Source organism: Sciurus carolinensis, chromosome 19 (genome assembly GCF_902686445.1).
Source record: "Sciurus carolinensis chromosome 19, mSciCar1.2, whole genome shotgun sequence".
NCBI classification, from domain to species: domain Eukaryota; kingdom Metazoa; phylum Chordata; class Mammalia; order Rodentia; family Sciuridae; genus Sciurus; species Sciurus carolinensis.
In genome coordinates this window covers 666,794-738,882 of record NC_062231.1, presented here as the reverse complement: position 1 = coordinate 738,882, position 72,089 = coordinate 666,794, and the positions used below count along the sequence as shown (strand labels likewise).

Genomic DNA, 72,089 nt, shown 5'->3' with positions numbered 1-72,089 from the left:
AATCTTGCTCTCCCCGCATATTCTATAACTGATTGTTCTTCTGTACCTTCTTGTATCTGTGCCCACTATGTACCTTTTTGATATGTAATACTGTAATCTTACTATTATACTCTGTAACCTGATTGTCTCATGATTCATATAAATATGACTGTAACTGCCTTGTAAAATCATCATCAGAGAACCAGAGGATGATCAGAGGAGAAAGAGAGAAGAATAAAGAGCTCTGATGAACAACTGAGGTGTCGTGTTTCTCTCTGCAGGCAGAAGGAACGCGACATTCTGGTGCCGAAACCCGGGAAGCAAACCAGGCCGAGACTCGAGACGTCAAACCAACACCAACTACCTAGGTAAGTTTTAAAGATTAATATTCTTAATATTTAAGATTAATGTTTTTAGAGATAGTTTTAAAGGGTTAATGTTTTAAGTAAGTTTTAAAAGATTACTGTTTTAAAATAATTTTTAAAGATTAATGTTTTTAATAGTTTTTAAGAATTAATATTATAAAAAAGGTTTTATAGATTAATGATATAAAAGAAATAAAGGCAGCCTTAACATTACATTACAAAGCAATTAAACAGAGAAAGGTGGTCCGGGGACATTACATTACATTATTATAAAGCAATTAAACAGAAAAAGGTAGTCCAGGGACATTACATTACAAAGCAATTAAACAGAGAAAAGTAGTCCAGGGACATTACATTACAAAGCAATTAAACAGAGAAAGGTGGTCCCAGGGACATTATAATAATTAAAAAAGGACACGTGTAAAACGGTCCAATTAAAAGTAATAATAAGTGATTACAATCGCAAAAAAGCGATCAGGACTTATTAAAAAGTCCAAGGGCACGCAAAAGGCGGCCATAATAGCTATAGAATAAAGGGACAAAAAATAGGAAGGACGCAGTAAAACTGATTTATAAAATTGGTGTCTCTTTTCTTCACGCCGATTCAATTAGACAAAACAACTAGAATATGGGTTCAGAAATGTCTAGAGCTCGTATGGAAGGGCCTTTAAATGCTCTTTTAAAAATTAATGGTACACCTTTAAAAGCCTCCTTGGCAAGGAAATTTTTACAAACAGTAGAAATTATATCTCCTTGGTTTTTAGATACAGGATTATTAAATATCCCACAATGGGAACAATTGGGTGAAGAATTATTTAAAACTGATCAACAGGAAACATTACCTGCTGGCACTTTAGCTATATGGTCTCTTGTAAAAGACTGTTTGACTTCAAAGAAAAAAGAGAAATTTCAAACCTCTTTGGATGAAGGAAATAATATTCTACAGGAAGTGAAGGAACAAAGGTCATTTTGTTCCTTTCCTCCCCTTAAATCTAACCATTCTGAGTCAGGGGAGGAACTATCAGATGAGGAACCTAAACCAAGAGCTGACAATATACAGTCGGTACCACCTAGTGGTAAGAAATTGTATCCTTCACTTAAAGACTTTAGTTTTAAAGTGCCACAATCAGTTCTACCATCCTATGGTTCCAATATACAGCCCAATCTCTTTCCTTCTGCCCCCCCGGGACCTGAGGAACCTCCTAAGGTGCCTCTTCCTGAGTATAATCTGTATTACCCAGAAAACCCCTCGAAGCAATCTTGGTGGAAACATGAGCCCAATACAAGTTCTTGTTTTCCTGTATTTGAAAACCCACATAATCAGAGGTATCATCAACCATTAGATTTTAAATTAATAAAGCAATTAAAAGAAGCAGCTAGTACTTATGGTCCTCAAGCTGCATTCACTATGTCACTTGTAGAGACTATTTCATCTTCAAACTTGATCCCTAGAGATTGGGAGAATTTAGCTAGGGCTACTTTGACTGGTGGACAATATTTAATGTGGAAAACAACTTGCCATGAGATCTGCTTAGATACAGCTAGAAGAAATGCAGCAGCGGGCAATCCTGATTGGAACATGGATATGCTCATGGGGCAGGGACAATATGATAATATTCAGGCTCAAATTCAATATCCTCCTGCAGTGTATCAACAAATCGCTACTGCCGCTATAAAGGCTTGGAGGACTCTTCAAGGCTCAGGGGATTTACAAGGTCAATTATCCAAAGTAATACAAGGCTCTAATGAACCATATGCAGATTTTGTAGACAGGCTAATACAAACAGCTAGTCGAATATTTGGGGAAGCCGATCAAGCTATGCCTTTGATCAAGCAGTTAGCATATGAACAAGCTAATAAATGGTGTAAAGAAGCCATTAGACCCTGGAAAACTAAAGATTTATCTGCCTATTTAAAGATTTGCAGGGATATAAATGATTCTACTATCCAGGGACAAGTGTTAGCTTCAGCCATTGTACAAGGGTTACAAAAACCCTATAATACCAACCCATCATATAAAATAACCTCCAGGACTTGCTTTCTTTGTGGACAATTTGGACATTACAAAACCAATTGTCCAAATAAAACTCCATATAAAACTCAAAAACCAGGGCTATGTCCTAGATGTAAAAAGGGTAATCATTGGGCAAGTATATGCCATTCAGTTAAGGACAAAAATGGTAATTATTTAGGACCTAACCCAAGACTAACAAAAAACGGGAAGCAGGGCCTACCCCGGGGCCCACAACAAATTTGCGGGGTAATTCAACAGGTTCCAAGGCAATGGTACCCCCCTACGGAGAAAGGAGGGAATCCAGAGCTACTAAAGGGAACGCAGGACTGGACATCTGTGCCACCTCCAGACTGGTCTTAACTCCTGATATGGGAGTTCAAATGATAGATTCAGATTGGAATGGTAAAATACCACAAAATTCGGTAGGACTATTATTGGGAAGAAGCTCAACTATTCTAAAGGGACTTAATAGTTCATCCAGGGGTTATTGATTCTAATTTTGAGGGAAAAGTAAAAATTATGGTTTCATCTCCTAGAGGAATTACAGTAATATCTCCGGGAGATCAAATTGCTCAAATGTTAATTCTACCAAGTAATCATACCCTATGGTCCAAAAACGATAAAATTAGGGGATCTCAAGAATTTAAATCTACTGGGGATCCTTTTGCTTGCTTCACTATGAATCTTGGGGACCGTCCATTATTAAAACTTACCATAGGGGGAAAGGAATTTACAGGATTATTAGATACAGGAGCAGATAAAAGCATTATCTCTTCCAATGACTGGCCAAAAGGCTGGCCACTTGTTACAGCCAACCAGACCCTAAGAGGACTGGGCGTAGCTTCCAGTCCCGACCAGAGTGCAGCTTCCTTACAATGGAAAGATAATGAAGGTCATTCTGGAATATTTCAGCCATATGTATGTAATTTACCCATCTCCCTATGGGGAAGGGATATTTTGCAACAGATGAATGTTAAACTAACTACTGATCAAATCTATAAAGGTACCCCAATTAAAAATATGTTACAACATATGGGGTATAAAGAAGAAAAAGGTTTAGGCAAACACAATCAAGGTAATACTTCCCCTCCAAGTATACCTATTCCAAAAGCTAATACCACAGGGCTGGGTTTTTCCTAGGGACCACTGAAACAGATAAAATTCCAATAATTTGAAAAGATGATAAGCCTCGATGGATACCTCAGTGGCCCCTAACCAAAGAAAAATTAGAGGCTGCCCAAAATCTAGTCAAAGAACAGCTTGATGCAGGTCATGTCCAACCTTCTACCTCTCCTTGGAATACACCTATTTTTGTTATTAAAAAGAAATCAGGGAAATGGAGACTGCTTCATGATCTTAGAGCAATTAATGATCAGATGTACCCTATGGGGCCCATTCAATGTGGCCTACCTTTAGTTTCTGCTCTGCCCAAAGGATGGCCTACTATTATTATTGATATAAAAGATTGTTTTTTCTCCATACCTTTACATAAAAATGATTGCTGGAGATTTGCTTTCACCTTACCCTCTATCAATCATGCTCAACCTGATCAAAGATTTAAATGGGTTGTATTGCCCCAAGGTATGGCTAATAGTCCTACCTTGTGCCAAATTTATGTGGATAAAGCTCTAAAATCTACTCGAGAAAGATTTAAACAACTTTTAATTTATCATTACATGGATGATATCCTCTTATGCCATAAAAAAATAGCCCTTTTAAAGGAATCTTTAATATTTATAACCAAAAAATTGGCATCGTGGAGTTTAATTATTGCCCCAAACAAAATACAAACAGGAAATTTACAAGACTATTTGGGAACTAAATTATCAACTACTACAGTACAACCTTTAAAACTTACCATAAGAATAGATCACTTAAAAACGCTTAATGATTTTCAAAAGTTATTGGGAGACATCAATTGGATTAGGCCTTATCTAAAACTATCTACAGGAGAACTGAAGCCTCTCTTTGATTTGCTCAAGGGAGATCCTAACTTAAATTCTATAAAAGTTCTCACACCTGAAGCTAGACAGGCTATTCAGCTAGTTCAAGAACGTCTAAAATCTTGTCAGGTATCTCGCTGTGATTTAACTCAACCCCTGTCATTTATTGTCATTCCGGAAGCACACAGCCCATCAGGTATTATCTGGCAGGGGGGTCCCTTATGTACCCTTAATTTGCCTAGTTCTCCCTCTAAGGTGCTTCAATCCTACCCCAATGATGTGTCCCAGCTAATATTCAAAGGCATAGAAAGCTGCATATCTACATTTGGGACACATCCAAGGTTTATTATTACTCCCTATACTGTTAAACAATTACTATGGTTGATTAATCATGATACAGACTGGGCTATACTTCGATGTACTACAAATGCAGAATTTGATAATCATTATCCTAAACATCCCTGGATTCAATTTTGTTTAAACACTCCTGTTATTTTCCCTAAAATAACGAAGGCTAATCCCATACTAGAAGGTGTTATAGTGTTTACTGATGGATCCAAAAATGGATCTGGAGTTGTAATAATTAATAATGAAGTACATACTACTATTATTCCAGCCTCTTCTGCCCAAATTGCTGAATTAGCTGCAGTTATACTAGCTTTTAAATTATTAAAAGATAAACCATTTAATTTACTTACTGATAGCTGTTATGTTAAAAATTCATTAGCTGTGTTAGAAACAGTGCCTTATATTTCTCTGTCGGGGTTCAGTCAGACTCTGACGAGAATGAAGAAGGACATAAGGGGGTATTTCAACCTTATGTCCATGCTATTCCAGTGTTCTTATGGGGTAGGGATATTTTGCAACAAATGGATCTCAAATTAACTACTGAAAATGTATATAGTGAAACTTCTCAGAGAATGATGGAAAAAATGGGATATATATCAGGTCAAGGACTAGGAAAAAATAACCAGGGAGAATTGTATCCCATCTCAATGGGGGGCCAGGGTTTTTCCTAGCGGCCACTGAAGCAATACAGATTGATTGGAAACAAAATGAGCCGCGGTGGATACCTCAGTGGCCGCTAACCAAAGAAAAATTATCAGCGGCGAAAGCCTTGGTTCTAGAGCAATTAGAGGCTGGTCATATACAGGAATCAACTTCCCCTTGGAATACTCCTATTTTTGTTATAAAGAAAAAATCAGGCAAATGGAGGTTATTGCATGACCTTCGTGCAATTAATAATCAGATGTATATCATGGGTTCTATTCAATTGGGATTGCCCGTAATTACTGCCTTACCTAAGGACTGGCCCACTATTATTATTGATATTAAAGATTGCTTTTTTTCTATACCGTTACACCCACATGATACAAAAAGATTTGCCTTCACCTTGCCTTCTATTAATCATGCAGAGCCAGATCTGAGATTTGAATGGAAAGTCCTACCTCAGGGCATGGCCAATAGTCCTACCTTGTGCCAGATGTATGTACGACGTGCTCTGGAATCATTTAGACAACAGTTTCCAAATCTTATCTGTTATCATTATATGGATGATATCTTAATTTGTGGAAAAAATAAAGAAGATTCACCCATAGCATTAACCTATTTACAAAACCAGCTAAAGAAATGGGGGTTAATTATAGCTCCTGAAAAGGTACAAGCAGGAGAACTACAAAGTTATTTAAGAATGAAAATGACCAGTAAGATAGTTAAGCCACAATTAGCACAAATACGCAAGGACCATTTAAAGACTTTAAATGACTTTCAAAAGTTATTAGGGGACATTAATTGGATCAGACCTTATATCAAAGTATCCACAACTGAATTAAAACCCTTATTTGATATCTTACCAGGGAATCCTCAGTTAGATTCACCTAGAGACCTTACTCCTGAGGCAATGCAGGTATTGCATTTGATAGAAAAAAGATTAACTGAAACTACAGCGGATAGATGTGATCTCAGTCAGCCCATATTGGCCATTGTTATTCCGTCTCCTGGCTCACCAACTGGAGTATTATGGCAGGGAGGACCTATGGTATGGCAATATTTACCTCATAACCCCAGCCGTATAATTACCCCATATCCAACAGCTATAGCTAAATTGTTAGCAAAACTTCTTAAGCTTAGTGTTCAAGTGCTGGGACAATTACCTGATAAGTGCATAATCCCTTATGATAAAGAGCAGATATCTACTTTAGTGAATAATAATGATGAGTGGACTGTGTTATCAGTGGCCTATCTTATTAATTTTGATAATCATTAACCAGCTCATCCTTTAATCAACTTTCATAAAGAGACACCTTTTATCTGGCCTAAATGCTGCACCTTGGAACCTTTGCCACGCGCACTAACAGTGTATACAGATGGAAGTAAAAATGGAACTGGATCATATCTAATGAATACAGAAGTTGTGCCAGTGGTTGTGCCAGCTGCATCAGCCCAAAGAACAGAATTGTTTGTTGTTATGCATGTGCTACAGAGATTTTCAGACAAAGCAATTAATATTATATCAGACAGTAAATATACAGTAGCTACTGCCAGACAGATAGAATCTGCTATTATATCCATAAGGAGTTCTGATATTTCTATGCTCTTATTGGAATTACAAGATATTGTCTTATCACGTACTGCACCTTTTTATATTGGACATCTTAGAGCACATACGGATCTTCCTGGGCCTATGACTGAAGGGAATGCTAGAGTGGACGCTGCTGCTTGATTTATTGTTTGCAGTGCATTGGAGGACGCAAAAGAATATCACAAGAAATGGCATGTGAATGCTCAAACATTAAAAACATGATTCCATTTAACCAGAGCCGAAGCACGAGATATAGTTAAGGCCTGTGGCAATTGTGTAGTCCATATTCCTGTATCTTCCTTTGGAGTAAATCCTAAAGGATTGCTACCTAATCACTTATGGCAAATGGATGTCACACATGTCCAATCCTTCGGGCAGCAACAATATGTCCACGTAAGTGTAGATACTTGCTCTGGAGTGATTATGGCAACTCCGCTACGGGGAGAAAGTGTAAAAAATGTCATTACACATTGTCTACATGCTTTTGCTTGTTGGGGTGTCCCTAAATGTATAAAAACAGATAATGGGCCTGCATACACGTCTGCAAGTTTTCGTAACTTCCTTGCTTGCTATGAAGTTCAACATACTACTGGCATTCCTTATAATCCACAAGGGCAAGGTATTGTGGAGCGTGCCCACCTAACTTTTAAAAATACGTTACAGAAAATAAAAAAAGGGGGAATTGGAGATGATTATCGGACTCCCCAGGACTTGACAAATTTGGTTACCTTCATTTTCAATTTTCTCACGACGGATGTTGACGGCTCTACAGCCACAGAACGCCATTGGGGTTCTCCAAAGGCGGTGAAAATTTTGGTGAAATGGAAAGATGTTCTTACTGGGCAATGGAAGGGCCCTGACCCGGTGCTGCGATGGCACCGAGGTTCTGTCTGTGTTTTTCCACAGGATGCCGCCGTCCCTATCTGGGTGCCGGAACGACTGGTTAGGACGATGTCAACTGTGGAAGCTCCTGGGGATAGGAATCTTCATGATCCTGAGCCCACTTCACCAGCTCACGGCGAAAGCGGAACCAATGCAGCTGTGGTCTTTGGTGAAGGCTTGGCCCTCTCCCCTACCGTTGACAAATGAATCAGACATCCTTCCCCCTCTGTTTACTACCAATGCCTCTATTGGATTGCCTTGGATCCCATTTTCCTCTGAATCTGCATCATTTGTAAATAATATGACCTTCGCCTTGCCAGGATACCAACGTACATCCCTATGCCAGTAAGTGTGGACTCTGAAAATTTACCGGTGCTTTTACGACACAAGAGAGATTTTGAAATTACCGCAGCTATTATTACAGCCATTGCAGTGTCTGCAGCGGCGGCCAGTACAGCAACAGTGACGTTGACTGTCTCAGTTCAGACCGCCACAGCACTCAATAACGTCACCAGCTTGGTTGCGGACGCACTGGCGACACAAGACCAGATAAATGGACACTTACATGCAGGCATAATGATTGTGAACCCGCGGGTTGATCTGCTACAGGAACAGCTGGACATTTTAGAATCTATTGTTGTTGTAGGATGTATACAGAATTTACAGGGGCTGTGTATTACTCCTATTGCTTATAATAACTTGTCTAGAGCTGCTAATCTTTCTAGGGAACTTGGGGCTATGCTTAACGGTACTTGGAGCGCCAAGTTTCAAAACTTAACCAAACAATTGAGAGCTCAAATCATCTCAATTAATGCTACCAAGATACAAATAGCATCTGTTAATGATTGGATAACTATGTTACAACAATCTATCTCTTTCTTAAAGCAGTGGGCTGGGCTGGGTGCCATGGGTATACTATTGATATTGTTCAATATGGTGTTGTTACGATGGATTTGCAAGCATGTTCGACAACAGCGTCATCAGCACCATGCGCTTGTACAAGCCATGATGGCTTTGGAGGCTGGCACCTCCCCCCAGATATGGCTCAGTATACTTGATCGATAGCCAAAGACGGGAGGATTGACCTCATACTATCCTGTTATCTTCCTCACGTGTTTTATCATGCTCATGCGCTGAGATCAAGCTAGAGATTATACCATTCTTCCATCAGGCCATAGCTGCCCTAGAGGTCGGCAGTTCCCACAAGGGTGGCTCACGAGGCTGGACCGCTGACCAGACGGGTAAGGAAGGAGGTGACGCCGTACCAACCTAAGACAGGAGCTGTAGCATGCTCTGCAGTTATCCGATGACGGGTAAGGACGGTAGTTGACCACTCCGCCTAAGACAGGCACGGTCCCGAGCTTTCCTTTTCTTTTTAAATAAAAAAGGGGGAACTGTCGGGGTTTCGGCCGGACCCCTGGCCCTAGGTGTGGCAAGGCTAAGATGGCGCCTGGCAGGATGCCAGTGTGGTTGAGTGTAGCCAGCTTGTGCGCAAACAACTGATGTCATTTGAGGAAGTCTCAGTGATTGGTTGAGGTCCCCTCATGGACAGTGTGTGATCACTGCATGCCTGTATATGCTGCCTGTATCTGTCCACGCTCTCCCCTCGTGCTCTGTATGATGATTGGCTGCTTGGGGGTATATAGTGAGGTGCCGTTTTCCCCAGAAGAAGAAGAGGAAGAAGCCTGACCTTAATAAAGAAGCTTACTGCCTTTCACGCCTCCGGGTCGTTTCTTGCTGGCGAGAGCGACATTTCTCAACACTCTACCATTACCTCCTATTTTAATAGCTTACAACAATTGATTCATGAGCGATCCCATCCCTTTTATGTAGGTCATATTAGAGCTCATACCAAACTGCCTGGACCTTTAACAAAAGGCAATGACTTAGCTGATATAGCCACTAAAGCAACCTATGTATTCTCTGTTACAGAACAGGCCAAACTTTTCCATGATAAATTTCATGTAAATTCCACTACCCTACGCAGAAAATTTCCTATTTCAAAAGATATTGCCAGACAAATAGTCAAAAATTGTCAAAACTGTGCACCTCTTATTCCAGTTCAATCACTTGGAGTAAACCCACGTGATCTTTTGCCTAATCATATTTGGCAAATGGATGTCACTCATATCCCTGAATTTGGGAATCTAAAGTATGTCCATGTGTCTATTGACACATATTCAGGAGTTATTATGGCCTCTCCTTTAACCGGAGAGAAAGTAAACAATGTTATTCAACATTGTTTACAAACATTTGCTTGTTGGGGCATTCCAAAAATTATTAAAACAGATAATGGACCTGCTTATACCTCTAAAAGTTTTAAACATTTTGCTGATACATTTGACATACAATTGGTAACTGGAATTCCCTACAACCCTCAAGGCCAAGGTATCATTGAACGCGCCCACCTTTCTCTCAAAAATCAATTATTAAAACAAAAAGGGGGAATTGGAGTCTCCTATAGATCCCCCAGGGATAAACTTAACATAGTTCTTTTCATTTTAAATTTTTTAACTTCGGATGACAATGGGCGTTCAGCTGCTGACCGTCATAGTTCTCCTAATTCCACTCCTCAACCATGGGTCAAGTGGAAAGATGTCCTCACTGGACAATGGAAGGGTCCAGACCCTATCCTCCGTAGGGTCCGAGGGTCTGTTTGTGTTTTTCCACAGGATCAACAGGTTCCAGTGTGGGTCCCAGAACGACTGATACGAATCACCACGGTGCCTGCACAAGCCTCCATTGAACAAACCATTGAAGATGACACCTCTGATACTGTTCCTGAGGGTAATCCTACATCTACTACTTCCCTTCCTGACATCAGGAATTAATCCCCACATCCCTATATCTCTTACATGGCAAATTTATTCCCAGACTGGTAAAGTAGCCTGGTCAGTGGAGGGTGTGCATGCCCTCGGAACATGGTGGCCAACTCTACACCCAGACATATGTCAACTAGCTGTTGGAGTGGACACCTGGGATTCACCAGAAATAAAAAGTCCCAATATTAGGATAAAAAATTATCCCCGTAATAATTTGGGAGAAGGGTGGATCCATAGGGGGTGTCAAGACCCACAACGTAGATGCTTTCTTGGAAACACAGACTTTTATGTATGCCCCAAAGATGTTCGAAGCCCCCAACAAAAGAAATTATGTGGGGACATAGAGTCCTTTTACTGTACTGCCTGGGGGTGTGAAACTACAGGGGACGCATATTGGAACCCTTCGTCCAGCTGGGATTGGATTACGGTACACCATAATTTTACCCCTTCAGGTAAAGATAATTGTTATGCATCCAAATTATCACAAACCATTTGCGGCTCTAATTTTCTCTGCAATCCATTAAATATTTCCTTTTCTAATCAAGGAAGAAATGAAAATAATTTACCCTACTGGCTTAAAGGAAGAACTTGGGGTCTCCGATTTTATGCTCCCGGATATGATTTTGGCCTTTGGTTCACTATTAAACTACAACAAAATACTGTTCCGGTAGCTGTAGGACCTAATACAGTACTAATAGATCAAAGGCCTCCTTCTCAATCTATACTTCATTTATTTAAACAACAAATTGCCCCAATTATCACTCCTTCTATTTATCCTAAAACTGATATTTCACTCAAAACTTCGCCTGCCACGCCTAGTTCTGAAAATCGTTTATTTAACCTAATCAATAGTGCTTTCTATGCTCTTAACCATACATATCCTAACCGAACCAAAGAATGCTGGTTGTGTCTTACTTCCAGTCCTCCTTATTATGAAGGAATTGCCATAAATATTTTTTGGAATTATAGTAGTAAACCTGATCCTAAATGTGCCATTTTACCTAGCTCCAAGCTTACCATCACAAAAATCTCCGGACAAGGACTTTGTATAGGGAATATACCCCCTTCTCACTCACATTTATGTAGTATTAATTTTACTTTAGCTAATAATAATAAAGATAACCATTATCTTTGGGGCCCAAGTGGAACTTATTGGGCTTGTAGTACGGGACTAACTCCTTGTATATCTACCACAGTTTTAAACTTTAGTTCCGATTTTTGTGTATTAATCCAATTATGGCCTAGTATTTCCTATTTAACATCCGACTATGTGTTAGGGTCACTTGAAGGACGTAATCGATACCCTAGGGAACTTATTAGTATGACTATAGCCCTCCTTCTGGGCATAGGTGGGATAGCTGCAGGCATAGGTACTGGAACTGCCGCCTTTGTACATGAGAACCAATTGTTACTTCTGCAAACAGCTATGAATGAAGACTTAGCAGCTATGACAAATCTATTTCTGCACTAGAAAAATCTCTGACCTCCCTGTCAGAGGTTGTTTTACAAAACAGAAGAGGCTTAGATTTACTCTTCTTGCGTGAAGGGGGCCTTTGTGTAGCTATAAAAGAACAATGTTGCTTCTATGCAGACCATACTGGAGTAGTCAGAGAAACCATGGAAAAAGTCACTGAGAGATTAGCTAAGAGACAAAAGGAATTTGAATCCCAACAAGGATGGTTTGAACATTGGTTTTATAAATCTCCCTGGCTCACCACCCTCCTATCTACTATAACTGGCCCCCTTATCATCCTACTCTTAATTCTGATTTTCGGGCCATGTATTTTTAATAAACTAATCCATTTCATAAGACTTAGACTTGACACTATTCAGGCCATGATGATAATTCACCAACACAAAGTTTAATCTTCTTTTGATAACTATTTTCCAGCTTCAGTCTCTCCTGTAGGTACGGCCTTGCCTCTTCTTTTTTCCAGCCACAAAGAAAAGCTCCGACTTTACTTATGTGCCTTCAACAACGCTTTCCTGCACCATCGCCTTGTCCAGCATCTTACCTTCCTGATCCTGCTTGCCTTTGCGGCTAGAGGCCTTTCACGGCTACAAGCCTCCCCCCTTTTGTGGCTCAATGCTAGACCGGAAGCCGATAACGGGTAATGTAGGAGGTGGCCATGTACCAACCTAAGACAGAAGCTGTAGCATGCTCTACAGTATTCAATGACGGGTAAGGACATGTGCTCGACCCCTCAACCTAAGACAGGCACGGTCTCAAGCCTTTTCTTTTTTAATAAAAAGAAAGGGGGAGCTGTTGGGGGCTGCAGACCCCATCCTAGCCTGGCTTGAGGATTTCAGTGTGGCCCTGATGCAGGACATCAGTGTAACCCTGATGCTGAGACAAAGAATTGCAACAAACAGCTGACACTGCTTAAAGAAGGAGCCCCGGCGCTGAGCCAGTAGGCTGACACTGAACAAGGACTGTACCCTGGCATTAAGCCGGGGCAACACAGACTGCAACATCAAGGAACATCAAGGAATGACAATGACTTCAGTGCGACACCTGGCACTAAGCCGGGGCTCCTGGTTTGCAACATCAAGAACTGGCATTGAGCCGGGGCAGCATGATCTGCAACATTAAGGACTGGCATTGAGCCGGGGCAGCATGATCTGCAACATTAAGGACTGGCACTAAGCCGGGGCAGCCTGGTTTGCAACATATGACTGATACTGCCGTGAGAACTGGCCCCAGCACTAAGCCAGCAGCTGATGCTATCTAAGAAGGCGGCCCCGGCATTAAGCCAGGGCCAAAAAGAACTGCTTTGATTAGACAAAAGTGACTCATGCTTGCACGCGCCCTTTAGTTGCTCTGATTATATTATATTGTAATCTTGCTCTCCCCGCATATTCTATAACTGATTGTTCTTCTGTACCTTCTTGTATCTGTGCCCACTATGTACCTTTTTGATATGTAATACTGTAATCTTACTATTATACTCTGTAACCTGATTGTCTCATGATTCATATAAATATGACTGTAACTGCCTTGTAAAATCATCATCAGAGAACCAGAGGATGATCAGAGGAGAAAGAGAGAAGAATAAAGAGCTCTGATGAACAACTGAGGTGTCGTGTTTCTCTCTGCGGGCAGAAGGAATGCGACACTATAGGATTCCAAAACCTTTTCTTTAAGGGGAGATCAATATTTGCAGTGCTCAATTCAGACACTATGCAGTCCTAGACCAAATAGCCCCTATGAGGACAATAACAAAATTGTCATAATAAACAGAATGAGTTTAAATATTATCTTCAGTAAAACAAACAGATTTACAATATGGTCTGCAGTTTCTAATGGAGGAAAAAGAGAATGCAGAGGGATGTAGAATGTGGCTGTTAATGGGATAAGAAAAGAACATACAGAAGTTGTAGATAATAGGAAGGGTGATAGTGTAATGAAGAGAAATTGGATATTAGCATGCAAAAAAGGGAGAAAGAGACTCTGAGGAAACAGGTAAACAAAAGGAAAAGAGATCAAGAAAAGTAAAGAAATAAAAACTTAAAATTTTTCAATAAGGAGAAAAAATAAAATCTACAGTAAAACAGTCATATAGTAATGAAACCTCCCAGAGTTCAGTAGCCTGATGCATGAGAGGTACCTGACAATGAGCTTCAAGCCTCCAGCAGGCATCTCAGGATGGGGGTTTTGCCCCATCTAAAGTTCGGAGCTAACTCTTCCAGGATTATCCAAGATGACCGCTCTGGCTTCCAAATGTGTTGGCAAATGGGGAGCTGCATCTCAGGGTGGTGACGTGGTCAGCTGGGGGTTTTGGAGGCAGGGTGCGGTTGGTCAGGCAGGGATCCTGGAGGTCGGGTGTGTTTGGTGTGGTTGCAGGATCCTGAAGCTGGGTCTGGGGTCCTGGTGATAGGGCTCAGTCTGTTGGTCTGGGTGTACTGGCAGCAGGGAGCAGTCAGTTGATGTGAGGGCCCCAGAGGCAGGGAGTGATCGGTTGGGCTGAGAGCTCCTGGAGACAGGGCTCAGTCATTCTGGCCAGGGGTCCTATGGGGCCTGGCTGTTGTCTCAAAATAGTGGCAGCCACGTGTCGTGAATTATTTTTAAAGATATTTTACTTTTATTAGTTTACCCAATTTAAATTGAACCCTTTTAAATCACGTGAATTAAAAGTATCTGGATCCATTTTTAAAATTTTAATTTTAGGAGAGCTCAATTTTGATACAGACAAAGCATGACGTCAGACAGCACGACATACAAATAACACAAAATCAAAGGCCTTCTAACTTTATAGGTGCATCTCCATTGCAATGTAACAGATGTTCAAAAACTCTAGTTGAATAAAACTAGAAGTGATCAAAAAGTCATGAGGTCAAAAAAATATTCAATTAAAAGCAAGAATTCTGGAAAAAATGATATGGCCGTTAATTAATTTAGTAAAGTACCATGATATTTACCTTTGCTGGAGTTTAGGTAAGACTCTTTTTACCTTTTTTTTTTTTTTTTTCTTGGGTTTGAGACAGGTCTCCTAGTGAGCCTTCAGGCTTTCTCTATTTACATGTAAACCTTGAGTGCGATCTGGAAGGAGCTGAGGTAACAGGTTTTAGCAGAAACTTTGTGCCTAGCTCATTTCAGCCATTTCTATCAGGACAGGCTTGGATGTCAAAGAAAATTATGAGACCTTATTTTCCATTACTTTTGAGAATGAAGCTACTATGCTAAGCTCCTCACTGAGATGCCATTGGTTATTGAGCTGTCTAATACCACCTATCCAGGATTTATTTTCCCTTTTGTGATGAACAGGTTAAATCTTGCTTCATAGGTAAGATAAGGACAGGAGCTTGAAGGAAGGCCCATTTTTTTTTTATATTTCTGGGGCAGAATATTGTCGTATGGTGGTTATTTTCCTGTAGTATTGAACCTCTTGATGGCATAATTAAGCTTTATTTTTTTTTATAATCTTACAATTCCTATCAGCTAAGAAGTTTAGGAGTTCTGCAATGGCCTTTTGACATTCCTTCTGGTTGAGATGCATAAAGGATGTCATTTACATACTGGAGAACAATTACAGATGTTTTATCTCTGAACTTTGTTAAGTCCTTAGCTAAGGTTTGTTCGAACAGGTGAGGGCCATCTCTAAATCATGAGGCAACACTGTCTAGGTTAGTTGAGATACAGTATGTGGTTCCTCAAAGGCAAACAGAAATTGCTATTCAGAGTCTAGCATATACAGGAAAAGCCATCTTTTAAATCTAACATAGCAAACCAAGCAGCAGCTGGAATTTCAGATAACAGAATAAGAACTTCAGGGTGGGGGGAAATTACTGCTTCATTATTCTAAGGTTTTGGACTAGTCAGTTTGCTATTTAACTCCTAAAATGGGTGAATTGCATGGGCTGTTGCAAGGCACTAAAAGTTTCTATCAGTTTGAATGATCTTTAATAAGCCCCTTTTCTTGTCTTTATGCTCCCTTTTGTTTCTTTTTGATCTCTATTAAAAATGGAAGATACAAGCTGGAGAAGATCATTTAAGGATTAATCAGGGCCATGAGCCAATTTTTGCAATTTCCTCTAAATGTCTGGGACTGACTGAATGATAAATTTGTACCTTAAAAGTAGGTGGCCCTTTATGGATTCAGGATTCAGGACGGTGCGTTTTCTTATTGCCTTCCTGAGTCTTTCCATGGAAATAAGATTTTTCTGAAGGCCTCATAATAGTTTTCTAGGCATCCTACTTATTCGAATCCAAGTTAGGATGGTTTCTGGGAACTGTCTGTGCTCTAGATGGTTAATAGCAGAATTTTCCAGGTGAAGGCAAATACCTGGCATAAGTTTTGACACATCTCAGTATTTATTAAGTTCCTCCAAAAACCTCCCTAAATTTGGTTCTTACACGTATAACGCCCTTTTCTTGGAGGGTCTCACAGGAGGGGTTTTTAAATGCCTCCGTCCTGCAGCTTAAAGAGAACATAGTGATCACATTTAAGCACAGGAACAGTAATGGGGAGACTCTAGATAGACTAGTGAAGGCTAACTATGCTAAGAAAGAGAACCTGGGCATTTTTGTATTAATTGTCCCATGTCTTTCTCATGATCCTACCATCTGAATGCTTAATGTCTGATCGGCAAGCAAAGCGGAAACATCCAGGAGGGAGTAGATGTGGGGGCATGTGCTGTACATCCCATACAGAGGCAAAGGTATTTGGCGCTTTCCTCAGTGCCATTCGTCTACCGATCACCCTGGATACCCCTTAGGGCAGTCGGGAGGGGGAGTCCAGAGAAGGAACCTTTGGGGTCCGCCGGAGAGTAACCTGGGTCAGAGAACCCCACGGTTGTTCCAACCCTTCCTCCACCTCCATGCATCCTGGGTAGGTCAGGACTAGGGACACTGTACTGGCAGCAATTGCGCTCTGGGCCTGAACAGAAAAGTAGGAAACAGCTTCGGCAGAGTTCAACATGCCTGTTCTGTATAGAGCAGATGATTGAAAACTGCCTAGGCCAGAAAACTCTCACCCGAGTCTTGAAGGATGGCAGCTGCACTAACTGCATTTAAGTAGTCAATGGTGCCCATTTTACCCTCAAAAAATAAATAAACAGAAAGATGCACCTCAAACAGATGTGAGGTGTGTGGAGAGAGAAATTTACTTACCTTGGTGTAGATCCCAGTGGGACCTTCAGTTATAGAGATCACTGGTGGAAAAGGACCAATAATGGTACTGCTGGTTTCCCTCCTCATCATGGGGCCCCATGGCTCTGAGGGAAAGGACCGTTGAATCTGCTGGTCCTTGAGCAGGGCGAACCTCCCTGGTGGCTCCTTGCTTGGGTACCAGCTGCTGATTCTGCCACTGGTTGGGTGGCCGAGGCTGTGCCAGCTGAGTGGGGCTGGTTTTCAGGGGTGCTGGAACCCTGGGTCGACATGGGGGAGGAAAGATGACTTCTTCCTCCGTGCCTCCTTGAAAAATAGAACGCGAAGAATGCAGGGGAGCAGAAGGCTTAGGTTTGTGGCGATCTTCCTCCGTGGATTGTGCCTTCAGTGCCAGAATCTTTCCTGCTGGAATAAATGGTTTTAACTAGGGAGGGGGTTTTTCGACAAGATCCTCCCAGACCAAAATGTAGGGGATTTGGTCTGGGTGGCCCTGGGGTCCTCTGAGAAAGACCCTTGATTTTACACTTCTGATCTTCCAAACATCAAAGGTTCCCTCAGGTGGCCAACCTACTCCAAAAGATCTGCAAAGAATCGTTAGTTTTCCTTTCTTTATGTCCACACTGAGGTTATGAGTGTGAGCACGCACATCCTTTAAAAGATCAGTTGCCAGAGTCAAGGGAGTCATCTGAGCTTGTCCCATGTCGTCAGTCACAAAAATAGTCACAAACAAAAGACTTAAAGAAAACAAACAGACAAAAGAAGAACAGAAAAATGCCAGAGGTCAACCTAAAACAGAACCAAAAGTAAACCGATGACCTCATGCCATAACGCGGAAGCGACCCATGACCGGTTTCAAATCCTACAGGAACCTGACCAACTTCAAGTTCATCAGGGGGACGTACATTCCCTTCAGGAGGGCCTGGAACGTCTTCCAAGATGACTTTGCAGTGCATCCGCCTAGGTCCTCTAATACAAAAGGCCTCCAAAGGAACCTGACCAGTTTCAAGTTCTTCAGGGAAAAAGGTGCCACACACTTACCAGCCGATGATCGACCCTCCAGTTTGAGAGTCCCAGGGGTCTTGGGGGAGCCCGGAAAAGCCCCCAATTGCTATGCCCAGATCACTAATCCCCAAAGACCACCAGGGAGCCGTCTCTGATACAAAAGCAAAAGGGTCTTTATTGCAAGCTTGAGCTCGGACTCACAGCATTCACTGACACAGCAGGTACCAACTGAGAGTCCCAGGTCTCGATTCAGTGGGATTTTTATGAGCTCCACAGTAGAGCGGGAAATTTGAACAGAGTACACAATTGACTGATCTTTCAGCATGTGTGCTTTGGCATGTTTCCGTTGGCTTAGTGTACCCAGGTCTTAACATTTTGATGTATATGGTTTGGAATGCTAGGCATTGGCTTGTTAGCTCCTGATTGGTTGTTTGCCAAAGGCCAGTCCTATTCTAGTAGCCTTCCTGGAATCGGCTATCTAGGCCTGAAATCGGCTATCTAGGCCTGAAATCTTTCATGCCCTAAATGCAGCCTGTCATGGCCACAGTTTAGCTTCCTTTTCAAGGACAACCCAGCAATACTGTATGGTTACTTTTGTATTGAAGTCATTTCACTCAAAAGCAGTGATTAGGAATTCTTTTTCAGAGGGATGCAAAAGAGCTCATCACTTAAATCTCACACTTTGAACCAGCCATATTACCTGGCATTGTCATTATTAAGGTATTTGTATTAAGTACTGTGGGATGAATATCTGAAGAAAATGTTATTTTAGCTTTCAGATCTTTCCCAAATTAGTATTCATCAGTGTCTTTTTTTAATTTATTTTTTAAACAGGCAGGCTTGGGGTATTGCAGTGTATTTTTGCAAAGTCAGCTGAATCCATCTTTTAAAAAATTGCATACAAGGGCTTTATCCCTATTAGTACTTCTCTCATATGGGGATATTGTTTCTTCTTGGGGAGGGGTTACCACCTCCCAAAACAAAATCTTCTTTGAGATAACATAGATCATCCTTCTTCTTCTTCTTCTTTTTTTATTTTTTTGACCAGAGATTTTACTCAAGGGTGCTTAACCACTGGTCTCCATCCCCAGAACTTTTAGTTTTTGTTTTTTATTTTAAGACATGGTCTCACTAAGTTGCTTAGGGCCTTGCTGTATTGCTGAAGGTGGATTTGAACTTACAGTCCTTTTGCCTCAGCCTCTCAAACAGCTGAGATTACAGACATGTGCCACTATGTCTGAATCAATAATGTGTCTGTGTGTGGTTTTTTTTTTTTTTTATCTCTAAGCCCAGTTGATTTGTAGGTTTTAAAAAAATAATTTTTGAATTTTTTCACATGAAAATGTAGTTTTATTGAATAAAAAGTTGATATCACTATGTATGTGCACATAAAATTTAAATATCTTTTGATCAATTTGATCTTGTTGTCTTTTTAATGTTTCCATTACTCTTTTATAACTGCTCTGCTTTGGTAATTCTTTAAAAATTCACACTTTCTTGACCTTAATATTTCTTTTCTTCTAAATTCCAGATCAAATAAATTTGGGTAAAATTCAGCTCCATAATTTGCTGGATGCTTCATAAAATATAACAAAAGATAAATACCATTACTGAAAACAAATGGAGGTGACATGGGGACAGACCTTGACAGATCAATGATGCTTTATTAAGCAATGGAGGGGCACTTTTTCTAGAAAGAAAATAGCAACTGGGTACAGTAAGGGTCTGAGTTTTATAGGATTTAGTTAGAAATAATCATAGCAGAATGTGTCAGTAGGAGAGATAGGGAAAGAGTAGAAGAACAGGAAATTGTGAAAGTTCAGAAACCATTGTTTTTCTTCCCTCCCTGGGATGCATAATAGTTCTCCTTTTCTCTTTGGGCTTGTTCTTCCTCTTTTATCCTGGGGTTTATTGTTTTCCATATCCTTCAATTATTGCTATCACTTTATTTTTGGTTTTATGAATTAAGAAATGAAAAACTCTTAGAGTCACATGCATACATTTGAAATGATCAAAAAGGATTGTTGTTGAGGCAAGATTGTGTATTAGTGAGACAGCAGTTCTCATAGCTTGTCTATCCCAAACTTAATCAGTGGAAATACTGCTTCTCTACAAGAATTAGAGTGTAAATATCTGTTACTGGATGGACAGTCTGCCCAAGCTGAACCAGGTTGTTCAACTCATTAAATTGGTTTCAAAAAAATCACCCTGAGTTTATCAATCATCAGTCCTAGACAGCTGAACCAGGGACCATCTTGGTAGTACACCACAGCTGTTCCAAAGGGAAGTGGAAACCCAGATCTGGGAGTTAACTGCTAGGTCTACTTAAATCTATCTAAGCCCAGCAAACAGACCCAAGGAAAATCAGAAATCAAGAGCATTATTCCCTGGTGAACTCAGGTTGAAGAGGCTAGGGAGAACCCAATTCCCCAACCTCATATATCCTGTGTCTCACGAACTTTTAAAACCAGATACAATTGGTCAGGAGGTAAATATGGTGGATGTCAGGAAACTTGGCTCTCAGCTTGCCAGCCTGACTTTTTCATGGCATTGCTCAGTCCCCAGTAACCACCCATCCCTGGCACCCACGTGGATGCTCCCATTCTGGAACCTTCCCTGACCATTGTACCTGCCAGTTATATGGCCTGCCCCACCTACCTGGTCCCTACAATTCTGACACCTGGGCCCTCTGATCTCCTTATACCCTGATCCTCAAGCCTCCCACCCTGCCCAAAACTTGGTCTACTTGACCTGCATCTTCACTGCCTGGTACATAATCCAGCCTGCCAGACTGCCTCTTCCTTGCCATGCCCACCCAGTCCAGTCAGCTGCTTTGCCATTTGACCCATAGACTAGACCTCCTAACCTATCATTTCACCACCTGGCCTGCCCCATCCATCACAGATAGACATCTACTGAGCTTTCAGAAGTATATTGATTCAACACTACCAGCAAGTCATCATGCAATAAAGCTTCTGGAACCTCACTAAAACTAAGTCCCTGCAACCAGGAACTCTGCCTATGGGAACTCCACTCACAGAACCCAATGGGGAACACACCCTCAGAATAGAATGGACAGCTTTTCCCATTTCACCTCTTACCAGTCTGCAAATAGGGAAGTTTAGAAGTTTAAACCCCAAACTACAACTTGATGAGCATCACAATAAAAAGGAAGAACTCTACAGCCCACACTCCATACTCTCATGTATCATTGACACCTCAAGAAGAAATAAAATCAGGTACAGACAGCAGACAAACATACTCACTATTTTGTCCAATGTAATTGAAAATGAACACTTAATTTCTTCATTTTTCATGAAGATTTTCAATTTTTTTTACTGTTTTGTTTTATTTGAATGTGTACTGATTGTTTCAATGACATCATTCAATGACAATGTTTTTTAACTTTTATACACACACACACACACATATATATACTTGTTTCTCTACTCATTTCTAGCCTTTTTATTGAAGGTTGTTATTTACATGCTCAATTTTTTAATGGATATGGTTTTGGTTTTTGATTAACATATTTCGATTTTGTTTTGTGTAGTATTTGCCACTACTCTATTTTTTCATCTCCCTCTCTCCTTTTTCTACTGTTAACAGCCAAATTTTGTTCTCTTTCTTCTTTTATATTCTTACTTCTCTTTTTCTTCCCCCTCATTAACAACACATCCTATGTGACCACTGAATTTGCCCTGTTTGCCATTAGAAATTGCAAACATTTCTACTCTCCTATCTCTTCTTTCCTCATATTGAACTCTGTCCTTAACACCTCTTAACACTATTTGATGTATATAATGTATGTCCCTACCACAATACAAGGCCAGTAATCAATATGGCAAATATAGAAGTCATAAAAAATAGCTATTATTTTATTTTATGCCAGATATAATTTATGATTGTTTACTTTTTTAATAATGTAATTGGTGATTTTATTTCTGCATATTGTACCAATATCACTGTGGATGTCAAAATAGAAACTAAGTACCTAGTCTACTGCTTTATATTGTTTGCATAGATTGTTGCTATCATTTCTCTCCCAAAATATGAAGTCATTGTAACATAGAGGGACACTATATACTCATAAGGCAGAAATTGTACAGCTTCATATCCACACAAATAGGTAGAAACACTAACAATATAATAAGTTAGGGGAACAAACCTTTCCAAACAACATAGAGTATCTCAATCACAGAAAAAAATGTTAAGGGTCATGAACAGAACTTTCAAGAAATATGGGATAGTTTGAAAAGGCCAAACTTAGAATTCATCAGGATAGATGAAGGCTCTGAAATACAGGTTAAAATAATGACCAATCTTTTCAATGAAAAAATATCAAAAGATTTCCCAAACCTTAAGTGGAAAATGAAATACAGAAACCATATAGGATTCCAGATATACAAAATTACAACAGATCTACTTCAAGGCATTATTATGATTATTATTATTATTACTTCAAGGCATTATTATTATTATTATTATTATTATTATTATTATTATTTTTGCTGTGGATTGAACCCAGGATCTTCTGCATGTGAGACAATCACTCTACCAACTGAGTTATATCTTCAGCCCAAGACACATTATTTTCAAAGTACCTAACATACAGAAAAGTGATAGAATTTTAAAAGCAGCAAGAGAAAAAGACTAGGCACACACTTAGAGGAAAACCAACCCCAATCTGAGCCAATTTTGAAGTCCAGACCTTTAAAGTTAGGAAGTCTTAGAATTATATATACCAAGTTCTAAAGAAAATTGAATCCAACCAAGAATTGTACATCCTGCAAAATTAATGTTTAGATTTGAAGATAAAATAAAACCTTTCATGATAAACAAAAGTTAAAATAATTTCCAACTCTAAAGCTGGCACTACAAAACATAATCAACAAAATATATTAAGAATATATGGAGAATGAAAACAAAAACCAGTCAAGAGAGAAATGACACTAGGAGAATGATCAATTAAAGAAGAATTGAATTCAAGTTAAAAACTAGAAATAAACCAAAATGACAGGACATGAAAAGCATCTTTGAATAAGAACACTGAATGTAAGTGGACTCAGTTCATTGAACAATAGACTTAGGCTTGTAGATTGAATTAAAAAAAAAAAAAACAAGCCCATTAACATACTGTCTTTAAAGGACTTACTCATAAAGAAAAAACATCCACAGACTGAAGGTGAAAGTTTGGGGGGAAAAATGTCATTCACATGGTCCTTAGAAACAAGCAGGGATTTCTATTCTCATATCAGATAAGGTATACTTAAAAACAAAATTCATCAAAAGATACAAAGAAGACCATTTCATACTGCTTACGGGAATCATACCAAAAAAAAAAAAAAAAAAAGAAATAGCAGTCATGAATATTTATGCACCAAATAATGGAGCAGCTATGTACATCAAGGACTCTCCTCAATATCAAGAATCAAAAATAGGCCACAAGAAAAAAATACTGGGTAACTTTAACATGCCTCTTTCAACATTAGATCAAGTAAAGATGCTACAGTACTAAAAATATAATCAATAGATTTAACAAACATAGAATATTTCTTCCATGACTGATACACTTTCTCCACAGCACCTGGGACATTTTCTAAAAACAGACTCTATTTTTGGCGACAAAGCAACTTTTAGCAAATAAAAATTTTAAGAAAGATAATGCCCTGCATACTATCAGATAATAATAGAATTGAATTAGAAATTAGTGATAAGACAAAAAGTAGAAACTAGTTTTACACCTAGAGACTAAATAATTCACTATTGAATGATGAATGGATAGCAGAAGAAATCAGTGGTTATGTAAAAAATTCTTAGAAGTAAATGAAAATAGTGTTACAATGTTTGAAAACCTCTGGGATACTGTGAAGGTGGCTCTAAGAAGGAAGTTCAAAGCATTGAACTTGTTCACTAAAAGAACAGGAAGACACCAAATAAATAATCTAATGTTACATCTCAAGAGCCTAGAAAAGAAAGAGCAAATCAATACCAATATCAATAGAAAGACAGGAAATAAATCGGAGCCCAACTCAGTAAAATTGACATTAAAAATAAGTTTAAAAAACTCAATGAAACAAAAAGTTGGTTCTTTGAAAGAGCAAACAAAATTGATAAACTTTTAGGTCAGCTAAAGAGAAGACAGAAAAAAAACCCCAAATTATTAAAATACTTCATGAAAATGATATCATCAAAAAAACACCAGTGAACTTTAGGAAATAGAAGACTACTTTGAAAAATTATACTCCAATTAACTAGAAAATCTTGAATACAATGATGAATTCCTAGTCTAATGACCTAACCAAATTGAACAAGAAGGATATAGAACATTTAAGCAGATCAATTTGTAGTAAAGAAATAGAAGAAGCCATCAAAAACCTACCCCAAAAAAGAAAAGCCTAGTGTCTGATGGATTCTCAGCCAAATTCCTCCAGGCTTTTACAAAAGAACTAACATCAACCCTCCTCAAGTTATTCCAGAAAACTGAAAAGAAAGGTACTCTTGCAAACTAATTCTATGAAGGAGGTAGCACACTGATACCAAAACCAAAGACACATCAAGGAAAGAAAACTTTACACCAACATCCTTCATGAACACAGATGCAAAAGATATTAAAAAAATACTGGCAAATTGCATACAAAAACACATGGTCAAGTGGTTTTCATGCTACAGATTCAAGGTTGTTTCAACACATGGAAATCAATAAATGTAATATATTGCATACATAGTCTTAAAGACGGGAACACATGATTTCCTCAATAAATGCAGAAAAGACCTTTAATAAAATACAATATCCATTCATGTGTAGAACACTGGAAAAACTAGGAATAGAAGAAACCTCAATATTGTAAAAACTATATATGACAAACCCAAGGCCAATATCATTCTAAATGGGAAACTGAAATCATTCCCATTTAAAACAGAAAAGAGACAATGATGCCCACTTTCACTACTTCTATTCAACATACTTCTTGAAACTCTAGCCAGAGCAATTAGGCAAAAGAAAGAAAGGGATACAAATAGAAAATGAAGAGCTCAAACTGTCTCTTTTTGCTCATGACATGATTCTATACTTTGAAGTCCCAAGAAAATCCACCAGTACTTGTAGAACACATGAATGAATTCAGCAAATCTAGAACACATGAATGAATTCAGCAAAATAGCAGGATATAAAATTAACACAAAATTAATTTTATTTCTGTACAGCAATAATGCATCAGCTGAAAGAGAAGTTAGAAAAAACATCCCATTCACAATAGCCTCCAAAAAATTAAAATACTTAAGAATCAACCCAACAATAGAGTTGAAGGATCTGTACAATAAAAACCACAGAACATTAAGAATTTAAGGAAAACCTTAGAAGATGGAAACACTTTCCATGTTCTTGGATAGGGAGAATCAGTATCAAAATGGCCATACTGCCAAAAGTGCTATACGAATTCAAATAAATCCCCTACAAAATTTCAATGATGTCCTCATAGGAATAGAAAAAGCAGTCATAAAATTTATTTTGAAAAATAATAGGCCCAGAATAGGTAAAGTGACCTTTTTAAGTATGAAGCAGGAAACATTAAAATACCAGGACTTAAATTGTACTACAGAGCTAAAGTAACAAAACCCACATGATATTCGCACCAAAATAGGCAAGAAGGTCAAGGGAATAGAAGAGAAGATACAGAAAAACCCAAATAAATACAATTACCTCATATTAGACAAAGGTGCTAAAAACACATACTGGAAAAAAGGTAGCCTTTTCAACAAATGGTGCTGGGAAAACTAGAAATTCACATATAATAGAATAAAGGTTAATCCCTATTTCTCACCCCGCAGAAAAATCAAGTCTGAGTGGATCAAAGACCTCAAAATTATACCAGAAACCCTGAACTTACTAGAAGAAATGGTAGGCCAAGTACTTCAACACATTGGAAGAGGAACTGACTTCCTGAACAAGATTCTAAAATAATTCAGTGAATGAGATGGCACCAAAGTAAATATTTTCTTCACAGCAAAAGAACAATCAATAGCATGGAAATAAAACCTACAGAATGGGGAATCTCTTTTGTCACCAGCATAGGCTGTTAATTTCTAGGATATACAAAGACTTCAAAAAGCTTAACACACACAAAACAATAAATAAAGGGGCAAAGAAACTAAAAGAATAAATAGGAATAATCAAATTTCTGGAAAATATTTACCATCTTTTGATAGTAGAGAAAAAAATTTACACTGAGATGACATCTTACTCCAGTCAGAATGGCAATTATCAAAAATAACAAGTAATAACAAATGTTCATGAGAATGTGGGGAAATAGAATGCTCATACATTGTTGGTAGGACTGTAGGTTGTTGCAAACCCTCTGGAAAGCAGTATGATTTTTCAAAAAACTAGGAATGGAACCCCCTTTTAACCCCCAGTTATCTCACTCCTTAGTATATAACCAATGGACATAAAATCATCATACTGTAGTGACATAGCCACATCAATGTTTATACCAGCACAATAGCTAAGCTAAGATACCAACCTGGGTGCCATTCAACAGATGCATGGATAAAGATTTTGCCTTATATACCCAATGGAATATTACTTAGCCATAAATAAGATTGACTTTTTATGACTGTTGGCAAGTAAATGAATGGATCTGGAGAATATTATGTTAAGTGAAATAAACCAATCCCCAAAACCAAAGTTCAAATATTTTTGCTGATATGTGGAAGCTAAACCACATAAAGTAGGGGAGGGTAAGAAGAGCAGTTCAATAGATTAGAAAATAGTGAATGAAAGGTAGGAATAAGAATAGGAATAGGAAAGAGTAGAATAATTTAAACATAATTTTTCTATGTACACATATAAAAATACATAAGTGAATCCCACCATCATGCCCACCCATAAGACTAAGATCCTAATTAGAATAAGATATATCCCTTGCTTGTATAATTTTATCAAAATGGCTCTAATATCATATACTACTAAGAAGAACAAATATAGTTAAATAAAAAGTGGTAGACCTGATGTGTTTATTCTGTTATAAAGATACAATATATACATGTATCAAAACTTTATATTGCACACATATGTACAATTTTTGCTTTATATATTAAAAAGTTTGAATTAAGAAAAAAATCCAAGCCAGATTGTTGTTATCTGTTATTTTAATAACATACATAAATACCATAAAATATTTGAACTCAAATTCACCACTAAATTTTTCTTTTAATGGCCTACATTGTTTTTCAAGTTTCTCTTATACCACTGGGTGCTGGAATCACTAGGGAGTTTGCTATGTATTCAGAAAATCTAGCTTCATCCCAGAACTATTGAATGAGATTTTAGTAAATTTCTGATTCTTGCTTGTACAATTAAAGTTTGAGAGTTCCCCATCTTAATCACCATAACTTTCACATCTGAGAGATATAGACAATTTAACATGATATATAAAATAACAAAATGTATATTCTTGTGTTGATGCCTGAATTTTATATTTTAATTCATGAAAATGGAGTATATATACTCTTTTGGACTTATCTTGCTTTTCGTCAGAGTTAGATAATAGTATCCCAAAGTCATCACTTACATGAGAATCTTTCTACTAACTCTCATTTTAACTTCAGTTAAATGACAAACTCTGAATGATCCTGTGGTCAATGTTTTATTTATTCATCTGTTCTTATTTCAGGAACGGTTGACCTTCAGGGATGTGGCCATTGATTTTACTGAAGAGGAGTGGGAATGCCTGCAGCCTGCTCAGCAAAACTTATATAGAGATGTGATGTTAGAGAACTACAGAAACTTGGTCTTTTTGGGTAAGCCTAACTTTCCTTCAAAATTCTTAATTAATATTTAATTTTCTTCCCTTACAAAATATCTTTTGGACACTTGTCTACAAGAATGAGTTTCAGATTTGTGCTTTCAAGAATAAAAGGGCAATTTTTTGGCATAGATAATATGTTAATGACATTCCTTTTAGTCTTTATCTCTCTCTTGGTGTGTTGTTACACATCCTTCACTTTAGATAAGTGATACTTAGAGTAATTCAGTGATGTTAAATAATGTGGTGTACACATAGTGGAGAACACAGCTGAGGCCCCAAAATGAAGTAGAAAGCCAAACCTCAAAATGTTGAGGTTTGCATCAAGACCCTGGCCCACCCACACCCGGCTCAGATTCAGCACCTGTGCTGCAGCTCCCCATCTACCAACACATTTGGAAGATGTGCAGCCATCTTGGATTATCCCTGAGGCAGAAACCACCATCACTAGGTGGAACAATGCCCATCCTGAGATGCTAACTGGAAGTTCATTGTCAGGTACCTCTCATGCATCAGGCTACTGAAGACTGAGACATCTGAATAGCATATGATTGTTATGTCATATACCCTTTTTTCTTTTTCTCTTTTTAATTGTTTATTTATTTATTTATTTTTATTGATTTTGCTCCATTTTCTTTTTGTTTACCTGCTTCCTCAGAGTCTCTTTAACCCTTTTCTCATGCTAACAACCAACATTTTTTGATTCCATGTTCACTCTTCCTATGATCTAGTAAATACTCTCTGCTTATCTCATTAACAGTTATATTCTACACCCCTCCCCCTCCTCTTTGTCCATCATTAGAAATTTAGACCTCATTACAAACCTGTTGGTTTTACTGCAATAATAATTGAACTCATCCTCTCTGTTTATTATGAAAAAACTATTAACATTTTCATAGGGGCTATTTGGTTTTTGGCTGCATATCATTTGTACTGGGTGCTGCTAATATTGATCTGCCCCTTAAAGTCCAGGTATGGGAAACTTGCAGGGACATTATAAATCTAGAGGGCAGAAACTGTAATATCTCAGATCTGCACTGCTAAAGGGGAAAGTACACAAACAGCATGAAGAAACAATGGAAGAAATTGCCCTAGACAAACCAAGATACTATATTAATAAAACCTATTGATAGTTTGTTAGAAAAAATGTCAGAAAGGAGTTTAGAATGTACAAACTTAACATGATCTGTAAAGGATGATATAAGAAAGCAAATGCAGGCAACAAAAGGTTCAATTTAAAAGAGCAAATGCAAAATATTATACCAATAACAAGATAGAAATTCTGGAAAAAAAAAAAACCAAATTCTTGAAATGAAGGAAGCAATAAACCAAATAAACTCAGTAGAAAGCATCACCAACAGACTAGATCACTTGGAAGACAGAACCTCAGACAATGAAGACAAAATATTTAATCTTGAAAATGAAGTTGACCATACAGAGATGTTGAGAAATCAAAAACAGAACCTTGAAAAATTGTGGGATAACATGAAAAGACCAAATTTAAGAATTATTGGGATTGGGGAAGGCACAGAGTTTTAAACCAAAGGAATGAACAACTTATTTAATTAAACAATATCAGAAAATTACCCAGACCTGAAGAATAAAATGGAAAATCACATATGAGACACTTACAGGACACAAAGGTTACAAAATTACAACACATCCACACCAAGGCATATTATAACAAAAATGTTTAAGATACAAAATAAAGATAGAATTTTAAAGACTGCAAGAAAAATATATTAATTACATACAAGGGGAAACCAATGTGAATATCAGCACATTTCTCAGCTCAGACCCTAAAAGCTAGAAGAGCATGGAAAAATATATTTCAATCTCTGCAACAACCTGGCTGCCAACCAAGAATCTTATACCCAGCAAAACTAACCTTCAGATTTGATTAGGAAATAATATCCTTCCATGATAAACAAAAGTTAGAAAAATTTACAAATAACTGGCATTACAGAACATTCTCAGCAAGATATTCCATGAGGAGGAAATAAAAAACAACAATGGAAGTTCACAAAGGGAGTAACTATCTTAAGGAAAATCCAATCAAATGAGAAACCAATTCACATTTAAAAGCAAATAATAAGCCAAAATGACCAGGAATATAAATCATATCTCAATAATAGTCCTGAATGTTAATGGCCTAAACTCATTAATCAAAAACATAGACGGGCAGATTGAATTAAAAAGAAAGACCCAACAATATGTTACCTGCAAGAGAAAAAAACATCCACAGACTAGAGGTGAAAGGATGGGAAAATAACATATCACACACATGAATTCAGTAAAAAAGCTGTGGTTTTCATCCTCATGTCAGATAAAGTAGATTTCAAGCCAAAGTTAGTCAGAAGAGATAATGAAGGACATTTCATACTGCTTAAGGGAAACAAATCAGCATGACATAACAATCATAAATATATATATGCCCTAAGTAATAGCATCCATGTACAATACACAAATTCTTCTCAGTTCCAGGAATCAAATAGACCACAACACAATAATAATGGGTGACTTTAACACATCACTCTCATCACTGGACAGATCTTTCAAACAAAGCTGAACAAAGAAACCGTAACTCAGTAACATAATCAATAACTTAGACTTAACAGACATATGTAGAATATTCCATCCATCAAGGAGCAAGTACACTTTCTTCTCAGCAGCACATGGACCCTTCTGTAAAATAGACCATATGTTATGCCATAAAGCATATGTTAGTAAATACAAAAAAATAGAGATACTACCTCGTGTTCTATTAGATCATAATGGAATGAAATTAGAAATCAATGATAAAATAAAGGACAGACACTACTCCAAAACCTGTAGACTTATTAATACCCTATTGAATGATGCATGGATAAGAGAAGACATCAAGAAATTTCTAGAGATACATAATCCTCCCAAACTGAATGAGGGGTACATAGAAAATTTAGACAGTTCAATTTCAAATAATAAAATAAAAGAAACCATCAAAAGCCTACCAAGCAAGAAAAGCCTGGGACTAGATGGATTCTCAGCCAAGATCTACAAGACGGTCAAACAAGAACTAATACTAATATTCCTCAAAGGATTCCATGAACTAGAAAGAGAGGAAACTCTTCCAAACTCGTTCTATGAATCTGGTTTCACCAAAATCAGATAAAGATGCATCAAAAAAAAGAAAACTTTAGACCAATATCCCTGATGAACATAGATAAAAAACTCCTTAACAAAATTCTCGCAAATTGCATACAAATAATATTAAAAATATAGTGCACCATAATCAAGTGGGGTTCATCCCAGGGATGGAAAGTTAGTTCAACATCTGAAAATTAATAATTGTTATTCATCACATCAACAGAAAAAAGCATTTGATTAAATACAGCACCATTTCCCGCTCAAAACTAGAAAATATGGGGATAGTAGGAACATACCTCAACATGGTAAAGACTATCTATGCTAAGCCCATGGCCCACATTATTCTATTTGGAGAAAAACTGAAAGCATTCCCATTAAAAACTAGAACAAGTCAGGGATGCCCTCTTTCACCACTTTTATTCAACATCATTCTTAAAACACTAGCCAGAGAATCAGACAGTAAAAAGAAAGTAAAGGGATATGAATGGGAAAAGAACTCAAGTTATCACTATTTACTGACAACATGATTCTATATTTATGGAATCCAAAAATCTCCACCAGAAATAGAACTAATAAATTAATTCAGCAAAGTAGCAGAATATAAAATCAACTCTCATAAATCTAATGCACTTCTATTCATAAGTGATGACTTCTCTAACAGAAAAATTAGGATAATTACCCCATTCACAATAGCCTCAAAGAAATAAAATATTTGGAAATCAATCCAACAAAAGAGGTGAAAGACCTCTCTACAGAACACTAAAGAAAGAAATTAAAGAAAACCTTAGAAGATGGAAAGATCTCCCATGTTCTTGGATAGGCAGAAATAATATTGTCAAAATGGCCATACTACCAAAGACACTATACAGATTTAATGTAGTGCCAATTAAAATCCAAATAACAGTCCTCATAGAAATAGGGAAAGCAATCATGAAATTAATCTGGAAGAATAGGAGACCCAGAATAGCCAAAGCAAACTTGAGCAGGAAGAGTGAAAAAGGAGTTATCACAATAGGAAAAGGAGTTATCACAATAACAGACCTTAAACCATACTGCAGAGCAATAGTAACAATAATAGCATAGAATTGACAGCAAAATAGACAGGGAGACCAAAGGTACAGAATAGAAGGCACAGAGATAAACCCACAAAAATACAGTTATTTCATACTAGAGAAAGGTGCCAAAAACATACAATGGAGAAAAGATATCCTTTTCAACAAATGGTGCTGGGGAAACTGGAAATTCATATGCAGAAAAAGAATATTAAATTCCTGTCTTTCACCCTGCAAAAAAATTAACTCAAAATTGATCAAGGACCTAGAAATTAGAGTAGAGACCCTGCACCAAATAGAAGATAAAGTAGGTCCGAATCATCATCATGTTGACTTAGGGCCAGACTTCCTTAACAAAACTCCCAGAGCATAAGAAATGAAAGTAAGAATAAACAAGTGGGATGAATTCAAATTAAAATGCATTTTCCCAGCAAAGAAAACAATGAATAATGTGAAAAGAGGTCATACAAAGTGGGAGAAATTCTTTTTCACATGCACTTCAGATAGAGCACAAATCTCAAAAATTTATAAAGAAATTACAAAATTTTACACCAGAAATACAAAGAACCCAGTCAACAAATGGGCTTAGGAACTGGGCAGACACTTCACAGAAGAAGATATACAGATGATCAACAAATATAAAAAGTGTTCAACAACTCTAGCAATTAGAGAAATGCAAATCAAAACCACCCTATGGTTTCATCTTACCCCAATTACAATGCTATTATCAACAACACAAGGAATCATAGATGTTGGCATGGATGTGGGGGAAAAGGCACACTTTTACATTGCTGGTGGAGTTGCAAATTGATGCAGCCACTCTGGAAAGCAGTATGGAGATTCCTCAGAAAACTTGGAGTGCACCCACCATTTGACCCAGTTATCCCACTCCTTGGTTTATACCCAAAGGACTTAAAATCAGCAGAGTCCAGTAATACAGCCACATCAGTGTTTATAGCAGATGAATTCACAATAACTGGATTGTGGAAGCAACCTAGATGCCTTAAATAGATGAGTGGACAAAAAAACTGTGATATATGTACAAAATAAAATATCATTCATCTATAAAGAATAAAATTAATGCATTTGCAGGTAAATGGATGAAGTTAGAAAATATCATGCTAAGTGAAAGAAGCCAATCCTAAAAAATGAGAGGCAAATGTTTTCTTTGAAAAGTGGATAATGATATATAATGGGGTGAGAGGTAAGAGAAAAATGGAGGAACTTTGGATTGTGTAGAGGGAAATGAGGGGGTGGGGACAGGAGCAGGAAAGACAGTGAATTGAAGCAGACATCATTACCCTATGTTCATGTATTATTACATGAATTATGTAAATCTACATCGTGTACAACCATAGAAATGAAAAGTTTTACCCCGTTTGTATACAATGAATCAAAATGCAGTCTGCTAAAATAAAATGTAAAAAAGAGAAAAATTATAATTTTAAAAAATGTTGAGAATTTATCCAACAAAGATTTTTCATAAGCTTAGTTTTTTTTTTCTCTTGTTATCATTGCATGTGCTGCTCTATGTTTAGCATGCTTTCAAATTCTTTCAAGTTCTATTTTTTCTCCAGTGATGTCCGAGTTCATACAAGTTAACCACCAAAATTTCCCTTTGCTTGTGAGGGTCAGCATGATCTGCAAGATCATCATTTATTTGTGGGTCTTTAGGAAACCTGTGCATATTTTTGGAGACATATAGGTCAAACCATTGTAATAAATTAATATCATAAATCAGTTTCTCTAGTATTATTTATATATTAATTCATTAAAATTCCCTTATCACAGTTCTTTATGAATACTTATAATGGATTTTCTGTGAAATTAAAGTCAAGATTCACAATGAATGCTCTTTTTGGGTCTATAGTCACAGTTGTAAATTGGAGTTAAGTAAAAGGGCTTGTGCAATAACACATCTGTGGTTAATTAAAATTTTATTGATTTTGAATTTTTCTTTCCTTTTTTTATTTTATAGTGTAGATTTTATGTCATAGAGTAGGTTTCCTTATATCACTGAGTAATGTTCATTTAATTTTTAACCTACATTTTATGATTAGATGGCAATTTCCATTATTTCACAAATTAGGACATTGTAAGTTGAAATTAATATGTGCATGTTTCTTGTCATGCAAGTTGATGTACACCAGTAATCCCAGTGGGTCAGGAGGCTGAGGCAGGAGATTGCAAGTTCAAAACCAGCCTCAGCAAAAATGAGTTGTTAAGCAACTCAGACCCTGTGTTTAAATAAAATACAAAATAGAGTTGGGGATTTAGCTCAGTGATTCAGTGACCCTGTGTTCAATTCCCAGTACCTGTCCCCAAAACAATATGCATCATTTTTGTTTCTATTCCCAATAAAATTATGTGTGCTTTTACTGGTTTTTGTAAATATTTCACCTGTTTTGTTTATGAATTTAATATTTCATTTGTGTTTGTTTTTCATCTTGCCCATGTACATAGTAATGAAAATTTTCTTCTTGTAAATGTAATAGAGATTGAATCCTGTGGTACTCTGTTAATGAGCTACATCCCAGCCCCATTTTATTTATATTTGGAGAGAGTTTCTTATTATGTTATTGAGGATGGCCTTAAATTTGCAATGCTCCTACTTCAGAGCTGACATTATATGCATACTCGTCATCTATGTATTGATGAATTTGTGCTTATTTATAGGATAAAGACAACTGCATTAAAAACTTCTACATCTCAGAAAGAAAAAAATCAATTCCCATTAAAACAAGGGTTCATTTTTTGTCTCTCCCATCACAAACACCATTCTCATTTCTGTTCATAAAGTTTTTTTTTAATTTCATGTCATATTAGTAGAATTCTGCACAATGAATCACAAGATTGTGAATCTTGACTTTAATTTATATGAACTTAGTTCATATAACATCATTAAGAATTATCCTTATTATATAATTTTACAAAATATATTAACTGTTTTGACTGTAAACATATTTTGTAGTTTCTGTATTCCAAATTGCTTAACACACATATTTCAAGGGATGTTTGGTTTCCCTCCGCATGATGACTCTGTTGAACAATATTGTAACAAACATGGGGGTGCAGAGTTGTAGGTTTATCTATTCTTATTGCAGTATCCTAAGGGAAAGGTCCTTTTTATCTTTACATAATATTCTGTTTTGTGTGTTTTCTGGGATTTTTAATATTAAAATATACTTAATCTCATATAACTTTTTGTTTTAAATTTTATTTACGTACCATAATCTTGCCACCCCAGCTTTACTGCTCGTACAGTATAATATTCCATTAGTTATTGAGAATATTGAATATACAAGTCAAATTAGTTTAAAATATTTTTTTTAAATTGTCAGTTTTGTGAGTATAATTTTGCTTAACTTTTCCTTTACATTAAGTACAGATTGGTGTCTGCTTGTATTGCAGTGTTGCTTTCTATTTCTTTATTCACTTCTCTAAATCTTACCTTTATATATCTGGGAACTACAATGTGAGTTGGAAGTGTATCTATTCTTATTGCATTATTATAAGGGAAATATCCCTTTATCTTACATAATATTCCACTTTGCCGCTTTTCAAAAATTTGTTTGAATTTAAATATATTTTATCTCATATAAATTTTTATTTTAAATTGTGTTTTGCATACCATAATTTTAACAACCCAGTTTTTATATGTAACACTCAAATCTTTTGCTTTTAGTCTACTTGTTTCCTTAGGTTTTGAGTTCCTTCTAGATTACATACAGTTGTATTTTTTGTTTTAATTCTGTTAGTCAATATTTTTGTTTTGATTAGTATTTATTGTTTTGTACTTTTTATTTATTGTTTTTATTGGTGTAATACATTTATAATGAAATAAATTTCTAAAAATGAAGAACCCAATACTTCTACCCTGTAAGTGGTTTTCTGTATTTCTTATATTTGTTTTTCCTACTTTTCTTAACACTCTCTAATTTGTGGTTCATTGCTTTTCATAGTGACATGTGTTGATCCCTTTCCCACTTTTTACATATTCTGAGTATTTATTTTGTCATTTACATTTAGATTTTATAAAAACCACTGTAAGTTTACACTGTTTTACCCTGGTAACACATTAACTTCAATTCATTATAAAAATTCAGTGTATTTAAATATCATTTCAAAATTTTATTACTGATGTTAGAGTTTTTATATTGCATTCCCAATAACAGGTTTATGTTGATTTTTTAATGCTTTTGTCTTTCAAATTCTATTTAAAAATTACTTCCTTTGTGACCTTTTTTTACAGTAAAATAAAATTGTATATGACTTTTTTTTGCCAAGAAAACTTTAAGATTTCATGGGACTTGTGTTGCTATGCAGATTTATTTTTAGTATGAAGCATTCCTTTTAGTATTTTTTTGAAAATAGATCTAGTCCTGATTAATTTTGGGGCATTTATATATCTTTAAGAATATTAAAAGTGCTTATGTTGGTCTTATCCTAAGCATCACACATTAGAAACGAAACATAGAATGACCCCATGATCCAGAATGCAAGTACTTAATGTGTATCCACAAGACATTAAATCAGCGTGTTGAAGAGATAGCACCACTACTTTGTTCAGTTCAAGCATTGTTCACAATAGTCAAGATACCTCTTTGTCTTTGGACAATTTGACTACAGTTGTTGAAATTCAGGGTATCACACATGCTAATAAAGTGCTCCATTTCTTAGCTACAATCTCAGCCTTATGACAGCTATTTCAATTTAATTCCCACCAAGAAATGGATGTAAGTGACCTCCAAATGTTTATAAAAACAGCCCAATATAGTACCACCTATTTAGTCTTGGACACTCTGCAGGGAAGTATAATCAGAAACAAGTATAAAATGATGAATTGCTCCTGGAATATTCAAACCTCCCACTTTATTTTATTAGATATATTTTGAGTTTAGATGCCTCTTTTGTCCTACTTAATTTATAGTGGTTTTTATACTTTTTGGATTGTAGGATAGATAGTATATAGCATGGCCTCCCAAAACTTCTCTATTACTAGCTGTGATGAACTCAGCCTGTTCCAGTTTAGGTCTTATAGGAACACATGCCACTGAACAAAGAAAAACAGTATTTTTATTCATATGAGATACTATACTATCTACATGTTTTGTTCAAAAACTAAAAATACTCAAAAAAATCACCCTATATTTTCTCCAAGTGTTACCCTTTGAATCAATAAAGCACCCACAAACATTGATTTTCTGTAAATTAAACTTGATATACAAATATGGCAATCTAATGATATCTTTTGTTGGTAAGAGAATTGTGGAAACAGTAATAATGCATGTGGTTCTTTAATTCCATTTTCAGTCACATGGTCTTCAGAACCATTTTTTATTCCAAGGGGTATGGAACCAGGTTTTATGTTTATCTCCACTCCATGCCATCTCACACAGAAAACTTACTTTAATAGTTTACAGGTAAAAATTTAACCATTTCAACAGTAAATAGCTAAAGATAATATTAAAAAAATATTTCCTGTCAATGTCCCTGTGTGACGTGTCCCTTCATGTCTTTGATGGAACTTCTAAAGAATGCTGATGGGTTTGGCTCATTGTCTCCTTTTTTTTTTTTTAATCAGTTACAGTAACTGAATTCGTTTTTTTATATTTATTTATTTTTTTATTTTTATGGTGCTGGAGATTGAACCCAGGACCTTGTGCATGTGAGACAAGCACTGTACCAACTGAGCTATATCCCCAACACTGCTTTTTTATTTATTTATTTTTTATTTTTACAGACTGCATTTGATTCATTGTACACAAATGGGGTACAACTTTTCATTTCTATGGTTTTACACAATTTGGATTCACACCATTCATGTAATCATACATTTACATAGGATAATTCTGTCTCATTCTACTATAATTACTTCCCCCATCCACTCCTGCTCCATCTTCCTCTACACCATCCAATTTCCTTCAGTCTTCTTACCCCCCCCATCCCCTCTCATTATGTATCATCATCCACTTATCAGAGAAAACATTCAGTCTTTGGTTTTTTGGACTTGGCCTATTTTACTTAGCATGGCATTTTCCAACTTCATCCATTTACCAGCAAATCCCATAATTTTATTCTTCTTTATGGCTAAGTAATATTCAGTGTACATATACCACAGTTTCCTTATCCATTCATCAATTGAAGGGCATCTCGGTTGGTTCCACAATCTAGCTATTGTGAATTGAGCTGCTGTGAACATTGACGTGACTGCATCACTATAGCATGCTGATTTTAGATCTTTTGGGAATAAACCAAGGAGTGGGATAGCTGGGTCAAATGGTGGGTTCATTCCAAGTTTTCTGAGGAATTTCCATACTGCTTTCCAAAGTGGTTGCATCAATTTGCAACTCCACCAGCAATGTATGAGTGTGTCTTTTTCCCCACATCCATGCTAACAATTATTGCTTGTGTTCTTCATAATAGTTATTCTAGTTGGAGTTAGATAAAATCTTAGGGTGGTTTTAATTTGCATTCCTCTAATAGCTAGAGATGAGCACCTTTTCGTATATTTGTTGATCACCTGTATATCTTCTTCTGTGAAGTGTCTGCCCAGTTATTAGTCCATTTATTGATTGGGTTCTTTGTATTTTTGGTGTAAAGTTTTTTTAAGTTCTTTATAAGCTTTGGAGATTAGTGCTCTGTCTGAAGTGTGTGGAAAATATTTTCTCCCACTCTGTAGGCTCTCTTTTCACATTATTGACAATTTCCTTTGCTGAGAAAAACCTTTTTAGTTTGAATCTATCTCATTTATTAATTCTGATTTTATTTCTTGTGCTATGGGGATTTTGTTAAGGAAGTCTGGTCCTAAGCCAACGTGATGGAGATTTGAGTCTACTTTTTCTTCTATTTGGTGAAGGATCTCAGGTCTAATTCCTAGATCCTTGATCCATTTTGAGTTGATTTTTGTACAGGGTGAGAGATAGGGGTTTAATTTCATTCAGTTATCTCAAGGCTATCCCTCCCTCCCTTCAGGAATCTGGCCAGCACTTGAGGAGAAGTGTCTTTGAGGAGATCACTAGGCCATGCAGGTTGTTAGAAAGGAGATTTCTTTGTTCTAACTTGTATTTCAGAGCCCTATTGGTAAGAATACTTCAGAGTCATACCTCTGGAGAAGAGGCTCTGGGTTGGGACTTCCCAGCCAGTTTCATGAAAAGTTGCCACAGACAGGAGTCCCCAACTGCATGTCTTCAGGAGTTGATGTTGATGTTTCCCCAGTCTGGTGAAGAATTTTCTTGTCTTTTTTCTTGTGTATCACTTTTGTTTTTGCTTTCATATTATTAGTAAAAGAATCATTATCTTGTGTAAAGTGAGTTTTTTTATTACCTATTGAATATAACCTGCAAAATTCAGCATGTGTACATATGTGTAATGCTTTAACATTCCAAATACATGTATGTATATATAATCCAATCAGTAATTATATAAGTAAACTTTTTCACCTCAAATATTTTTCTTTGCTATGGGGATAAAATTGAGATTATTTTGTCCTTGAGAACATTGTGCATTATTTTATTTTGATTTTTGTATTTGTTGTTTTTAGATATACATGACAGTACAGTATATTTTGACATTATACAAACATGGGGTATAACTTATTCTAATTAGAATCCCATTTTTGTTGTTGTACATGATGTGCAGTTTCACTGGTTGTGTCTTCATATATGAACATAGGAAAGTTGTGTCCAATTTATTCTGCTGTCATGGATACAGGAATCCTCCTATGAAATTGCCCCTCCTTACTCTTTGTTTCTATCCATATGATTTCTTTCTTTCCCATGTTCCCAACATGATTTCATAAACCATGCTGTGGTTTACTAAAATGTGTACTCACCAGAGGCAAAATTGGTGGAATTTCTTGATTCTAGACTTTTTCTGAATAAAGAACTTTTTTATTATAAAGTAACCATCCTTGGGTATTTTCTTATAGCAAATGAAAATGGACTCTTACAGTATCATTCAACTAAATTTATCAGTATTTTTTATTCTTATTTTAAAAACAAATAGAAAAGAATTACAAACCAGTGTCAGGAGTGGTGAATGAATTATGGGTCTTAAATAGCCCAGAAACAGAAGCTGACACTTCCCTTGGGGATCTCTTGACACTGTGGTGCCACAGAAACCACCCAGTTGTATAGTGATACCCTGTTCAAAGGGAAATTCCAAGGTTGCCATGACTTCCTGGAGTGGAGAATTTTGGGTGCAAGCTTATGACTGTACTGGGCTGTTCAAATTTTGAAGTCAGTTCTATTTTAAAGTAACTTTCTCACAATGAATCCCTTTGATGTGAAAACCTATATAATAATCTTTGAAGAGCCTGCTTATGGTCAGTCTTCTTCCATCAGGGATTTGACTGAACCAGTGGTTCCTGCTATCTCTATTTTTGTGTTTTCTTTCCAATCTCCTAATTGCCCAGTTTGGGGAAAATGAGTAAACAGTCATACAGGTAGTGACAAGGCAATAACCAGAAATTATCATTATTTCTTGTGATATATGGGCTCTCAATGTACAGACTTTTATTATTTCATTTAAGTTTGATGGCTCTATCATTGTTTCTTGAGAAGTTTTTTTTTTTTTTTTTTTTTTTTTTTTTTTTTTGTTTTGGTGCTGGGGACTGAACCCAGGGCCTCATACTTCCAAGGCAAGCACTCTACTAACTGAGCTGTATTCCCAGCCCAAGAAATTGTTTTTTTACAGCAAACATCTCAGTGTACAAATTCCTCCTTGACTTTTGAAGCACAATTTTTCTGGTAATCAAATCATTGATTGATAAATTTTTTTGAAGAAGTTTAACCATGTCATCCCACTTCCTTTCAACCTCAATAATTAGTAGATATATATAGCTAATTATGGATGCTCTTTTACGTTTGATAAGTTTTTTTTTTATCTCTTATCACTCTCAAGTTTACATCTTTGTCTTTCAATAATTTGACTACTATAGATCTCCTTCTCCATGGTTTCACTTTCTCAGTTTTCTTTGAGTTACAGGAAATTTCAGAAATAAAAATTCACAAATTTTAAATTACACAGTATTCTGAGTAGCATAAGAAAATTTCATTCAATCCCACATCATCCCATCTGGGATATGATTCATTCCTTCCTACAGAATTTCCACAGTTGATATACTGTTTATACAGTACCTTCCTGTTAGTCTTCATCATCCTTTTTAGGAAATTTACTGTCATGGTATTGCTGTGCTTGTGATGAAGTAAACTTTCTCTACTAATTTATGCTCCAAAAGTCATTTCAGTTTTATTCTTATTGCATAGACACAACTTGGCAGCCTGAGAATACAAGATGGACATTGACCCTTAACTAACTGAAAAGATATTTTTCTGAGAACATCATTTAGGAAATTGTGATATGGATATTACTGACCACATGCTGTGAGTAACCTGTATCACAAGAAACCTCAAGAAAAAGAGAATATAAAAGAGTTTGTGAAAATAATAATACATCTGTTGTTATATACAATTTTGTTATTTAAATTTTCTTGTTTTCTTTCATTGTATAGAGTAGTTTCCATGTTGTAGATTAGATTTCCTCATATCGCTTAATACTGTTTTATTTTTATATTATGATTAGGTGACAATTTCCATTACTTCACAAATTAGGATAATGTAAGTTGAAATTAAAATTGTTTCTCTTATGGAAAAAATTACATGTGCTTTTACTTCTATAAGTATTATACCTTTTTAAAATGACTTTAATAATTTATCTGTATTGGTTTTTCATCCTGCCTATGTACATAGTAATGTAAATTTTCTATATATCAATGTAATGGGAATTGAATCCTGGGGTGCTGTAATAATGAGTTACATTCCCATCCTCTTTTTATTTATATTTGGAGAAACATTCTCACTCAGTTATTGTGGATGGTCTTGAAATTACAATCTTTCTTCCTCAGAATTCCTAGAATCTGGATTACATGCATGTCCTTTATCTGCATTTCATGAATTTGTCCTTATTTATAGGATAAAGACCATAGCAAATTAAAGGTAACTTTTAAACATTTTGAAATTATTTTTATCTTCTAAGTGTTGTTTGAAATTTTAATTGTGATCAAAACCACAAAACATGCTGTCTACAATACACCAAGAATATTGTTCAGTAATGTTAACTCAAATTTTTTATGTAATATTATCTGTAGAAAGTTTTCATTTCAGAAATCAATAAATTAGTTTTTATGTAAACAGGGCTCAATTCTGTCTTCTCCCACCACTAATGGCATTCTCATTACTAGTCAGAAATTTTGTTTTTAATTTTGTTATGTTTAATTCTGTCATATTTGTCATTTTGTTAGTAATTTATTTCCATTAACATAATGTACTGAAATTTATCCTGAGTATACATTTTACAAAAATTTATAAATGTTCTAACTTGAAAAATATATTGTAGTTTCTATATTCCAAATTTCCTTAACCATTTATTCAGGGGACATTTGGTTTTCTTCCCCATGGTAACTTTGTTGAATAATAGTGCAACAAATATTGGTGTGCAAATATATCTTAATTCACTGCATACGCAAGAGCTTATTACACTCAGAATTCAATATGCCTATCTAATATGATGTCAGTATTAACAATTCGGTAATGTAGATTTCAAGATTTTTAAATCATAAAAAAATCATTCTCCCAATTTTGTTTATATTTTGAGTATTTTTGAGGCATTCATAGAATTTTTTGAGATTCCATTAAATTCTAGACTAAGTTTTACCATTTCAGAAAAAAATAACATTGGGAGTTTGGTATGTATTACATGGAGTCTCCAGATATGTCAAATTTGTTTAAAGTAATTTTCAAAATCTTCTGTTTCGTGATTGCCATTTTGTTTTACTTTTCCTTTACAATAAGTGGGAATTGGTGTTTCCTAACATTATAGTATTGCTTTCTTTTTCTGTATTTACTTCTGTTAATCTTACCTTTTTATATTTGAGAAGTATGATGTGTGCTAAAATTATATCTATTTTTATTTCAGTATTCGAGGGAATGTTCCATTTTATATATTCTACTTTGCCTCTTTTCAGAGTTTTTTAAATAAAAAATATATTTTATCTCATATAACCTTTTGTTTTAAACAATGTTTTCCATATCATAGTTTGACTATCCCAGGTTTCTTTTGGTCAGTTTGTATGTAATACTCTTAAATTCTTTTGCTTTCATTCTACTCATGTCCATAGATTTCGAGTTCCCTGTAGATTACAAAGAATTGCATTTCTTTTATATTTATTTACTTTATTTTTAATTTTTTAATTTGTTTTTTTAGATATACATTTACATCATTTACATCAGAGGGCAGACCTTCACCTGATCCCAGCTTAATCTTCAAAATCTGTGTGTGCCAATTGTTATTTTACAATCCACCTTCACCCCTTGCTTGAACTGAGAGTTTGGCCATGCTGGTCATGGCACTAATAGCAATCATGTCATCCAGGTGGAAGGAAAGAGGTTTGCAGGTCCTCCACAGACTGGGCCAGCCAGTGGGCATTGCAGGGGAAACTCCAGGGGTCTGCAGGGCAGAGGCTGCAACCTGTCTGTAGATCCCTTGCTCACTCACTTACCTGGGGCTGAAGGACCCCAGAGACCCTGTAAGAGCAGGCCATGCTGTTTCTCCTTACATTCTCTCCCCAAACTGACTTGATTCCTTCTTTTAGATTTAATTCTGTTAGTCAAGTTTTTGTCTTGATTTGTGTTTTGTTAGAATGCATTTATAGTCTAATTAATTTTTAAAAGTGAAGAACTCACTATTCCTACCTTGAAAGTTATTTTTTATATTTCTTATCATTGTTTTTTCTACTTGACTTGATGGTTTAATGTGTGGTTTATTAATTTTCATATGCTTTTGATTCCTCTCCCACTACCCTTTATATATTTTTATTATATGTATATTTATATTTGTAATTCATATGTTATTATATATATTGCACTTCTGTTTATATATTCTATAGTTTTAAAATTTTTTATAGAATTTCTCTAAGTTGCCTAGACTGTCCTTGAACTTATGGTCCTCCTTGGTCAACCTCCCACATTGCTAGGATTACAATTTTGCACACCGTGCATGCCTTTCTCGGATACTTTTTAAACTAATGCTTCACATTTCTGCTTATTTATAGTAAACATTTTTGTCTTAATTTAACTCACTAAACTTCCTTCAAATTGTTATTTAGTATTCTTTTGATAATTCATAACTCTCACAATCCTAATATTCAATTCCAAATGTTTTGTTTTGTTAATTTGATTAAGTCATGCTTTCCTTAATCTTTATTGATTTGTCCATCAAGCAAAGTAACAGTGTATTAAATAGTCATTTTGGAAAACTGTATGGAAGTTTTTATTTTTAATTTTCTTCTTGTAGTTATAGATGAACATAATACCTTTGTTTTATTTGTTTATTTTATGTGGTGCTGAGGATTGAGCCCAGTGCCTCACAAATGCTAGGCAAGCCCTCTGTCACTGAGCTACAGCCCCAACCCTGGAAGTTTTTTAAATAAATAAAAATAGGAAATTACAGTGTTAAATGCTTGTGATCCCAGCTAATTAGGAGGCCATGCAAAAGGATTTCAAGTTGAGGCAAATCACAGAAACTTAGAAAAAACATGTCTTGAGCAATTTTAAAAGGGCTTATGTTGTAGTTTAGTTGTATAGCACCCTTGGGCTGAATCCCAAGGACCACATATAAAAAATTAAATGTAGAATGACCCTGTGATCCAGAAATACCAGTACTCAATATGTATCCATTAGATTAAATCAGGATATTGAAAAGTTAGCTCCACAGTTGTGTGCAGTGCATTGTTCTCAATAGTCAAGATATGGACTCAATCTATTGTGCCCATCAATGATTTGATGAGTGAAAATGTGGTGTTTATGCACTATTACTATTTAGCCATAAGGAAAAAATACCTTGTCATTTAGAGTGACATAGGATGAATATGCAGGTCCTTGCATTAAATGAAACAAGGCAGACACAAAAGTCAGTTGCAGGAGCATCTGACTCACTTGTGGGAGTTAGAAATTTAAGAATAAAATTGTGGTCACCAGATACTGTGTTTTGTGGAGTGTTGGCATATTGTTACTGAATGTGTGAAAATTTTTTATTTTAATAGGAGTAAGAAGGTCAAGACCTTTTTTGTACCACATAATGAGTGTTGTGTATTAGTTTTTTTCTTTTTTTTCTGCAGTGCTGGGGATTGAACCCAGGGCCTCGTGCTTGCAAGGCAAGCACTCTACCAACTGATAAATATTTATAGAAAGAATGTAATACTTTGTAAGCACAAAAGTGTCAATTATATGAAATAATGCATGTGTTAATTCACTAGATTTAGTCATTTACCTTGTGTGTATATGTTAAAATACCATGACATATTTAGAAAATACAGAAAGTTGAATTTGTCAATGGAAAAAATCAACAAATAACACAAATTTAAAAATAAGCAGCAATTTATTAGTCTTGATAGTCATATGTTTGTTTCAACTAAGTGTTATGGACATATGCTGTGTAAGTTTTTATTGCCTCTCAAACTTTTTTACATGGAAAATCTTCTCTAGATGTGTGTGTATTTTTCCTCATTAAAAATTTTGTCCCTATTTCTTCTTAAGAGCCCATAGCCTCTTTAATCCTGTTGAATATCTGTTATTATCATTCAAAATCTATCTGTTATTTCCAGGTCTCTCTGTCATGGTAGACAAAAACAAGTTTTGAGACACTTTTCAAGAAAGTTAAAAATCTTTTTTTATTTTTCATATTGTTCTTATTCTACTGGGAGTGAAGGTTTCTGGTAGATTTTTTTCTAATTGCACAATGCTGTATTGAGAAGGAAAGGTTGTGGTTGATAAAAGTAACATACTTTCCTTCCCTCTACTATATTATGCTCCTTAGTAGTTACTCTCCTTAGTATTACTCTCCTTGTTCACTTTGGATAGTGTGATGTCTACAATAGTTTGGGTAATTTTCAAAAGGCAACTATTTTCTGTACATTTTTATTTATTTTATGTATTTCTGGACTAATTATAACCTTGTATTTACTAATCTTCTACCCTGCTAATGTCCTGACTTTGCTATAATTTCACATGTTATGTGCAAAATATATTCATCTCAGTCTAGTAAGTAAAGTAATTATTATTTTGATTTATTTCAGCCATAACTTCTCATCATACCCAAGAATTTTTACCAGACCAAGGAATAAACCATATATTGCAAAAAGTGATCAATGAAAAATATGAAAATTGTGACCTTGATTATTTGCAACAAAGGATATGGAAAAATGAAAGTGAGAGTCAACATCAGAAATCATCTTATAAGGAAGAAAACCAATTAGCAGTGACTATTCATAATGACAATTTTTCTGTCAACAGACATCAAGAACATTTAATGTCTCAGAAAAGTTTTCAACTTATACCATTTACTTTTGAGGAACTATGTACATCTCTAAGAATATATCCACAGCAATTTTTGGAGCACAAATTTCCTCTGAAAGGAAATGTGAAAAATCTTAAAAGAGATCTACTTCATGCTTCAATTTTCAACTTGATTAATTTTCAATGTAGCATTGACTTACACTTCCATTCAAATATTTTTATAGACAAGATATTTAAAACTGAAAGGCAAATTTCCAAAAGTGCTCATTTTGAGAGTTTCTTTAGGAAATGTTCATTATTCTGCAATGAACAAATAGCTGCTCTTTTTGCCCAAACATACAATTTTAACAATTGGAAGAGGGTCCACACTTGTCCATTATTGCTTAATGGAACTTCAGATACAGATTTCTGTAAAGTATGCTACATATATAATGAAACAAGTAACATCTTTAGCCAGGTCTCTGTCCTGTGTAATTACCAGGATGATCATATTGGTGATACAAATTATGAGTATGGAGAAACTCATAAAAATATTAGCATTGGTTGCCATGCCAGAAAACATCAGTCTACTCATTTTTCAAAGAATCTTTACCGTGATGAAATATGTGGGAAAGTCTTATTTGAATGTTCAAAACTTATTACCCATCCAAATATTCATAGGCAAGTGAAGCCTTGCAAATTTAAGATATATGAGAGAGCTTTTAATCAAATTGCAAACCTTACTCAATACAGGAGAATTCATACTGAAAGAGAGCCCTATAATTTTATAGAAGTTATTAAATTATTTGATATCTCAACCCTTTCTAAATACTACAAATACTATGGCAGTGATAAACTGTATAAATTTAAAGAATGTGGCAAAACTTTTAATCAAATATTACCCATTGTTAATAATCAGAGGCTTCCTACTGGAGAGCAGACCACCAAATGTAACAAATGTGGCAAAGCCACTAATAGTTGCTCAATCATTTGTAAACACGTGAGGTGGCATAGAAGTGAGAAAACCTACAAATGTAAAGAAAGTGACAAAGATTTTAAGAAAAGCTCAACTGATACTCAGCAACACAGTATTCATACTAAAGAGAACCTCTATACATGTAAAGAATGCAGCAAAAGTTTTAATAAAATTCAAAATCTTACCCAACATCAAAGAATTCATAGTGGAGAGAAGTCCTACAAATGTGAAGAATGTGGCAAAGCTTTTGTTAAAAAACCACACCTTATTTGCCACCAGATAATTCATACTGGAAAGAAGCTCTACAGATATAAAGAATGTGGCAAAACTTCTTTTCAAAAATTAAGCATTTACTACAACAAAATTCATACTGGAGAGAAGCCCTACAAATGTGAAAAATGTGACAAAGCTTTCAATCATAAATCAGGCCTTATTCACCACCAGAGAATTCATACTGGAGTGAAGCCCTACAAATGTAAAAAATGTGGCAAAGCTTTTTATCAAAGATCACTTCTTACTCAACATCAGAGAATTCATACTGGAGAGAAGCCCTACAAATGTAAAGAATGTGACAAAGCTTTTAATCGAAGATCACTTCTTAATAAACACCTCAGAATTCATACTGGGAAGAAGCCCTACAAATGTGAAGAATGTGGCAAAACTTTTAATGAAAAATCAAGCCTTACTTGCCATCAACAAATTCATACTGGAGAGAAGCCATACAAATGTAAAGAATGTGGAAAAACTTTTATTCAAAAACCACATCTTATTCACCACCAAAGAATTCATACTGGAGAGAAGCCCTACGAATGTAAAGAATGTGGGAAAGCTTTTTATCAACAGTCACACCTTACTGAATACCAGAATGTTCATAGAGGAGATAAACCCTACAAATGTCAAGAATGTAACAAAGATTTTAAACAGAAATCAAGCCTTAATCACCACCACAGAATTCATACTACAGAGAAGTTCTACAAATGTGAAGAATGCGGCAAAAATTTTTATAAACAATCACGCTTTACTGAACACCAGAATATTCATAGAGGAGAGAAACCCTACAAATGTAAAAAATGTGGCAAAGCTTTTTATCAAAGATCACTTCTTACTCAACATCAGAGAATTCATACTGGAGAGAAGCCCTACAAATGTAAAGAATGTGACAAAGCTTTTAATCGAAGATCACTTCTTAATAAACACCTCAGAATTCATGCTGGGAAGAAGCCCTACAAATGTGAAGAATGTGGCAAAACTTTTAATGAAAAATCAAGCCTTACTTGCCATCAACGAATTCATACTGGAGAGAAGCCATACAAATGTAAAGAATGTGACAAAGCTTTTATTCAAAAAGCACATCTTATTCACCACCAGAGAATTCATACTGGAGAGAAGCTCTACAAATGTAAAGAATGTGGGAGAGCTTTTTATCAACACCTTACTGAACACCAGAATATTCATAGAGAAGAGAAGCCCTACAAATGTCAAGAATGTGACAAAGCTTTTAGTCATAAATCAAGCCTTAATCACCACCACAGAATTCATCCTACAGAGAAATCCTACAAATGTGAAGAATGTGGCAAAACTTTCTATAAACAATCACGCTTTAATGAACACCAGAATATTCATAGTGGAGAGAAACCCTATAAATGTGAACAATGTGACAAAGTTTTTAATACAAAATCAAGACTTAATTACCACCACAGAATCCATTCTATAGAAAAGTCCTACATATGTGAAGAACATGGCAAAACTTTTTATCAACAATCACACCTCACTGAACACCAGAATATTTGTAGTGGAGTGAAACCCTACAAATGTCAAGAATGTGACAAAACTTTTAATCATAAATCAGACCTTATTTACCACCACAGAATTCATACTGGACAAAAGCCCTACAAATGTGAATGTGGCAAGGCTTTTATTAAAAAATCATACCTCATTTGCCACCAAAGAATTCATACTGGAGAGAAGCCCTATAAATGTAAAGAATGTGGCAAAGCTTTTTATCAAGAATCACAACTTATTGAACACCAAAATATTCATACTGGAGAGAAGCCCTACAAATGTGAAGAATGTGACAAATCATTTAGTCATAAATCAAGCCTTATTCACCACCATAGAATTCATACTAGACAGAAACAATACAAATGTAAAGAATGTGGCAAATTTTTTAATGAAAAATCAAGCCTTATTTGCCATGAGAAAATTCATACTGATGAGAAACCCTACAAATGTGAAGAATGTGGCAAAGCTTTTAATAAAAAATCAAGTTTTATTTACCACAGCAGAATTCATACTGGAGAGAAGCCATACAAATGTAAAGAATGTGGCAAAGCTTTTATTCAAAAAGCACACCTTATTCGTCACCAGAGAATTCATACTGGAGAGAAGCCCTAGAAATCTGAAGAATATGGCCAAGCTCTTGTTCACAAATCACACCTTATTTCCCCAACAGAGAATGCATACAGGAGAGAAATCCTACAAATGTAAAGAACATGGCAGATCTTTTTATCAAAGATTACTCCTTACTCAATACCAGACAATTCATACTGAAGTGAAGCCCTACAAATATGTCTTCACACATCAGGAAGCTCCAGAATGTTTAAACATGAAGTGAGAAAGAGAAAGTGAATGCCCTTCTCCCACATTTTTCCAACCATCTAAGAGGATCAGAGGTTTCTACATGGAGAGAAAAGCAGTGAAATGTACTGCAAATGGTTTCCCCTACACTCTGGATTTTAGAGATGGAATGACATTAGCCACCATGTTGTTCAGGTTTTATCAAACTTGGCTTCACATTAAAATTAGAACAGAACAGAGAAAAGAAGAGAAGGAATTCTCATTCTCACCCCAGACAAACTACAACAAAAAGTCTGGAGTAAATCCTGAGCTACTCTGGTTTTAAAATGTGCCCCTGTTGATTCTAAAGAACAGTAATTGTTTTGACTCTCTTTTGGTTTATCCCTTTCATTCTGTGGAAAAGAAAATGAATGACCAATGCATCAAAAAATAAAAACCATTACTCCAGCACATTAGCCATTGTGGAAGAAATCAGATCAGATTCTCTATGCACACTACACACCAAATAAGTTCAGGAGCCTACATGTAAGTTTCTATGCTTTAAAAAATTGTGGATGTGTGTGAATATTTATTTTTAAAATATAGAGAAATGCTCTTATTCTTTAATTGAAAAAAAGAAATATGTATCCAGCAACACTTGAAATGTCCTTTTCCATATAATACATAAATCAGATTTTCCAACATCAATGTCAGGATTGACAAATGCCTGTAAACTGTGCCTCTCTGAATTGTCAGTTCATTACCTCACATACATTACTGATGGAAATATTCATTTTGAGATCAATTTGAAATACATCCCAAAAATGTGAAAATTTTCTCACTATAAAATGTAAGATTAGTCAGAGCTCTTCAGAAAACAGTATAAATAGTATGTGTATACATTAAGGGAATTTATTTTGAAGACCTGGTTCACATGACTGTGGAAGTGTGTAAATTCAAAATCTGCTGTCAAGCTGTAGGTTGACAGCACAGTGTTTAAGACTAGAGACGTCTGCTGCAGACTTTCCTTTTGCTTAGAGGTCAGTCTTTTTTTAAATCTGTTCAAGTCTTTAAGAGAATTGATTAGGTTCTCCCAAAATATTGGTGTCTACTTTACTCATAGTCCATTGGTTCAAATGCAAATGTCATTTTAATACATGCTCACAGAAAAATTCAGAAAAAAATGTTTTAGCTTGGCACTGTGGTCCAGTGAAGTTGCACATGAAATTAAACATTAAAAATGTATTTTGGAATTAAACTAATCTATATTTGAATCTCAGTGCCACCATTTAATAGCTGTGTAACTCTCTGAGCTGTCCTTAATCTGTAAAATATAAGTATTAGGTCTGGTGGCTTTGTAATAAAATTAATTTACATAATTAATTCCCAGCCAATTGTGAATGTTGAATTAATAGTAGTGACTGTTTGAGTGACCCTGAGTTCAATTCCTGGTAACAAAAACAAACAAACAAAAAACAAATAAATACATTGTACATGTTCAACTATGTAAAAAGTGATAATAAAATATTTTAAAACAAACTTACTGTAAAATATTGATGATTTTAGAATTTCTTTCCTGTTTATTTTCCAATTCAGCAACAAGGTCACATGTTTTAATAGCAAAGCAGATTTAGAGTAATTTTCTTTGAATACAACCAGTCTCAGATTTGGCTCAGTGATTATCTCTTTGTAAGTGTACTTTTCCATGATGAATATTTTTCAATATTAGTGATGCTTTCCATTGAGTTTTTTATTTGGTTAATTGTTTCCTTCATTTCAAGGATTTCCTTTTTTTTTGTTTTTTTTTGTTTTTGTTTTTTTGAGAATCTCTATCTCTTTGTTGAAATGATCTTTTGCTTCCTGCAGGTGCTCTTTCAGCTTATTGGTATTATCATTCATTGCCTGCATTTGCTCTCTTAGCTCATCCTTTGCTTCTCCAGTCATCTTAATCATGTATAATCTGAAGTCCTTTTCTGACATTTCTTCTAACATACTGTCATTGGATTCTATTAATATTGAATCTAGATTTGTTTGGATCATTTTCTTCCCTTGTTTTTTCATGTTGTTCATGTATCTTCCCCTCTAGCAGTGCAGATCTGGGGTATTGCAGATTTCCCCCTGTAGGCTTACAGTGACCCTATAGGTTTTCAAAACCTTTTTTTTTTTAAGGGGAGATCAATATTAGCAGTGCCAAATTCAGACACTATGCAGTCCTAGACCAAATAGCCCCTATGAGGACAATAACAAAATTGTCATAATAAACAGAATGAGTTCAAATATTATCTTCAGTAAAACAAACAGATTTGCAATAAGGTCTGCAGTTTCTAATGGAGGACAAAGAGAATGCAGAGGAATGTAGAATGTGGCTGTTAATGGGATAAGAAAAGAATATACAGAAGTTCTAGATAATAGAAAGGGTGAGAGTGTAATGAAGAGAAATTGGATATTAGCATGCAAAAAAGGGAGAAAGAGACTCTGAGGGAACAGGTAAACAAAAGGAAAGAGAACAAGAAAAGAAATAAAAACTTAAAATTTTTCAATAAGGAGAAAAAATAAAATCTACACTATAACAGTCATATAGTAATGAAACCTCCCAGAGTTCAGTAGCCTGATGCATGAGAGGTACCTGACAATGAGCTTCAAGCCTCCAGCAGGCATCTCAGGATGGGTTTTGCCCCACCTAAAGATCGGAGCTAAGTCTTCCAGGATTATCCAAGATGGCCACTCTGGCTTCCAAATGTGTTGGCAAATGGGGAGCTGCAGCTCGGGGTGTGGACATGGTCAGCTGGAGGTCATGGAGGCAGGGTGTGGTTGGTCCTGGAAGTTGGGTGTGTTTGGTGTGGTTGCGGGATCCTGGAAGCCCGGTGCAATCAGTCAGTTTGGGGTACCAGTGATAGGGCGCAGTCAGTTGATCTGGGTGTCCTGGCAGCAGGGAGCAGTCAGTCGATGTGAGGGCCCCAGAGGCAGGGAGTGATCGGTTGGGTTGACGCCTCCTGGAGATGGGGCTCAGTCATTCTGGCCAGGGGTCCTATGGGGCCTGGCTGTTGTCTCAAAATGGCAGTAGCCACATATAATAAAACTTGCAGGTACTGTAACAGTGCACTTCCAGGCAACAGCAGGCAGCTGGTGCTCCACTGGCAGTTGGCAATCAGTTTGCTGACTGTTGTCTGATGATCTGGAAGTGAACCTCCTGTGTTGGGTGATGGATAGGTGTAAGGCAGGCTATGGACAGGTGAGAGGCAGGCAAATCGGATGATAGGTGCCTGACAGTGAGCAATCTGCACTCAAAAAAGGTGTCAATATGCTGGCAGAGTGCAGGTGGTCATAGCAGACAAATGGAGTAAACAGCAGGGGATCAATAAGCAGCAAAAACTGCCTCACCAAGAAACAGATATCCTCTGCTTGAAATCGGAGTTACGGAGCAACAAGGAACGCAGCCTCCCTCTGGTCTGCCATCTTGGATCTCCTTCCTCAATATTAGTAATAGTACAAAAATCAAATCTTTTGATTGTAAAATATTTTTGTATTTCACGTTATTTCCATAGTATAGAGTATCAAAAAAGGAATTTATGAGTGAAGATAATAAAATGACTAATTTTATGGGAAAAACAAAAATAGAACTTGGGAGAACAGGAACATCTAGAGTGAATGTTTAGCAACAGCTTCATTATGGCACAAATTACAAAAAAAAAAAACAGCTGTACATACTTAAATGTGCAATATTGCCAATCATGTGCTCACTGCCCACACAGGCAATCACTCATCTATTTGTGACTATACATTAACTTAAACTTTTCAGAATTTTACATACATGAAATATCATAGAGCATGTATTACTCTGTATGATGTTTTTAGTAGTGAGACTTATTTGTGTAGTTCTATTTTTGTTGTTGAGAAATATTTTGTTTTATGTATATGTAAAATATGCTATCCACCTCACTCATTGATGAGTATATTGTTATTTTTATTTGCATTTACATAATGTCAAACAATGTTGAGCATATTTTCATGTGCTTATTTACCACCCACATCTTAATAAGATGTTCTTTAAAATAATTTTTATAATTTTGTCATGATCTTGTTACATTTTGACAGTTATTAAATATTTGTATAGAAATCCATATATATGTGTATGTGTGTGTGTGTGTGTGTGTGTGTGTGTGCGCGCGCACACTCTACCAATATGCTCTTTCAGTCTGTGGCTTGACTTTTATTAACAGGAGGTATTATGAATGTTGATGAAGTCCCACTTATCTTTTTTTTTTATTTTAAAGATAGTGCTTTCTGTATCATAGTAAAAATCTCCTTGCCTAACACAGGTCCACAAAGATACTTTCCTATCTTTTTTTCTAGTAATGATACATCTTTAGGTTTTACATTTAGAAGCAAGATTAGTTTTTAGAGAACATTTTACATAGAGGAAGTATAGATCATATTCTCTTCTAAGAAAGATGTATTTTTTCAAGACTGCACTTATGAGAACTTTAATTTTAATAAGTGATGATCTTTGTAGATAAATTTACTAGATACCTTTGCATAAATTTCATAATCCCCAAGCTTTGTTATTTTATAATTCATAAACTTCAAAGTTTATACATTTTATAGAACAGGTCAGTCTCTCTGGATGGTTTCCTATTTTTCCCATTGGCATTTGTTTGAATCTTGGGCACAATAAAGCCAAATCCACCATAAATTCTTGTCAGCAAATCATGACAGCATGCTTTGAAATAAAATGTTACATTTTCTCTTTAAATGTGAGGGACATGTGTTTCCTTTGTTTGTCGCACTATGATTGTGTAATATAGCATGTGCCTTTCACTTTCTAAAAATGAAAGTCACACAAATACTCTATATATTGCATCTGTTATACTTCTATCTACCCCTATTTTTCCTTGCTTTCATGAAAATTGTTTTCCACATGAACATGGAAATAACTCATCTTCACAGCGATGTCTTGAATCCAGATGTTTATGTTTATAAGAATCTTATCATCTTTCAGTTTCAATAGAGGGTGAAGGCTCCTAAGCAGAAAGGACAACAGGTAAAGTACAATAAGTGTGCTTACTCCATCTATATTTTACCTAGGGGGGTGATACAGAATATTGGTGTATTTTTATGACCAAAGTTGAAACGTGAAACAGTATTAAAAAAAAAAGCACTGATTAACTTTCTTTTTCTTTTTCTTTTCTTTTCTTTTTTTTTTCAGAGTGTGGATTGAACCCAGGTCTGATATACCACTGAGCCACATCTGTCACATTTATAGATCTTTTTATTTTTTGTTCTGAGAAAGGATCTTTCTAAGTTGCTGAGGACAGTCTCAGGCTTGCACTTCTTTTGTTTCAGCCTCCTGACTCACTACAATTACTAGCATGTACCACACTACCTTGAATTACTGTCCACTACATGCAAATTCTTAAATGTAAAGTTTTTTATTCACTCTTAGTATCACTAAACAGATCCATTTTAGAATATTTATAAAATTCCTTACAACTTCTCTGTATTTGCCTGATGTCAAAAAGGAATGGGATATAGTAAAAACTATCAACTAAATGCTTAAATAATCTTAAGGGAGTTTCCTGGAGAAGTATAGATATTTGTCCATGGACATCCCTAGATTCCTGTTTTGAATATTGGTAAAGGTTGCCTTTGAAAGTTTCTAACCTCTGTGTCTGGGTCTAACACTTTCTTTCTTTTCTTTCTTTCTTTCTTTTCTCTCTCTCTTTCTTTCTTTCTTTCTTTCTTTCTTTCTTTCTTTCTTTCTCTCTCTCTCTCTCTCTCTCTCTCTCTCTCTCTCTCTCTCTTTCCTTTCTCTCCTTCCTTCCTTCCTTCCTTCCTTCCTTCCTTCCTTCCTTCCTTCTTTCCTTTCTTTCTTTCTTTCTTTCTTTCTTTCTTTCTTTCTTTCTTTCTTTCTTTCTTTGTTTCTTTCTTTCTTTGTTTCTTTTTCTTTCCTTTCTTTCCTTTCTTTGTTTTTGGTTCTGTGAATTGAACCCAGAGATGCTTAACCACTTTACCACCTCCCCAATGCTATTTCATATATTTTATTTTAAAACAGGGTTTCCATAAGTTGTTTAGGGTCTTGATACGTTACTGAGATTGGCTTTGAACTTGTGATTCTCTTTTTTCAGTCTTCTGAGCCTCTGGAATTACAGGCATGCACCACCATACCTGGCTGGACTTAACACTTAAAGTAATTGTGGAACACATTAAGCACTGTCAGCTGAGCATATGCATTAATTATGGATACACAAAAATTGAATGTTTTATAACAATCCCCTGGTGCTATACATGGGAAATGCTAACAAAGCTTTCTTCACTGGCAGTCAACTCATTTGCTAGAGGAACATCATTTCTCAACAAGTTGAGGAATCATGGGAATGGAGGGCAAACTAAGATTTCCTGTTTAACTTTTCTTTTTCATTTTGGAGATATAATGGCTCTTTAGTACCCTGTGATATTGGTACTTGCTATGAATAAAGATTTTAGGAATGACAATTTTAAATACATACAAAGTAGATAAAGTACACTCAAGTGCTACCATTTAGCATTGTGCTTGCAGTGACACTCTTGTATTATCTGTTCTCCATGCACCATCAGGTTGCTCCTGGGCTCATGGACTCCTCTTCCTCACAGGTGCTCTCAGTTTATTCCTTTTTGCATTTGAAGTAATTAGTGTTAACATTAAGTGCCTGCTCCTTTTAGCAACCCCCCCACCCCCAGGAAGAAGTGAGGTAATGTTTCAGAGTTCTTTGCAATGGAACTGATGCAGTGGGCATGCAAACACTCTGCATGCTCTATTACAGCTTGAAACACTGCTAGAAAGTGTAGGGGTCTTGAAGATTCAAAAGTCACTCAGTTCTGTTGAGCAAACACTAATTTCACTATAGCTATGGAAATATCTGCTGACCTCATCCTTTGGAGTGGTAAAGAAGTGTTAGCCTGCAGCAAATGTGGATTTTTATTGAGGTACCCTGAGCCAGTGGGCACTTTTGTAGAGGGTAAGGTTGCACCTATGGTAAGGAGGGCCCATGATTAAGCACACAGCAATGGACAGGCTCTTTGTGGACTGTCAGAAATTGCAGTGTATTTGAACAGGTTAGGCTTGGGGGATATACAGGGCTATAGGAGGATGCTGAGTGAGCATTACTAGTGATTCTCTGCCAGTGCAGGAAGGGAAAGCATAGCAAGCATGTTGAATGTGTTGTGTGCATTTAACACATTTGCAACATAATTTATATAATGTGTGCATCTCTACATATGTATGTATGTATTTGAATGATATGACTCTCCACATGCACAATAGGTATCAAAAAGATCTTGTAAGAAAATGAGTCACAAATCAACAATCCCCAGGTACTGTACAAAGGGATGTGCTAACAAAGCTTGCTTCACTGTCATTCAACTCATTTGCTGGAGAAATATAATTTCTCAACAAGTTGAGGAATCATGAATTGGGAGGGCAAACTGCACTAAGACTTCCCTTTTTTTTTTTTCTGGCGATTCATAACCTTTTAGAACATTCTCATATTGGTACTTGCTATGAATAAGTATTTTCTTAATGACAGTTTTAAACACACACAAATTAGAAAAAGTATTCTCAAATACTACAATTAGCATTGTGATTTCACAGTGACACTCATATTATCTGCTCCACACACACCATTCCATTGCACCTGGGCTCCTATCTTCCTGTTCGCCACAGTGCACTCACTTCATATTTTTTGTTTGTTTTGTTTTGCATTTGAAACCATTAGTGTTAATCATCAACAGTCTGGTTCTGTTATCGCCCCCTCCCCTCTAGGGAAGAAATGAGGCAATTGACCAGAGTTCTCTGAAATGGAACTGATGCAGTGGTCATGCAAACACTTGAGTGTTGCTGTTATAATTTTAGACTCTACTAGAAAGTGCAAGGGCTCTAAAGATTCAGAAATCACTCAGTCCATTTGAGTAAACACTCATTTCACTGTAATTGTGGGCACATTTACCCACCTGGGTCTTCTGGATAGGCAAGGAAGTGTCAAACTGCAGCAAATGTGGATTTCTGTTGAGGGCTCCTGAGGCTTTGGACACTTCTCTATAGGGTAAGGGACATCCTGTGTTCATCTAAGGTAAAGAGGGTCCATGACTAAGCACACAGTAGTAGACAGGCTCTGTGAGGGCTGCCTGAGGCTGCAGTGTGTTATGATAGGTTAGGCTTGGTGGTGCCCAGGGCTGCAGGGGGATATGCAGAGTAAGCATGATTGGTGGTACAAATGGTAATCTGCCAGTGCAGGCAGGGAAAGCATAGCAACCATGCTGTATGGGTTGAGTGGTGTACATTTAACATATTTGCAATATTATTTATATATGTGTACACATATATTATGTATATGTGTATTTGGATATGACTATCCACATGCACAATAGATAACAAAAAGTTCTTTAAGAAAATAACTGTCATAATTAAAATTTTAAAATATTCACAACACCCAATTTAAATGCTGTTAAAAACACAAAGTTTCAGAAATTTTCACTTAAATTTCCAAAATTATGTTTGAAAGATTTAACTATATTTTCAAATTTTAATTTTTAAAACATTCAAAACTCTAACTTAAATTAAAAAAATAAAACTTCAAATCACATAAAAATAATTTGAAAAAATTGATGTCTCTTAACTTTAAAAAATGAGTTATTGCTCAGCTTTAAGTCCACCTGGATCCTTCAACAAAATGTGATTATGATTGCTAGAACACCAAAATTCCCCAAATTGTTTCTCTGCCAAGTTTTTAGAAAAACCTTTGACTTACCTTTAATATATCAATGAGGCATACTGAATTATGGTATGCTTGGGGTCTGCTTTTTCCTCTCTTACCTCTCTTGCTCAGGATCATTGTCTGTCCACCTATCCTGAATCTGTTGTCCAGATCCTCATGGTGAACCTGCCCTTCACCTCCACCCTCTTGAATATGAACACCTGGCCCATTGATCTCTCCCACTCTTTCTCCAGGTCATAGATTCTCAGTGCCAACCCAGCACAGCTGTCTCTCACAGGGGCATCAGCAGCAGGGGCCCATTTATAGCTGATGTGCTGCACATACTACAAGAATAAAGTCAAAGTAAATGAAAGAAACTGCAAAGTGAATTCCACTGGAAGGGCCAGAACAGAAAGCATAAGCACAGGAAGAGTCCATAGGAACCTGAAAAGTGGTTTGCTTTAGTGAGACGTGGGTGGCATCAGGCATTGTATGACTGGGTCACATCCCTCCATGCTTCTGGTCCTGGCACATACACAGCATTCTCACACCTATGGTAAGATCTGGCAATGTTTTCCTTCAGGCTGAGCATAAGTGCTCAATTCCTGGCAAGAGTGTGAGAAAAATGGGTGTGTACGCTGCTGCCTCATCTGTGCAGTATTACAGCAAAAATGATTATATTTGGAGGTCTCTGCTCCTGCTTCTGGTCCTCATAGAATGTTTTTGCATATAAATAATAATTATTCCATCACAATATTTTTGAAAAGCTCTCCTTTTTCCACAACATTGACTTTGTATTTTTTTTTAAACCAGTAGACCATGTCTGTGTGATGTTATCACTAAACCATATTCTGTTCTTCAATTCACATATATCCATCCATATCACATTATCTTGTCTACTGCAGATTCGTAACAACTTCAACAAGAGCAGTATAGGTTCTCTTACTAGGTTTTTCATCTTTCAATTTCTTTGCCTATTTCAATTCCTTTGCATTTTCCTGTGCATGTTATGATCAGCTTGTCATTTCTTAAAATAATTATCTACAATTTTCATTGACAGGTCGTTGAATTCATGAATTAATTTAGGAAGTATTGACATCTAAAAGATATTGAGTTTTTCTACCTGTAAAACTGGAATGTCTCCTCATAAAATGGATGTTAAGGATGTTATCTTTTATGGACTGACTTTATTCCCAGTTCTTCAGCAAAGTCCTCAATTCATAAATGCAAGTTCATAAACATTTTATGTTGTGTGAATTTCAGTTTGAAAAATTTTGAGGGACCAATTTTTTATGTATCTTAACAATATGTTAGGGGCTGCAGCAACCAAGTGGAGTCATAGGCAGAGAGGTCATCAAAAGGTGAGTCTTCAACAGTTAATAGGAATTTGCAGTGGCTCCCAAAGGCAAAAAAACCTGGTGACTCACCAAGATAGTGCCTTGGTCACAGATCCAGAGAAGGCTTCTGGTGGAATCTGAATGCTGGACTTAATATCCTTTCCTTTCCCCATGGCACCTTGGAAGGAAAGACCTAAGCATAGCACCCAGGAAAATTGCTGACCTTCCTGTAAATGCTCTGAGGATCTAGAGTACTGGATTGCAACATATTTTCTCAGCAATTAATGACACATCTAAGCACCTTACAATGTATGCACAGCTTTGGAGGACTGCTGATGCTAGGAAAACTGTTTTTTTCTTTCTTTCTTTTTTTTTTCCTTTTGGTTCTTCCTATCCATCTACCTTTCTTTCTTTTTCTTATTGTGCAATTTAGTTATACATAACAGCAGAATACATTTTCATTCATTGTACACAAAGAGTACAATTTTTTATTTCTCTGGTTGTACACAAAGTAAGTCAAATTATACGTGTAATCATACACGTAAAAAGTGTAATGATGTTTGTCTTATTCCACCATCTTTCCTTCCATCTGTCCCTGCCTTCCTCGCATTTCCTCTACACAACCCAAAGTTCTTCCATTCTTCCCTTGCCCCCTTATCCCTTTGTTATGTATTGACACCCACTTATCAGAGAAAACATTTGGCCTTTGGTTTTTGTGGGATTGGCTTATTTCACTTGGCATGATATCTTCCAACTCCATCTATTTAAATGAAAATGCCATAATTTTATTTTTTATGGCTGAGTAATATTCCATGGTGTATATACACCACAATTTCTTTATCCATTCATTTATTGAAGGGCATCTATGTTGGTTCCACTATCTAGCTATTGCAAATTGAGTTGCTGTAAACATTGATGTGGCTGTATTACTGTAGTATACTGATTTTAAGTCCTTGAGATAACTGGGTCAAATTGTGGGTGTATTCCAAGTTTTCTGAGTAATCTCCATACTGCTTTCCAGATTGGTTGCACCAATTTGCAGTCCCACCAGCATCACATGATTGTATGTTTTCCCCCACATCCTCGCCAACCCCTAATGTTTCTTATATTTTTGATAATAGTCATTCTAATTGGAGTGAGATAAAATCTTAAGGTAGTTTTGATATGCAGTAACAAAATGTTGAATTTTTAAAATATATTTATTGATTGATTGCATATCTCCTGTGAAGTGTCTGCCCAGTTCCTTAGTCCAGTTATTGATTGGGTTCTTTGTATTTTTGATGTGAAGTTTTTTATGTTCTTTATAAATTTTGGAGATTAGTGCTCTATCTGAAGTGCATGTGAAAAAGAATTTCTCCCACTTTGTATGAGCTCTTTCCACATTATTCATTGTTTTCTTTGCTGGGAAAATGCATTTTAATTTGAATTCATCCCATTTACAGATTCTTGCTTTCATTTCTTGTGCTCTTGGAGTCTTGTTAAGGAAGTCTGGTCCTAAGCCAACTTGGTGATGATTTGAACCTATTTTATCTTCTGTTTGGTGCAGGGTCTCTACTTTAATTTCTAGGTCCTTGATCAATTTTGAGTTAGCTTTTTTGTAGGGTGAAAGATAGGAATTTAATTTTATTTTTCTGAATATAAATTTCCAGTTTCCCCAGCACCATTTGTTGAAAAGGATATCTTTGCTTCATTGTATGTTTTTGGCACCTTTGTATAGTATGAAATAACTGTATTTTTGTGGGTATATCTCTGTGTCTTCTCTTCTGTACCTTTGGTCTCCCTGTCTATTTTGGTGCCAATTCTATTGCTCTGTAGTATTGTTTAAGGTCTGTTATTGTGATACCTCCTCCTTCGCTCTTCCTGTTCAAGATTGCTTTGGCTATTCTTGGTCTCTTATTCTCCCAGATTAATTTCATGATTGCTTTCCCTATTTCTATGAGAACTGTTATTGGGATTTTAATTGGCACTGCATTAAATCTGTATAGTGTCTTTGTTTCTATGGCCATTTTGACAATATTATTTCTGCTTATCCAGGAACATGGGAGATCTTTTCATCTTCTAAGGTTTTCTTTAATTTCTTCCTTTAGTGTTCTGTACTTTTCATTGTAGAGGTCTTTCACCTCTTTTGTTAGATTGATTTCCAAGTATTTTATTTTTTGAGGCTATTGTGAATGGGGTAATTATCCTAATTTCTCTGTTAGAGAAGTCATCACTTATGAATAGAAGTGCATTAGATTTGTAAGAGTTGATTTTATGTTCTGCTACTTTGCTGAATTAATTTATTAGTTCTATTTCTGGTGGAGATTTTGGGATTCCGTAAATATAGAATTGTGTTGTCAGTAAATAGTGATAACTTGAGTTCTTCTTTTCCCATTCAAATCCCTTTAATTTATTTTTAACTGTCTAATTCTCTGGCTAGTGTTTCAAGGATGATATTGAATAAAAGTGGTGAAAGAGGGCATCCCCAACTTGTTCTAGTTTTTAATGGGAATGCTTTCAGTTTTTCTTCAATTAGAATGATGTGGGCCATGGGCTTAGCATAGGTAGTCTTTACCATGTTGAGGTATGTTCCTACTATTCCTATTTTTTCTAGTATTTTGAGCAGGAAAGGGTGCAGTGTTTAATCAAACGCTTTTTCTGCATCTATTGAGATGATCATATGGTTCTTAACTTTGCAATCTGTTGATGTGATGAATTACAGTTATTGATTTTCAGATGTTGACCCAACCTTGCATGCCTGGAATAAACCCCTCTTGATCACGGTGCACTGTCTTTTTAGTGTGTTTTTGTATGTGATTTCCCAGAATTTTGTGAAGAATTTTCACGTCCATTTTCATCAGGGACATTTATCAGAAGTATTCATTTCATGATGCATATTTGTCTGGTTTTAGTGTCAGGGTAACACTAACTTCATAGAATAAGTTTGGAAGGGTTTCCTCCTTTTCTATTTCATAGAATCCTTTGAGCAGTATTGGTATTAGTACATTCTTGAAGATTTTGCAGACCTCAGCTATGAATACATCTTGTCCCTGGCTTTTCTTGGTTGGTAGACTTTTGATGTCTTATTCTATTTCATCGATAAAATCTGAGTGGATCATATGTTTCTAAAAATTTTTGATGTCTTCAAGATTTTCTATTTTGTTGGATTATATATTTTCAAAATAGTTTCTATATTGTGTTTTCTATTTCAATATGTCATGATATTTCCTTTTTAATCACAAATTTTAGTAATTTGAATTTTCTATCTCCTCTTAGTGTGGCTAAGGGTTTATCAATTTTATTTTTTCAAGGAACCAACTTTTTGTCTATTGTTTGTATTGTTTCTTTTGTTTAAATTTCATTGATTGCAGTTCTGATTTTAATTATTTTCTGTCTTGTACTACTTGTGTCAGTCTGTTTTTTTGTTTTGTTTTGTTTTGTTTTTTGGTGGTGCTGGGAATCGAACCCATGCCTTGTGCTTGCAAGGCAAGTACTTTACCAACTGAGCTATCTTCCCCAGCCCCATCTGTTTTTCTTTTCCTAGAATTTAGAGATGTAATGTTAATTCATTAATTTGTTGACTGTTTTTATTGAATGAACTAAATGTAATAAATTTTCCTCTTAGTACTGCTTTTTTAGTGTTCCAGAGATTTTGATATGTTGTATCACTGTTCTCATTTACCTCTAGGATTTTTTTTAATCTCCTCCCTGATGTCTTCTGCTATCAATGCATCACTCAATAGCATATTATTTAGTCTGCAGGTGTAGGAGTAGTTTCCATTTCTTATTTTATCACTGATTTCTAATTTCATTCCATTATGATCTGATAGCAAGGTAGTATCTATTTCTTTTTTTTTTTGTATTTGCTAAGATTTGCTTTGCAGCATTATATATGGTGTATTTTAGAGAAGGATCCAATTGCTGCTGAGAAAAAAGTATATTTGCACATTGATTTATGGAATATTCTGTGTTAAGTATTATTGATTATATTGGAAGAGCTATGGCAGTGAAAAATATATGTTATTGTCACAGTATTATTGTTTTGTGGTCAATTTCATTACTGAATTAAATAAATAGTTACAATTGGTTTGTCTTGTTAATTTATGGTTTCCTTTAGCAGTATGAAATGTCCTTATTTATCCCTCTGACTAACTGGTTTGAAGTCCATTTTATCTGATATGTGGATGGAAATCGTGCTTTTTCCTGAATCTGTGTGCATGAAATTATTTTTTTCTGATCCTTTTACCTTAAGTCTATGGATATCTTTTCCTATGAGATGAGTCTCTTGAAGGCAGCATAGTTTGGGTTTTATTTTTTTTTTCAATCTGCCAATCTATAACTTTTGATTAATGAATTTAGACCATTAACATTCAGGGTTATTTTTAACTTGACTTGGTTTCTCCTTTGATTGGCTTATCCTTTTGTGTAGTTCTTCACATTACTGACTTTCATTGTTGTTTTTTATATTTTTCTGAGAATGTGTTCACTTTCTATTTGTAAATTCTTTAGTTTATCATGGAAGGTTTTTATTTCATCATCAAATTTGATAGTTATTTTTACTGGATTTAAGATTCTTGGTTGGCATGCATTTTCTTTCTTTTAGGGTCTGGGTTGAGACTTCTGCTGATATCCATATTGGTTTCCCTCTATAAACAATCTGATACTTTTTGTCTCAGGACCTTTAAAATTCTATCTTTACTTTGCTCCTTGGGAATTTTCATTGTAATGTGCCTTGGTATGAATCTGTTGTAATTTTGTACATTTTGTTGTTCTATAAGCCTCTTTTATTTGTTTTTCCATTTCATTATTCAGGTTTGTAAAATTTTCTATTATTTCCTTGAATACATTGTTCATTCCTTTTGTTCAAATCTCTGTGCCTTCCCCACTCTCAATAACTTTTAAATTTCATGTTCTCATGTTATCCCATAATTCTTGGGAGTTCTGTTCATGATTTCTTACCATCTTCTCTGTGTGGTCAACTTCATTTTTAAGATTAAATATTTTGTCTTCATTGTCTGAGGTTCTGCTTCCAAGTACACAGTTTTGTCCTAATAAAGAGAGGATGAGTTCAATTATTATTTACAGTATAACCAATAGGTTTGCAATGAGGTCTACAATTTCTAATGGTGAACAAAGAGGAGGGGGAGGGGTGTAGGATGTAACTTTTAGTGGGATAAGCAGAGAGTATATAATAGATCATAGGAAGAGTGATCATGGAATCCAAAAATGTTGGTTGTCAGCAGGAGAAAAGAGAGAGACTTGGCAGAAACAGATAAGAAGAAAATAGAGGAAGTCAAAAAATAAAATAAAATTTTAAATAATTAATTAAAAATGAATCTACAAAAAACTATAATATACTATTCAAATCTCTCTGTCTTCAGTAGCCTGATGCATGAATTGTACTTGATATTAAAGATGATTTGGATGTGTGAGTGAAAAACAAAAAAGAAAAAAAAATGAGGGAGAAAAAAGAAAATGATCTTGAAGAAAAATTGAACAATTGTTTCTGTTTAAGTTCAGTATCTTCTCTGACTCCCTTCTCTTCTGATAGGCAAGATTGTCTGGAGTTTGCTGGTAACTCCACCCACAGGATGATGACACTTACTAAGGTGGTAGGATTAGATTTGGACATTGAACTCCTGGAGGCAAGTATAGGAGTTACCAGTTCCTCTGGAAGACTGCACCCCAGGACTCTTGTGGTCCACTTGTGTGCCTGGTCATAGCCCCTTCCCGCACTTGTCATCTCCCCATAATTCCTGGTCTATAATATAGTTTCCAGGTTGTGTCTCCCTGCCCTTACACTTTTGACTTTCCAATCAGAAACCTCTCTTCCCCAGAAGTCCTGAGTACAGAGCACAGGACCTGTGCTTCTGTCTTAGAAAACTGTTCTGTATTGGGCACATTAGGACCAGGCATTTAAAGCCTTACACTTTTGACTTTCCAATCAGAAACCTCTCTTCCCCAGAAGTCCTGAGTACAGAGCACAGGACCTGTGCTTCTGTCTTAGAAAACTGTTCTGTATTGGGCACATTAGGACCAGGCATTTAAAGCTGTGTGGCAGCCATGGAGCTGCTGCCACTGGATGTTTGAGAGACTGGGGATTGAGGAGCAGGAGGGCAGTGTTGGTTGCCAAACTGGTGGGACCAGGTGCTCAGTGGAATTTTGGATCAGGCTGATGTTGGGTCCCAACAAGTGCTCCTGAGTTTTCTCTGGGATCCCAGTGGATGCTGAGCTGTTGGCTGGATGAACCAGGATCAAGATGCCCTCATACCCTTTTCCTACCTACTGATCCCTTGCTAGGCTCTCTCCTGCCTGCAGAAAGATGGTGGCTATTAGAATACTTAACAGAGATACTTGAGATGCAAGCAATTTGCAGAGCTCTTGGTGATGATATTTCAGGTTCTAGCTGTTTTCTCTGGATGCAAGTGACCATGTCCCAAGTTGGTGGCAGCAGCAGTAGCTAAACTGTAGCTACTGTGATAATGAGCTTCTAGTCTCCAGCAGGTACCCCAGGATGGAAGTTGCCCCAACTATAGGTGGTGGCTGCAAGGACAGAGATAATATAATATGGCAACAGGGGCATCCCAATGCATTGGTAGATGGGGAGACACATAGTGGCAAATCCGTGTGGGAGCAGGTCATTGGAGGTCCGTGAGGGGTGGGTAAGTACTGGAAATTCTTACCTTTCTTTCTTTTGCCTTTCTGTCTGTTGGTCTCTTCCTTTTATCCCAAATGTATTCCACCCCTCCCCCATCTCTTTCCCTGTTCCACTGTGTGAAATTTTTCTTTTCTTCTCTGTAAATTTAAAACCTCTTTTTTTGTGTGTGTGGTGTTGGGGATTGAACCCAGGGTCTTGTGCATGTGATGCAAGTACTCTACCAACTGAGCTATATCCCCAGCCCTTAAGCTCTCTTTAGATAAAGGTAAAAAATCATGTCTACCTATCTGTCCTCCTCAAAGTTTCTGTATGCCTTTAAAAAATGTCACCTTCCTGCTCATTTATCAGCCAGAACAAGTGATACAACAGTTTTGAGTATTTATTGATCTCTACTTCTTTACTACTAAAGTAGGAAACTTCTGATTTCAAGATGTTACTAAATATTTTCTGTTTTTAATTTTTATATGGATGGGCTCAGAATTGTGCATAGTACAAGGATTGTGTTTTATTTTTCAGCAATTTCTTTGCTACCTGAGGAACTTTCTGCTACCTTCCTTGTGTTGAGGAGAAGCTGAAAAACAGTATGACAGTCCCTTAGCTGAGACTTGCAAATGTACCTCAACACAGAAACAAATTAACATGTAAACTACAGACATTGAAAATAGAACTTGCTTCACTTATGTTCATAGTTCTTACTTCTAGTAATGTTTCTGGTTACTTGCCAAAGAAAAGTATTTTTTCAGGTTTAAGGCCTGTGCCTAGTAACTTCCTTTGGTGCAAGGGTATTGCCATTCCCTGACAAGCCTCTTACTAGGATCCAGTGTCCATCCCATACACAAGATTTAGCTGAATAATTTGAATATGGCTAATATTTCTCTTTGGACAAATAAAAAAGCACAAAACGGTATAGAGAGATAATTCAGTGTTTAAGTCCTTGCCTAGCATGTATGAGACCCTAGATTCAAGTCTAGGCCCACCAAAAACAAAACAAAGCAAAGCAAAACAAAACAAAAAACTATGGAAAAATACAAAAAAAAAAAAAATGAAGGAAGGAACTTTATGATTTGTTCAGGACTCTTTTTCCCGGCTTTAAATTCTACAACAGTTGTGCCCAAATCTTGCTGGAAAATACAAAAAATAATGAAATTGTAATATTCAATATGGTTCAGAAAATTGACAACCACTAAATATTTTATATTTCCCACTCTATAAGGCTCAGCCTCCCCTGCATTCAGTATGTTGTCATGTTACTTATTCTGAGCCAGATACTGCTTACACATCTTTCTTTCCTGGCAGCAGAGACCTTGGGGACCTGCATTCCTTATGGAAAAGGGTAGCCAGACCGACATTAAACTTCCAAAAATGAGAGGTAAGTATTTATGTGTTAGGTAAATAAGGCCTAGGGTTTTGTTAGGTAGAGAAGCTACTGATAAGTGTGTTAATGAACACATGTAAGCTAACTTCAACTGAGGAACTCTTTCATGACCTGATGCCAAGTCAGGATAAGAATTAATTGCAGGTATCATGCACTGTTGGTCAAGAGGGATGCTACATCAGGGGCCACCTTTTGGCCTTGGAGTGGTTGGAACTGTCAGAGAAATTGTCTTCACAATCTTCATAGAACTGGTACCTAAAGTAGTAGAAGGAGCATTTCTGCAACTATGTAAATAATGTCTTGAAATAGCAATTTCAGCAACCCTCTAAATGAGAGTTTTTCTGTGTACTTGCTTGCTTTGGTTTCAGATTTGAGGCACACACATCTCTTCCTGCCCTTATTCAGATCTCACACAAACAGGTTTTCCTACCAGATTATATGGGTAGGATTATATGGGATTATATGGGAAATCAAGGCCATGAAAACACTACTGAAATAGGAGAAAGCAGGGAAGCACTTGGTTGCTCATCACTGACAATCTGCAAATTTTATGTGGTACAAAGAACCACCCCTGACAGGAAATCCAGAGATGTTTGCTATTGAGGTACTGGTTACATAGACTGTTAACTTTGGAAACCACATTGTAACAGGAATACTGATGGCAATACTCTGAAATAAATAAATATGTAACATTTTCTCTATGTCTCCAAATTTAACTTAGATTTGCCCTGGAGTAGTAAGAAAAAATTCATTAAGCGACAGTGACAGGATTGGAGTCTCCTTCAAGGGAACAGATTTATCTATAGACAGAATTATAAAGTTACATCTTAACCATATTCCCATTTATACAAGAATTTCTTCTTTTTCAGTGGTGTTGAATTCATCTCTTTAGAACTAATTGGCTAAATAGCAAAATGAATTCTGGGAGACATGAGAAAATAGAATTTTTGACAGCATATTAGTTTCAAAAACAAACATTCAAGTTGAAAAGTACTTGGGACAGTTTTCTGTTCACCATAAAGCTTTGAGATTTTATAATTTTTTTAGACATGAACTGTCAAGAACTTTTCACAAATTATCAAAATGTGCCTGATGAGAGAGGATCAAGTACCTGTTTTTCTCAAAATGGGCTTCTTTTTTCATTCTGCCTAATAATCTGCTAAAGCTCACCATTGCTATTTAATGAAAACTAGTTCTAAAGGGGCCTAGGTAGCATAAAACAGACACCTGGGGGAGCACCCTGGGATTTTTTATGATATTGTGATAGTGTGACAGTGTGTGTGTGTATAGACAGGTTTCTACAGAGAGAGCCCAGCTGAGAGGTGGTCTACAATGTTCATCTCACGCCTGCTTTTCCAGGCTTATCTGAATATGGTCATGAACAAAAAATTAACTATACATAATACTCTCAGCCTGTTTTTGCTCTTGGGAGCAGGAAGCACAAATGGCTTTCTTTCTCTATCACCAGGCCCACCTGCCACCTGGATGGGGTCAACTCTTACCTGAACTCAGAAGGATGGTTCAGGAAATGAAAGAAAATAATGTCAAAACCAAGATATTCATTTGTGCATCCTGTCCACCACCACCAAGCTTGTTTTCTTTTTTAGAAGTCTGGTTGTGGTAGAACTATCAAAACTTTATGAAATATATTGATAGATAAAGTTACACTCTAACTTGAGTTTTCTAGAAAAGGACCAGGTTATGTGGGTGGTGAAGGGGATAAAAATTATAAATGAAATGAAAGCATCTAAGAGAAGGTACTTGTTAAAACTGGGCAATGGGGTAATATTCTGTTAGGATGAATGTGTGGATTTTATGAGCTACTTGTTGCAGAGTACTCAGCATGCAGTAATTATCTAGTAAACAGTTGCTCTTTGCTCACTTTGTACTTCAGGACCTACCTGAGGTCAAAAATCTTTGAGGTGGTGGAGCTCCATTTCTAAATCTCAATGTACCTCTGCTTTTAGTCAGTCACTATTTGGCATATACTCAATGGCTGTCCTAACACCTGTTTGGCACATACCACAACTCCCATCTTTTCATGCTGGCTACTGTGTTGAGCACTTTTTAAGGATTACTGAATTAAATTAAGACAACCATTTTATGACATAGATACTATTATTGTATCCAATAAATTTACTAAGAAGTGGAGCTAGCAATGGAGCTTTGGCTCACTGACTAGAATCTGGCCTCCTGCCCAATATGCTGCACATTCATCTTCCCTGTGTGAGGTGGTGCCCACACAGGTCAAGGGGACGGCAGGTTTGTGCTAGTGGCATGGGTCCTTTGGTGCTTCCTTTGGAAAGTACTAAGAGAAGCCAACATTTTTGGAAATGACCAGCACTCACCCCCTTGTATACCCTTCTCTTACCTCTGTGGAACATACATGAACACACCACATGCAGGGTCCCTCCATCCTAGGACTTCCTTTTCAAATTCAGAAATTTCAGGTAAGAGAAATTCTATGAAAAATTAGGAAGCAGATGAATAGTGGAACAATAATAGTAAGTATTAGTAAGTGACATCTTAGAAGAAAGAACAGGGTATTTCAGAAATGCAGTGGTACCTGAGCTGAGTCTTCAGGTACAAGAAACCTAATAAAGGACACACAGGGCCCATAGGATAATGTACAGAGAAATGAGTAATGGCCTAAAATCATGCACAGAGTGCTGACAGCCAGTGGCTTATCTGAAGCAGTGTCACACAAAGCCATCTGCAACTGAAACATTCCTAGACTCTGCTCCATTGGTCTGAGTGTTTCCTAAAGTCACTTGATAAAGATCACCATGGCACTTGTTAAAAGCTTCCTCCCAAGTTCTACAACAGATCTACTGAATTAGAGTATTCAGCAATTTGACTTTGAATCAGTATTTTTTGTAAGCCCTCAAGTGATTCTTATGATTAGGCCAGTTTGGAAATGGTTGGGGAGAGATTGGAGCTAAAAACTAATTCCAGTCCAGTTCTCAAGTCCTTAACTAACCATGTATGTTCTGAATTCTCAAGTTCTCCTCCAACATTTGCAGAACTCCACATTCTTAGACTGGTCTTTAGATTTCTGAATTCCATTTCCTGTCAAGTTGGGTCTTTTTACTGGAAGAATCTCTGCAAGTCAACATATTTCCACAGGCAGAAATAAAAGTAAAAGACTCAGAAGAAAAGGGATACACTGTTTATCATTTGTTTTTCTTTATTTTTATTAGATAATAAGAGCTTCTATTTTCAGTATGGACTATGAACCAATTATACCACATGATGATAGGAGGAATTTAAAAATAAAGCATGCATCTAGGAAGAGGGATTGAGTGATAAACAGGAACTTTGAGGGAACCCCAAGTCATGTCCATAACCATTTGGAAAAGTGATAGAATGCTCCTTGATGAAGAGACAAATGAAAAACTCATCATTCAGTATACTCAAGAGTGCTGGCAAAAGCTGCTTTAAAAATCTACCATCCAAGAAAAGTCCAGGACCAGACAGATTCTCAACTGACTTCTACAAGACCTTCAAATAAGAATTCATTCCAATTCTTCTCAAAGTATTCCAGGAAATAGAAAACTCATTCTGTGAAGCTAATATCACCCTCATACCCAAACCAGGAAAAGACACATCAAGGAAAGAAAATTTTAGACCAATATCCTTGATGAATATAGATGCAAAGATCCTTAACAAAATATTGGCAAACTGTATACAAAAACATATTAAGAAAATCGTGCACCACGATCAAGTGGGGTTCATTCCTGGAATGCAAGGATGGTTTAACATCTGTAAATCAATAAGCGTAATCCATCATGTCAGTATACTTAAGGATAAGAATCATATGGTTATTTCAATTGACGAAGAAAAATCGTTCGACAAAATACAACACCCCTTCATGCTCAAAACACTAGAAAAAAAAGGGGTAGTAGGAACATACCTGAACGTTGTAAAGGCTATTTATGCTAAGCCCATGGCCAACATCATTCTAAAT

General features: G+C 36.2%; 1 protein-coding gene across 1 annotated transcript; it reads left to right on the top strand.

The window, feature by feature from the left end:
- The first annotated feature begins 21,216 nt into the window (after positions 1–21,216).
- Positions 21,217–51,508, top strand: LOC124971132 (zinc finger protein 107-like). The gene is made up of 4 exons (XM_047534923.1): positions 21,217–21,434; positions 26,026–26,095; positions 27,870–27,996; positions 46,314–51,508. The coding sequence occupies exons 1-4, from the start codon at positions 21,217–21,219 to the stop codon at positions 49,880–49,882; spliced, it is 3,984 nt and encodes a 1,327-aa protein (XP_047390879.1). The 3' UTR covers positions 49,883–51,508.
- Positions 51,509–72,089: the final 20,581 nt, after the last annotated feature.

Excerpts from the sequence above, each read along its gene's own strand:
- LOC124971132 (XM_047534923.1), top strand. The coding sequence starts at position 21,217 with ATGGGAACTCCACTCACAGAACCCAATGGGGAACACACCCTCAGAATA. Across the intron at positions 21,435-26,025 it reads TCAAGAAGAAATAAAATCAG|AAAAATCAAGTCTGAGTGGA; the intron begins GTACAGACAGCA and ends CTCACCCCGCAG. Across the intron at positions 27,997-46,313 it reads CAGAAACTTGGTCTTTTTGG|CCATAACTTCTCATCATACC; the intron begins GTAAGCCTAACT and ends GATTTATTTCAG.